This window comes from Triturus cristatus, chromosome 12 (assembly GCF_964204655.1).
Source record: "Triturus cristatus chromosome 12, aTriCri1.1, whole genome shotgun sequence".
NCBI classification, from domain to species: Eukaryota; Metazoa; Chordata; class Amphibia; order Caudata; family Salamandridae; genus Triturus; species Triturus cristatus.
The window spans coordinates 550280309-550352397 of NC_140595.1; positions in this window are offsets into that span (position 1 = coordinate 550280309).

Below are 72089 nucleotides of genomic sequence, written 5' to 3' on the forward strand. Positions count from 1 at the left end.
TGTAACAAATAATCAAGTGATCAACTATATAAAAAAACAAAGATAGCAAATAATTTAAAAATGCTTTGTCACTATTTGAGAATTCAGAAAATATGTCCTCATTTTAGTTGTTTAGGGCACTAACTATATTTTCTCTGGGAATAAGACTCTCTCATGGAGAAGAGTGCAGAAGCAATAAGTTGATCACGCTGGGCAGGTGGGGGTCGGGGGCAGTGGGAAGCACAACAGACCATTGAGGGCAGAGGAAAGGGGGGGCAAGGGCAGCAAACCAATCATGCAGTACAGGCAAAAGAGGCTGTGGCAAGATGAAAGACCACACAATGCCCGTAAGGCAGGGGTGCCAAACACGCAATCCCAGAAAACGCACATTCTTTTTGCCAAACAGTCCTTGGAAAAAATCTGGTATTCCAGGAGTTGCTCCCATCGCATCTTTATTTTATATATGTACCACCGTAGTTAAGTCAAAGTTAAGCCAAAATGAGTTGTTTTCTGGGAATCGGAATACAAATTAAAATAGACCACACTACAATTACCTGAAACTGCATGTGGGAAGATGTGGTAGAACTTTCAACTTTTGAAAACTGTACTTGATAGTGGCACACAGAAATTGTATATGTTTTATGTTGTATGGGGCTCCCCTTCATCAAAGTTGTTTCTGATCAATTGCACAGTGATAAACAAAAGAGTTATCTGGTGAACAACATTAAAACTTGTCACAAGAAGAAAGCTTTGCCCTTTCTGACACTTCCCTGAAGCCGGCTTTTTAGCCAAGGGGAAGTGGATATGTGGATATAAAGTAACAATCTTGTGAATGGAGGGATCTATCACCAAACTGGTCGTATCTTGTAGGAATAACCAACTGGTCACTGTATGAGGCAGACCCTAGGATTCCAGCTGTGCAGGCACTCAAAATAAAAATCTAAACACACATTTTGTTTTAGACAGACTACTAGATATTACACTTTATTCTTTGAGAGCAACATATTTTCTCACACCAGTAAGATGTTTGGTTCAGCAAAGGTCTGCTTACTGTCCCTTTAGTGTAACAACCATGTTGGGGGCATTTGTGACTGTCTAATATAATGCAGAACTTGGTGGTAACTAAGTAGGAATAAGACCGCAGCTTACTCTGTCAAATGAAACCAATGAGAGGAAATCAACAAACCTTCCACAACAGTCTAATTCAGTAACAGGCCAAGTAATAAGTCACTAAGGAGTTAACTGAAGCAGACAGTATCTGGAAGAGGGCGGAGCTGAAGTAATTACTGCTAGAAAGGAGCGCACTCAAAGAACTGCAATTTTCTCAAGTCAGTACAGACCAATAACCAATATATTCAAGGAGCTATACCAGCCACAAACCTAGGTCTCTTGGTCAGAGGTAGAAGGGGGTAGGCAAAATAACTGTAGCATTTGGCCACCCACTAAGCATGACTACGTCAGGCAAAATAACTCATTTATCTTCTGTAAAGAGAAGTCTACAGTGTCTATTCATTAGTGATCTGGTGAGCAAGCAGTTTTCAATCATTAGATTTATGTATCTTTGCTGAGCGTTTTGAATATGTTGAAAGATGAGCCTCTAATTACAAACTTGCACAAAACTACTCTAAGACATGGCCACCTTCTAGGTTCACTTTTTTTATTCCCAGATATAAGAGTCAAAGTTAAAAAAAAGTGATAGAGAATGTGAACTGAAGAAAATAAATAAATACCCGAAACATTAAAACTTGTTTAAAATCTCACTAGATGTTAAATGTTAACACAGAAGTTGAAGCATGCAGGTATATGCAGGTGAGTGCGTAGTGATACAGGCAAGGTACGCATTTCTTTACACACCTTCTGTTGTGGTCTTAAGACATCTCTGTATATGATCTTGTTTAACGCTGTTGTACTTTATATTGATAGCAACAGTTGCCAGGTACTGACCAGTTCCTTACAAGAGGCAAAGGCTAAAGGGGAGTTGTCAAAGATACCCTGGAGTCTACTATGGACAATAACAGACTTCGCAAGATAGTAAATATCCACAGACTCCGAGAGAAACAGACATGTTATTTTCAGCGAACTCTAAATGCATATCCTCAGGTACAAGGCACCGGGCTTTTACACGTATCAAAACGTGTTTTGGACCAATGCATTTAAGTAACTGCCTTATAAGAAAATTGCTTTCTTGCAAATTATTAGAAATGATCCCGATTGACTTAGGATTTTTTGTCTTTTTATTTGGACCACATGTTTTTGTCAAAAAATTTTGAGTTTACAATTTGTTTTTGAAGCAGGTTTATGTAATTTAAGGAGCACTTTCAATAAAGATTTGATTCAAATTAGCCATTTTCCATGGATTTTATAGGCAGCAAGTAAGCCTAAATTCAAACACCACACAAAGTCATTTTTGAAAGCATCAAAAACATACAGCCCAACATACATGCCTGATCGAAAACTTTAAGAATAATTTACACCTTTTAGGCATGGTACATTTACGCACACATTGACTGCTGCTGTGTAAGAATACAAGACTATACTGGTGAGATGGTTTGAAATTCTAACTGGAGCACTGCCTGAATTGCCCCTGCGGATTGCCACCCCGTTTATCTGTTTCCTTAAGTCCTGAGTAAGGGTGGGCGTAGTTCGCGAAGTAGCACTTCGCGAAGCTACGCAAAGTGAAGTTCGCACTACGCGAGCTACGCGTAGCACTTCGCGAACTGCGAAGTAACATGTTTGCACTGTGCAAGATGTTGTTTTCAATGATTGCACAGTGCGGACAAGCAACCGGCACTGTGCAATCATTGAAAATGGCATCTTGCACAGTGCGAGCTGTAGTTTTCTGCTGCTCGAGTAGATTTTTACTCGAGCTGCAGCTTTCTCAACGCGAACTGGTAGTTTCTCATCGCGAGCGGTCGCGAGCATACGCGACCCCTCGCAATGAGAAACCTGACCTTCTCGCGTTGGGAATCTCGCCGGGAGGTTTATTTTCCATGCTCGCGATCGCGAACAAGGAAAAAGTCTCGCCAGGATGTCATTTTGCTTGCTCGCGGTCGCCAACTTGACGTTGAGGACCGCGAGCAAGCAAAAAATGACCGCAGCACTACGCAACACTACGCTACGCGTGTTCGCACTGTGCTACGTGCAGTTCGCGTAGTGCGAAGTAGCGCGAACTTCGCAAACTACGCGAGCGTAGCGTAGTGCTTCGCCCAGGCCTAGTCCTGAGCCGATCTGTGAAGTGTATGGTGGCTAGCAGCAAGACCTTTGGCGGCGGAGACAGTATGTGGAGCAGGAGTGTGGTTAGCAGCTGCAGCGGCCCGCTCTCTTCGCCTCTCAACCCTCTGTTCAGCACTCCGCTCCTTCCCTGGTGTGACTTCTTTACTTTTGTGTTTCTGAGCGGATTCTTTTTCCCTTGGTGATTCGCTGTACCCATTAAACACTGAAGAGAAAGCGAGAAAACTGTGTTAAAGAAATGCATTCAGAGGTTACAATTAGAGAAAATAGGTCTACAAGATTCGACTAAAACAAATCAGACATTGGCTGCACCAACCACTGCATATGAAACACTTACTCATGTAGCAAAATGGACAGCCACGACACAAAAACCGAATGAATACTAACAGAAGCACACAGAGTTTATGAAGGAATGTCTAAACAAACAAGCATTGGTCGCCGGGAATGCAAAGATGGTGGCTGCAGCCGGAAAGAGAGAGGCAGAGGCGCGCGCGTGCGGGCAAACACACGAGTGGTGCGTGCGCAGCAGCGCTCAAAGTGAAAGGAATTGCACGTTCACGCAAGCGTCAACGCAAGCATTAGGCCAGCAAATGCCGGTGGGAAGCACTTTTAAATCCCTCTTACAAAAGTCGAGCAACAGCGCATGCGCTGCTGTAGGCTCGACCTAAAAAAGGGAGCAGGCACCAGTCCTTACTATAGAGAGAACTACTTACAATTCCACTGATGGTGCAGTTCTATTTATAGGTGGGAAAACCCCTGTAGGAGGTGGGAAAAACTTTGAAATCTCACAGCACAGGGGACAGTAAAAAGGAGTGATGTGCAAAGTACCAGATAAGGCCGCTATCAAGTAACACAATGTAGTAACAAGTTAACAATGCAGCAGGCTTAGTGCTGCCCAGCACAAATTAACGATCGTCGACTCACTAGCTCTCGCAGATTGCAAGCCTCTTTACGGCCCTTGCAACAAACTTAGTGAACCATATGTTAAGCATTGGATTCTCTGGTTTCATAGCGGTAAGGATGACTTGTCGACGGGAGCGGACACCAAGTTTCTTCCATTCGCCCAGTAGCAGAATCTTTTGATCGTTAAGGAGTGCGGGGCAAATGCATACCACATGTGCAATTGTTTCCTTACTACTCTTGCACCCCCCTACATGTTATATTGTTGTTTGTACGTAACCAGCCTAGTAGGTTATCCTGGAAGGGCCATTCCCTCATTCTGAGGGCCAAAAATCAAATTTCAAATTCTATCTCTAGCTGCTCCTTTATATTTTTGTCACCAATTTATAGGTACTATTTTTTAAACTAAAAATGTATTCAGCTAAAAGTTATATGATTTTAATTGTTAAAAATGATTTCCAATTGTCTCTGAAAGGTAAAAGGTCTGGACCTGGTCATGCTTCTCTGGAAACAGAAAATTGTGATATTTGAAACAATTGTTATGCTGATACAGCTTAACTCGATATGGAACAGAAAAGTTGTTAAGAGGCGCTAATATTTCATAATTTTGCATGAAATTGTGTCAAACACGATGGTCAAAATCTTACAATTCGTGCAGATCTGGCACAGAGATTCTGTGCAAACCAGTCAATGAATGTGTTTGCAAGTCATGTTGGCATCTAATCAACATACCCTTTGTGACTGGCTTGTACTGTGTCAGTAAAATTGTGAACTGTAGGTGACTTCCTATAACCCTAGTCAATGTGTAGTGTTAACTGGATTAAACCCTCTCAATCATGGCTGACAATGTGTGAATCCTGTGAACTATGGTTTGTTTCTCAAACATAAATAAGTAGTTTTTACAGCGCAAACATTTATAGAAAATGTTTGGAATTATTCGATGTTAGAGTTGGCACCTGTTGGTGTGATTTCCCTAATCGTTTTGCTTCTGACTTCCTGTTTTTAACTGTGTTGCATTTTTTTTTGCTGGTTTAGGACTCTGGGTACTTTACCACTGCTGGCCAGTGCTAAAGTGCAAGTGCTCCCTGTGTAAAATGTATTGGTGTTTGGCATATCCTAGATTGGCATAGTTAATTTACTGGTAAGTCCCTAGTAAAGTGCATCAGGTGTGCCCAGGGCCTGTAAATCAAATGCCACCTAGTGGGCCTGCAGAACTGATTGTGCCACCCACATGAGTAGCCCTGCAAACATGTCTCAGACCTGCCGCTGCAGTATCTGCGTGTGTAGTTTCAAACTGCCATTTCGACCTGGAAAGTGCACCAACTTGCCAGGCCGAAACCTTCCCTTTTACTTCATGTAAGTCACCCCTAAGGTAGTCCCAAGGCAGGTTGGGACCCCGATGATGAAGCATGACACCAACCAGGTTGGTGTGTGGGGGGGTCTTTTAATAGCACCTAATGGGTCCAAGCTCATTCTACAAATAGTGACTTAATTAATTACACACACATAGTGGGCCCGTCCACATTGTTTAAGTATAGTACGCATCTGGGGAACACGACACGCCCCTAAGCCCTCGCTCTCCCATTGATTTTTCAAGTCCCAAGGCAGAGCCATGGGCAGGGTGCAATGTGTTTAAAAGGTTGGACATGTACTGATGTGTTTTACATGTCCTAATAGTGAAATACTGCTAATTTTATTTTTTACTATCTCTTCAATAGGGTAACACGTGGATTGCCTTGACATATCTTTTAGGTGTAATTTCTCATTGGGAGAAAATAAAGAGTTGGAGTTTGGTTTATCTGAACTCACAATTTAAAAATCCGTCTTTTCTTGATTTGGTTTTTAAATTGTGTTTTTGAAAATGCCAGTTTTAGAAAGGTTCTTTGATGTTTTGATTACATTCTTGGTGAAGATTTCTCTTGAGCTTGCATCCCACTGGGGTTTAGCATTTTCTCTTCATTTTCTCTTCTTTTTTCTTTTCTTCTGTGGCGATGACCAGACACCAATATTTTTCGCCCGAGATTGAATTAGCTGTTTTTTCTTGGAAATGGGCCTGTGTTCTCTGTATGTTCGTACTGTATTTGTATCATACTGGAGACGTTATAAATTTACTCAGTGATGATGTTTATTCAATTTGTAGATTTCCCCTGACGAAGGGTGGATTAGCACGCCCAAAATGCATTGGGACACTTTCATTTCTACAGGAAGCTCACAATTGCAACTTTCGCATCACTGATTGAAGTTTTCTGAAGGAGAAATAAACTAGATTGCTCAATAAAAAGAAGGATTTTTTTAGAGCCTCAACTTTGTTGTATATGCTTTTTTGATGACTATGATTCATGTTGGTTTCTGATGTTTCATGTTTTGTGTGTTCTCTTGTTACACTTGAGCACTTCAGTATAAAGTGACACACTCTTTTCCGAGTGTCCAGGGTTGTGCATTCGGAGGTTATGACCTTTGGCCTAGCTTACACACACTTTTCAGTAGGAGGTGGGCTGTATCTCCTCTTCAGGTACACACCAAAATTTTAATATTTGTATTCTTCTTCTAAATTGTATTCATTTTAGGTTTAGTTGAGTGCATACCTTGCTATTTGTGTTCACTGTAGCTTTAGAAAGTGGGCATTTTCTTGCTGAACCATTCTGTGCCTCTGTCTGTCTGTAGAATACACGTCTGGGTTGGCTGACAGTTGGGCTCTTGTGCATTCACTCTAGACAGTCACACAAAGGGAGATGAGGTGTGCCCTGAGTATCCTGATGACCCCTCACCAGGCTGATGGGCCTTCCTGAGCTAGAGTGGTGGGAGAAGTTGTCACTGACACCTGAATAGGGCTGTGCCTGTCCTCCCACAAAGCTGTCTCCACCCCCCTGTAGTTTGCCTGGAGCCAGGTTAGGGAATGATAGGGTCTTATGTACTGCAAAGACTATCCTTTTGAAGTTTGCCTACTGCAAAGGCAGAAAGGGGTATACGTATTGGACCTCTGACACCCCAAAATCAGAACACTTCTGAACGGAGGACATTCTGCCAGGAAGAAGAGCTGGATGCTGTAGGAGGGGCTGCCACTCTGCCTTTTGCTTTGTTGTGCTGGCCTGCTGTTTGCTGCTTCTGTCATGGGAGAAAAAGGACTGAACTTTGGTATCTACATCCTGCTTTCAAGGTTCTTCAAGGGCTTATGTGTGCTTGCCTCCTATTAAGAAGTCTCTGGCCCATCATAGACTTTGCCTGCCAGTGTCTGGGCTCTTCTGCTGAGAGTCCTGATTTGCCAGTTTGGCGCCAAATCCTGTTCCTGGACCACTGGAAATGTATCCTGGTGATATTAAAAATAAAATCCACACATCAACTACCAGTGCCTGTTATCTCGAAGCACCACTGCAAAAGATTGACTCATCACATTGCCTGCACTGAAGCATATTTCCCACTCGAAGCACAGACCACGGCTTTCACCGCAGGCCCCAGCATGCCATCTCAGGTCATCAGAAAAATTGCTGTAATAGGTAATACTACTACTTTCATTCCTATGGACCTAAAGGCCCACTGGGGCGAATAGTTTCGCAATAGCTAATGTGTGATTACCTAGTTGGTAATCTCAAATGAGGTAATGCAAAGCCAAGGGTGCCCAGGGACTTAATGACCCCCTGAAGCACCCCTCAAAAATATGCTCATGTAAAGTGAACACATGCCTTAGGCGCATGTGTGCGATACATGGCACTTTTAAAAATGCATTTATGTGCATTTTTAAAAAATTGCACATGGTTACCATCGATGGTGATGGCAATAACATTTATCTATATTCACAGTTTGCATTTGAAAAATGCTTGGTACATGTGCTAAGGGGATCGCAAATTGCGATTCCCAATTTGTAGTCGCAATGTTAGGTAATCACAATTTTTGCGAATACCTAAAATTGCGACTACAAAGCCTTTCATACAGCTTGAAAGGCTATTTTGCATTGTCTAACAGGTGAAATTACCGATTCTCACCGTTTGCAAATGCAAAACTATTTGATACATAGTGAGCAAGTGAGCTCTAAGCAAGAATAAAAGCTCGAAACTCAAATCTGAAACTTAAATCTCTCTGTTCTTCACAGAAAAACCCCATCTCCATTGCCAAAGCCACCTAAAACAAATAGTCAATTATACTGTTTCTTCAAAGCCAACAAGGCCATCATTAAGGCCACCATTCATTGCCAAAGCATGACCCCAGATCATGCAATGCTGTTCTGAACTGGCAACAGCAATGCATCAATCAGCACCACATCAAAAGCACAAGAAAGGCTATTGCCATCTGTTCAATCCCTCCTGCAGCTTCCTGAAGGGTCTCTCCCTAAAATTGTCTCCTCATAAAAACCCTGCTAACAACATTTCCACATTGAAATCTACCACAAAGGGATGTGACCTTAACCCCTACACTATCATTAAATCGCTCTCCAGAGATGCACTCATGCCAATCAAAATGGTCAGTGCATTGCTTGCAGAAGATATCTTTCCCATTGCATTCAAAAGTAGAAAATACTTAGAGAGTGAAGAAACACACACACTTCAACCATTGTTCCTCAAAAACATAAGGAGTCTCTACTCAGCCAATAGATCAAATTAACATCAATTCTATTCTATAAGACTGCCAATCTGAGCACATGCCATGCAGCAGCACAGCACTGAAGCAGCAATCATCCAAATCATGGGTGGCACCCTTATCATCATACAAAAGATCCCATGCCTGCAACATCTAGTTCTCCTTGATCTCTCAGACACCTCAGATCCCACTGGCCATCAGTCCAAGTCTTATCACACATGTAATTGAATGACAGGGCACTACAATGGTTCTCCTTCTACATTTATAACCAACATCAACTTGTCCATTTTGGTGGCCCCAGATCAAACCGGCCACTGGCGACTTTAGGAGGACACTGAATATGCTAGCCGTGCTAGCTTCAATAATAAGGCAGAGCAAGTACAGCACAAGCAGCTATAGCACAAACATCCTTCAGACACACAGAACAGACAAAGCACAGGGACAAGCCTCCCGACCCCTCCAGCAACTGCATGTGTGTTCCTCATATTAGTCATCATTGACACCGGGGCATAAGGTACCGGTGATTGACTCATTGTAGCCATTTAGGATATATATGGCACTTACATAAGGTAACCCACTTTGGTATATTGTAAGCTTTCTAAGCATTTAGGCAACCATCGCATACGTGGTTCTCAGTGACATGTTCTGTGCTTCCTAGGAATCATGGTGGGCACACCTACCACAATGATTGCCCTGGCATGAGTGATTGGGGTAATTTTACCATCTGTTCAGCATCCTAGCCATTTTTGTGGACATCTGAACCCTTGTGGTGGACATTCCAGGCAACTGAGAGTATCTGTGATTTCATATGTTAAACCAGCAAAATTTGGCCTACATATGATTTGATGGCTAATGCTGGGATATTCTTTTTCCCGCAGTTTTATATAGCGCGAACTTGACCCGGTGCTATCAAAGTGCCTTACACGAGCACCAGTTGCATCATATAAGGACATATTCCTTTTTGTTAGGCACAGGAAGATTCAGTGATTTGCCCAGAACCGCAATATGTTGTGCGTCCTTGCCGAGACTCGAATCTGGTTCCCCAGATTTTAGGTTTCCCACCCTGGCCATTAGGCCACATCCTCGCCCCTAATACAATGAGTATCCTTAGCATGAGTTTGTTGTACATTGGTGTGTGAAGCAGATTCTGTCCTTGGTGGATATTAGAGCCACTACACACATCTGGAAAACGACAAGGTGCATTTGGATGGCACATTTGTGGATTTACTAAAAATGAAAAGCTGGTATTTGGGTGACAGATGTTATTTTTAAAAGTGTTCAAGCTTTTCCTTGAGAGATTTGAAATGTATTAGCCGAAAGGAAAAGCTTCAATTCGATAAGTAATCCTTATTTTTCAGAAAACGTCATCTTATGTTTGGGAATAAAATGATTAGATTTGCTTGATGTGTTTAGAGCTGATGGTCAAGATCTTAATGCTGAAATCAAAATATGTATTTCTGATGATATTGCCTTAGTACCCTTGCTATGGCAGTTGTCTCATGGTTAATTTGAAGGCATTTAATTGCCTATATTAAAATATCTTTGAGTATGGTATCACATATTTCAGTGTGAGGCCAAATTTGACATGATTAAAGATATGTCTATTGTCTGAATCTGTAATGTCTCTGTAACCTGAGAGGTTGCTCTTGGTTCTGATCCTGTGTAATTTGCCTAACTTGAGGGATAATCCTGCTATCCTACTCTTTCATTTTCAGAACCTCCAACCTGAATGAATATTTTTAATAATATTATTCGGTAATATTTGACTGCAAATCTTATTAGAAGGGACAGAAGGTAAATTTGCGGGAGATAATAGATAGAAATAAGAAAAGTTAAATATTGCATCATGTTGAAAATGCACACAGACCTTCCCTTCCACTTACTTTATAAAGTGGGACCTGTTATGTTGATGGCATCAATTGTCTTCCTCCCTTTATTATTCACCAGGCTTTGTTACCAAAGAAGTATGCTTTTTTAAATATACCCATCTTCATGTTGATGTAAAGTACTATGAGTCTTCTTGTGGAATGTTTCCCTAGTAAACAAATATAAACTCATAAGACATTTTCATATGATCTTTTGAGATAGCTCCAAAATAAAACCTTAAACCAAGAAGCGATTCGGTTAAAAACTCCATCCACTATAGGTTTCATATGGGCTAGTAGGTGAACTATTTCTGGGGCCTTTCACTCCTGCAATTTAAAAGGCCTATAGACACAATTGTAGTTTCTCCAGAACTTCCCTAATAGCTGTGGAACTTTCTTTGCTGAATGAAATATCATTTCACATGTAAAAATTTCATTTAGCACAGATTTGAGATTTAAACGATAAGTACTGTTCAGTTGACTAATCAAATAGTCATAAAACGCTCTTTTCTGAACTATAATTACGTTTGTTCAGTTCTGAGTTAGATTTATTTTTTAGTTTAATTGTCAGCCCTGCTTTGCCATGATGCTAATAGAAATGTTATTGCAGCCAATATGGGCTAGAATGGTGTGTGATGATTATTAATGAGAGCAATAAGTAGATATCTTCATATAAAGTCAGCAGTAAGGGAGTAATTCATTTTACCTGGTATAATTGGATTGTTGCATTTAAATAGCCAGCAACTTCCTCCTAATTGTGATTAGTTGTAGCTTCTTCCTCTGAATATGATACTTAACTCATCCGCGTCTTCTTGTTTCATTTTCTTTACGACATACTTGCATTAAAATACTTTTTTACATGCAGCTTCAGCAAAAGTTGTGCTGCTGTTATCAAAAAACTCAATACACCCCCAGCTTTACTTAAGTAAGACAACTTATTGCTATAGTTCTCAGCTAATTACGTGAAATTAATGCATGTTTGAGGGCACTATTTAATTTAATTTCTCAATTATTTCCTTAAAGGAGAACAAACATGTAGTCTTGAAATCTAGATTTAATTTCTAATTCTCTTGCTTTTATTGCTAGAATGTTAGTGTTATCTTCACACTTAGTGCATTAAGTCGTTATCCTAAATATGCAACACACAGATGGTTTTAGACGTGCAAATAACCATGTTCTCCAAAGGTGTAAATGCCTCAGTGAAATAATTAACAACACCCGTCACCAGGTTCAGGAGCAGCGAGGTTGCCATGTTACTTGGTGCAAGCAAGGAAAAAGGCTCCTTTGATTGGTATTGGGGTTGTAAAATTCAGCATTGTCAGGGTTTAATGGGCCCCAGGCCCTCCGCGCTCTGGGCCCCAGTGCCACTGTTACTGCCTTAGCAATGGTGGCTACGCCCCTGACCAGGTTTTAAAGAGCCTGTCTGCGACTGTATGCAAAGGTTCTCTTCCCCCATGCACTACATAACCCCTCCTGGATGGCGCACAGGAGGTCCCTCTAGGACGCCTCTATGTCCATGCACTTTTGTTTATAATAAGCCTCACAAGAAAAGAGTAACGGTGTCTCCTCATTTGCGTTGGACCTCGCCCCCATGCAACAGAGGAAAACAATGCCTTAATATATGCAAGCAAAAATGTGTACTTGCTCAGTATGTATGATCTAAAGGGCAGCACAAGCGTCTGCAGCCCCTCTTGTAATTCAGAGGTGCCCAGGGAGAAATAGCATGCATAAACACTCACTGTGACCCTTCGGCTCTCCAATAATATGTCCTGAGGTGATGCAGGGAACCATCAGTCAACAAGGATGAAGATACAGAGATTTATATGGTGTTTCTTTTAACTGTGTTACACACAAGTGTATCTCAATTTAACTATGAGCCTTTAGGTCAAAATGGGAAATAATCACAGTTTCTTTATACAGTGGCATGGATATTCAATATCCTTTCAAAATATCTGGAAATTGCAAAAACTGTCTCACAGCAATAACTTCAAGCTCTGAAGTGAGCTAAGGTAAACAGAATGTCATTTTAGTAGCACCATTAATTAAGAAAACTTTATATAATGCTATAAAAAAGAAAGATGAATATACACTCCTTCACTCTCCTAAACAATACTACATTTAAGAGAGTGTGAAAATGTGATACCTCGAATACGCCATTTTAGATGAATAAATGTATAGATGATGCCTCAGTTCATGGACCTGGGAAGAATTATGGATTTTTCAAAAGAATGCACCTTTTCTTGTCCCATATACATTTGAAACAATAGAGTGACACATGCATTTTTAAGGGAGTTTAAGCTTTCTTTTCTATTTTTTTTTTTTTTTACAGGTGAACGTATCCCAGTAGCGGAATATTATACATATATAGATAAGAGCTTAAATATATAGAAGGAGATAAAAGAAGGGCTCGGCTGGCAGTTTATAGAGTAAGCAGAAAGCAGAGAAACCCTCTCAGCTCCAGATCGGTATTCTCGTTCATGGCTGAGTGCTGACCAAGACTGACCCTCTATGAGCAGGAGACCAGCATAGACACCACAAATGTGGTAGGTGGACGTTGGACCCCCGAGTGCCCCAGCCAGGGACAATATTCCTGACAGTTTCATCTGTGGAGTGCGTCCTTGATCAGAGAACATTGAGTTGGCCAAAGGAGTAGAGCTTGAATAATGAAGACTTTATTGCTCTGAATGAGTCAGGGATGCACGGTGGACCTTCTTTAGTACAGTAGAAGCATTAATGAAGTAGATTAGCAGCTGAGATAAATGGGTATGCCTCTTTGACTGTGATATGAATCGGCAATCTCTGCATGGGCCCTGAGCACAGCTTTTACCAATCCAAAGATGTAAACTGTGCCTGGAGTGGTAAAAGGCTTTGGCCATTTTACTGCTCTGCATTGATAGCACTATGCTAATCCTATGCTTAAAGACTTTGTTGTGGAAATGGCAAAAGACGTTATCCCTTTCTATTTCAGTGGGGATGGAACTAGGCTAAACCTATGCTTAAAGAGTTTGAGAGAATAGCAGACATTTGAGGTGAGCAAATTTAGAGTATTGCTGGTGTTGAGAGTAATTTATACTGGAGCTGCTTTCCACCTAAATTTGAAAACTACACAGAGTTCTATGCTTCTTTTTTTTGGCGTAATTTATGCGTCACTCTATGCCTGAAAGGGTATTGTTTTGAGATATATATGTATATGTATATATATATATATATATATATATATATATATTACCTAGTGGCGGTCGCCAGTAGGTAGTTATAGTTAGGACCTATTTTCCATAGGAAACCCACAACATTCAATTCCCAATAAGTCTGGCGCTGGTTGACGAATCCTCGCGAAATTTTCCAAACTTTTGGCCAGCTCCGCTCCGCTCCTACTCCGAAAGTTTCATGGTGATTCGTCTAGCAGGGGCCGAGAGAAAAGGGGGTCCCAAAACACGTTTTCCCCATGCAATTTCCCGTAGGATCTGTTGTCGCAGCTACAGCCCGAACTGCTGAACCTAATGACATCAAATTTGGCAAAGAGGTAGTCCTCAGTTCAGACTCGTGCCTTTTGCATAAATGGTGTGAATCTGTTCAGTAGTTCCTGAGAAAATTAGGGTAAAAAAGTTAGTGATATCTATGGCCGGGGCGCACCCTACCCGCACCGTAAGCGCACCCTCCCGAACCGAGCGCGCACCCTGATGATCACGCGCTGAATGCTAATTGGCTGTCGAGTGTCTGTCTACATTCGAAACCAGGAACTGTTGGCGGACATTTTCTGCCTCAGTAGAAGCGAGGCTGAAGAAGCAAGGGAATAAGTGTGTAAAACATATAAAGGGGGCAGAGTGGAAATAATCTGACCCTCTAAAGGTGCTTAGGGGGTCCTAGAAGGACCCCCTGGCGTCCCCTTTTTTTAAAAAAAAAAAAACGGCGGAATGCACCCACGGTGCGCGCATCCTACCGCGTTGGGTGCACGGATTCTCTCGCGTTGGGTGCGCGGATCCACTGATTTTTTTTTTTAAAAAGACAAGAAATCATTGGTTGTATGACTACTTTCTACACTGAAAGGTAGAGTGTATATTTCTGTTTTTTAAAGGTATGATTCTTATTGGTTGACAAAAACAGATTGTAAGGAACATTATATATGATAAGCTGATATGTTGCAAAGTCGAGCACACTTCCTGTCTTGTTTAGCAACATTGTGTGATGAACTTGTGACCTGTGTGCTCAGTGCAGTGTTCCATGAGCTGTTTCTATGGTAACAGGTAGAAGACAGATTGGGGGAAGGGTTGAAATGTATTTAAGTTGGAAAGGGTTGAAACGTTTAACCAATAGAAATGTCTGTTTGCTTTTGAGTTTATGTGTGAAGGATTGTGATTTGATGTTTACATGTATATGTGTGGAAAATGAAAGGGAAACTTTTCCATTCTTTGTTTTTACTGAGAGGTGCACAGTGCAGAGATTCTGTATAAGAAAATCTGGTGTGTGACGGATATACTTCTTAATCTACAAAACAACTTGAAAGGTGAGTTATTTAATTGTGAGGGGATGTATGTAGACTATTTTGATTTTAATCAGACTAATGTATTTCTCCTGCTAAAGTGTAGGGAGTACCTTTTTCTCTCTACAATCTTATTGACAGTGTGTGTGCATGTAGAATCCATTCTGTGATAATCATTTGTGTTTTTAATGTGTTTGCAGACAGATAACTGTGCTGTTTTTATATTTTGGTAGAATTAGAAACCCTTCATTGTTTATGAATTTGTGAAATTAGTTCTGTTATGTATCTATACTAAAATGTAGTACTTCTTCTAGATGAAGAAATGTGTTTTGGTATAGTGCAGGGGATAGTCTTGTTTGTCTAGAATCACACAGTGAGTATGTGTGCATTTGGGAACCACTGTGAGAGAAGCATTTGGTAACATTGTGTATTTGCTGACAGATAACTGTTTTAAAACCTGTCATGTTGTCAAGTTTTAGTAGCATTAGAAGCCGGTGTTTGCTTATGCATTGATAAAATAAGTCATGCTTTGAATGCACCTTTTCTTGTCCCATATACATTTGAAACAATAGAGTGACACATGCATTTTTAAAGGAGTTTAAGCTTTTTTTTCTTTTTTTTTTTTTTTTTTTACAGGTGAACGTATCCCAGTAGCGGAATATTATACATATATAGATAAGAGCTTAAATATATGAAGGAGATAAAAGAAGGGCTCGGCTGGCAGTTTATAGAGTAAGCAGAAAGCAGAGAAACCCTCTCAGCTCCAGATCGGTATTCTCGTTCATGGCTGAATGCTGACCAAGACTGACCCTCTATGAGCAGGAGACCAGCATAGACACCACAAATGTGGTAGGTGGACGTTGGACCCCCGAGTGCCCCAGCCAGGGACAATATTCCTGACAGTTTCATCTGTGGAGTGCGTCCTTGATCAGAGAACATTGAGTTGGCCAAAGGAGTAGAGCTTGAATAATGAAGACTTTATTGCTCTGAATGAGCCAGGGATGCACGGTGGACCTTCTTCAGTACAGGAGAACCATTAATGAAGTAGATTAGCAGCTGAGATAAATGGGTATGCCTCTTTGACTGTGATATGAATCGGCAATCTCTGCATGGGCCCTGAGCACAGCTTTTACCAATCCAAAGATGTAAACTGTGCCTGGAGTGGTAAAAGGCTTTGGCCATTTTACTGCTCTGCATGGATAGCACTATGCTAATCCTATGCTTAAAGACTTTGTTGTGGAAATGGCAAAAGACGTTATCCCTTTCTATTTCAGTGGTGATGGAACTAGGCTAAACCTATGTTGAAAGAGTTTGAGAGAATAGCAGACATTTGAGGTGAGCAAATTTAGAGTATTGCTGGTGTTGAGAGTAATTTATACTGGAGCTGCTTTCCACCTAAATTTTAAAACTACACAGAGTTCTATGCTTCTTTTTTTTGGCGTAATTTATGCATCACTCTATGCCTGAAAGGGTATTGTTTTGAGATATATATGTATATATATATATAGATATATATATATATATATTACCTAGTGGCGGTCGCCAGTAGGTAGTTATAGTTAGGACCTATTTTCCATAGGAAGCCCATAACATTCAATTCCCAATAAGTCTGGCGCTGGTTGACGAATCCTCGCGAAATTTTCCAAACTTTTGGCCAGCTCCGTTCCGCTCCTACTCTGAAAGTTTCGTGGTGATTCGTCAAGCGGGGGCCGAGAGAAAAGGGGGTCCCAAAACACGTTTTCCCATGCAATTTCCCATAGGATCTGTTCTCGCAGCTACAGCCCAAACTGATGAACGGAATGACATCAAATTTGGCAAAGAGGTAGTCCTCAGTTCAGACTCGTGCCTTTTGCATAAATGGTGTGAATCTGTTTAGTAGTTCCTGAGAAAATTAGGGTAAAAAAGTTAGTGATATCTATGGCCGGGGCGCACCCTACCCGCACCGTAAGCGCACCCTCCCGAACCGAGCGCGCACCCTGATGATCACGCGCTGAATGCTAATTGGCTGTCGAGTGTCTGTCTACATTCGAAACCAGGAACTGTTGGCGGCCATTTTCTGCCTCAGTAGAAGCGAGGCTGAAGAAGCAAGGGAATAAGTGTGTAAAACATATAAAGGGGGCAGAGTGGAAATAATCTGACCCTCTAAAGGTGCTTAGGGGGTCCTAGAAGGACCCCCTGGCATCCCCTTTTTCTTTTTAAAAAAAAAACGGCAGAATGCGCCCACGGTGCGCGCATCCTACCGCGTTGGGTGCACGGATTCTCTCGCGTTGGGTGCGCGGATCCACTGATTTTTTTTTTTAAAAAGACAAGAAATCATTGGTTGTATGACTACTTTCTACACTGAAAGGTAGAGTGTATATTTCTGTTTTTTAAAGGTATGATTCTTATTGGTTGACAAAAACAGATTGTAAGGAACATTATATATGATAAGCTGATATGTTGAAAAGTCGAGCACACTTCCTGTCTTGTTTAGCAACATTGTGTGCTGAACTTGTGACCTGTGTGCTCAGTGCAGTGTTCCATGAGCTGTTTCTATGGTAACAGGTAGAAGACAGATTGGGGGAAGGGTTGAAATGTATTTAAGTTGGAAAGGGTTGAAATGTTTAACCAATAGAAATGTCTGTTTGCTTTTGAGTTTATGTGTGAAGGATTGTGATTTGATGTTTACATGTATATGTGTGGAAAATGAAAGGGAAACTTTTCCATTCTTTGTTTTTGCTGAGAGGTGCACAGTGCAGAGATTCTGTATAAGAAAATCTGGTGTGTGACTGATATACTTCTTAATCTACAAAACAACTTGAAAGGTGAGTTATTTAATTGTGAGGGGATGTATGTAGACTATTTTGATTTTAATCAGACTAATGTATTTCTCCTGCTAAAGTGTAGGGAGTACCTTTTTTCTCTACAATCTTATTGACAGTGTGTGTGCATGTAGAAACCATTCTGTGATAATCATTTGTGTTTTTAATGTGTGTGCAGACAGATAACTGTGCTGTTTTTATATTTTGTTAGAATTAGAAACCAGTCATTGTTTATGAATTTGTGAAATTAGTCCTGTTATGTATCTATACTAAAATGTAGTACTTCTTCTAGATGAAGAAATGTGTTTTGGTATAGTGCAGGGGATAGTGTTGTTTGTCTAGAATCACACAGTGAGTATGTGTGCATTTGGGAACCACTGTGAGAGAAGCATTTGGTAACATTGTGTATTTGCTGACAGATAACTGTTTTAAAACCTGTCATGTTGTCAAGTTTTAGTACACATTAGAAGCCAGTGTTTGCTTATGCATTGATAAAATAAGTCATGCTTTGAGACTAATGTGTTGTACTTTAATATGTAGATTGTGTGTAGTCTCCTTACCCCTTGCACAGTAGTGAATGAGTTTTGGTAAGCTGCTAGGGATAGTGCTGCTTGTCTGGAATCACACTGTGAGTCTGTGTGCATTTAGGAACCACTGTGAGAGAAGTATGTGGTAATATCGTGTATTTGCTGACAGATAACTGTTTTAAAACCTGTCTTGTTGTCAAGTTTTAGTAGCATTAGAAGGCAGTTTTTGCTTATGCTTTGATTAAATGAGTCAGGCTTTGAAACAAAAGTGCAGTCCTGAAATATGTAGATTGTGTGCAGTTCTCTTACCACTTGCACTGTAGGGAATGATTTTTGGTAAAGTGCTAGGTATAGTGGTTGTTGTCTAGAATCACACTGTGAGTCTGTGTGCATTTGGGAACCACTGTGAGAGAAGCATTTGGTAACATTGTGTATTTTTTAGCAGATAACTCTTTTAAAACCTGTCATGTTGTCAAGTTTTAGTAGCATTAGAAGCCAGTCTTTGCTTATGCGTTGATTAAATGAGTCATGCTTTGACACTAATGTGCTGTACTTAAATATGTAGATTGTGTGCAGTACCATTACCTCTTCTAGACTAGTGAATGAGTTTTGGTAAACTGCTAGGGATAGTGTTGCTTGTCTAAAATCACACTGTGAGTCTGTGTACATTTGGGTAAGGATTGTGAGAGAGGCATTTGGTAACATCGTGTGTTTGATGACAGATAACTGTTTTAAAATCGGTCATGTTGTCAAGTTTTAGTAGCTTTAGAAGCTATTCTTTGCTTATGCATTGATAAAATGAGTCAGGGTTTGACACTAAAGTGCAGTACTGTGTACTATTCTCTTCACTGTGCCAGAACTGAACATTTAAAAGTTTTACCCAGGCACTAAGCTAGCAGTAGCCTGATGATTTAGTCAGTTTCCAAGTACTCATGTTGTGAACCATACATTACCACATAGATTGTTTGAAATGTCTATGTAGTATGCATGCAGTCTTCTAACATACTATACACTTGTCTTTCGCATTTTCAATTCGCTAGTCAGTATCCATACACTTCCAGGAAACACCCTGTAACTCCCTTTGCAGTCCTCTAGTGACCCATTCAGCATCACGTACTAATCCATTCACTGTGCCAAAACCCAAACACTTATAAATTCACCAAGATACTATCTTTGGAGTACTCTAATCATTCAGTCAGTGCCTAAGTATTCATGCACTGAGCCAGGCCTTAGCACATGGACTGCTTCAAACCCCTATCCACTATGTATGCAGTCTTCTAACCACCTAGACACTTGTCTTTCACACTTTCAATTCCCTAGTCAGTATCCATACAGTCCAGCAAACATCCTGTCGCTCCCTTTGCACTCCTCTAGTGACCGATTCAGTACCAAGTACTAATCCATTCACTGTGCGAAAGGCCTACCACTTATAAATTCACCTAGGCATTCTCCTTGCTATACTCTAATCATTCAGTCGGTACCCAAGTAGTCATGCAGTGAGCCAGGCCTTAGCACATGGACTGCTTTAAATGCCTATGCAATATGGATGCAGCCCTCTAATCACCTACATAGTTGTCTTTCACACCTTCAATTCCCTAGTTAGTATACATACACTTCTAGCAAACACCCTGTCACTCACCCAGTGTGTCTCCTTATAGTACTGTAATCATTTAGTCAGTTAGCATGTAGTCTTTTAGTGAGGTAGGCTTCAGGGCATGAACTGCTTCAAAGTAGTATGCACAATGCATGTAGTGTTTTAACCATCGTCACACTTGTGGTTTAGGGCTATAGTTTCTTAGTCAGTTTTTATATAAAATGTGTTTGTACAGTAATGGAATAGTATAAATTTGAAAGTTATTAATATACATTTATTTGTGATTCTTTTTTACAGATACAGAACAGGAGTGTTTCTCATCTTTTTGCACTCTTCTCGTGCAAGATTGTTTGGATGAAGGGTCCTTAGGTGTTTCATCATACTTGCTGTGCCGCACGAGTATTTTTTGTTAGGATCCCCTCGTAACAGAGCTCTTTTGCAAATCTTGCGCGTGACGAAGGTGGCATTGGTCTTTGTTTGCCCCTCGAGAAAAGTAGAAAATTTCCACATCACTGAAGGAAAACGTTGTGGGGGTGGTGCATCCTCCAAAAATTCATCCTTAGATTCGGTGAATATTTTAAAGTGACAACACTTACATTTTTTGCAAGTTAAACTTATAAAATTTTGTTAGCTGTATGCATTTTATTTGAGAATAGCATGTTGTTTTTTTTAACAATCTTTGAGATTGTGTTTTTTTTGCCCGCTGTTAAGTGATGAGTACGATTGAAATCACTATTTTTAGTGAAATTTAGTATATTCTGAGAACAGCAAAAAAGGCAAAATAATTACTTTGTGGACATTATGCTGTGTTGTGAAAAATGTATTATTACATGTTATAATTTTTTTTCCTTTTCTTTCACAGATCCAAATTTTAAAATAAGCAATTTTTATGAATTTAGATTGGAATGAAAATGTGAAAAAAATGTGTACCATTTTTTATTCCTATTACTGTGAAGGTAAGTTTAACTAAGTCTCAATATGCAGAATGAGGAGGTCTGCAAGAAGCTACAAAGTTGAAACATGTTTCTAAAAACACTCTGTTTATACCTTTGTAGTTTTGAAATCTGACCATAATCAGATATCATGTGACCTGCAAAAAAAGAGATTTGAGGGGTTCATAATATTTCCTATTTTAGCTATTGAAGGACCGCAATTATTTCAATCATTCTTCTTTGAACATCTTTGCAGACAAAACTCTGTGCTTACCTTTTATCATTCGCAAGGAATTTTAAAAATGGAAATATTTCACTTTTTGTAACATAGTTATTGTGTAAGATACTCTTTCATATTTACAAAGAGAGGAAAAGGCACTCTGTGCAATTTTTATACTCCATGTAAATACAACCTCATCATGCAGACCACTTTGTGTTGAAAGGGTGTTCTATAAGTGTTGTTGTGCATGATTGCACTTAATACTCATAGAACAAGACACATGTCTAGATTTATCAGAAATCATAAATATCGATATGTGTGTGAATGGTGCACCATTCTAAAATTGGTGTAGAAAGCACAACAAGGAGAATTGTTTTAATTTCTCCACATTTTTATATCTTCAATGCATGCTGAAATGTTCAGCATACATTGAAGGAGAAAAATGCATTTTCTCATTGTTTTTGTGCAGGAAGGTGTGTCTTCCTGTAGAAAAACAAACAGCACATGACACAGATATCCTTGCACTATGGTGCAAGGGTGCCTTTGTCACCACATGGCTGCAGTTTAATCAGCCGTGCAGACAGAAGCATAGATTTGCAACATATTTATGTACATATGTTGCATCCCTGTGCTTCGGAAGTACTACAGCACACTGCAGTTAAAGAGGTTACTGTGTGATGCTGCAGCACTTCCTCATAGTTCTGCACTTATACATTCACCATACGCTACTAATGCATTCATTCAGTCAATTACGTACTACACATACATTCATCTAAACTAACACTAACAAAGAAATTTCGCTCTTTTTTTAAACCAGGAAAGTTAGTTCTTACAAGAACTTTTTTTTTCTTCTTTCTTCTTTTATAATTTTTTTTGAGTTTTCTGAACAATTTTAAATTTTTGGGGGTTTTTCTGCAAAAAAAAACAACAACAAAAAAACAGGAGAAACCAAACAATGAACTTTGGGGAACAATAAAAAAAACCCAAAAAAAAAAACCTAGCAAATGTGACTTTCTGGCCGGCGGCAGATCAGATCGATCGACTGCTCACCATAGCACAAAGTCGCATTGCACTTAGTGCAGAGCACTTTTAAAAATTGAAATTGAGGACGGATGTCCATGGTTTGGGCTGATGGATGCACTCTTGAGATGCTCGGCTGCGATGAGGGGGATGGCGCAGGAGCAGGAGTGTTTCTCATCCGTCGGCACTCTTCTCGTGCAAGATTGTTTGGATAAAGGGTCCTCATGTGCTTCATCATACTTGCTGTGCCGCACGAGTATTTTTTGTTAGGATCCCCTCGCGACAGGACTCTTTTTCAAATCTTGCATGTGACCAAGGTGGCATTGGTCTTATTCTGCCCCTCTGGAAAAGTAAAAAATGTCAGCACCACTGAAGAAAAACGTTCTTTGGGTGGAGCCTCCTCCAAAAATTCATCCTCAGAAGTATGAGGTGATGCAGGTGATGCCTGCTGCCCTGAAGCCATTTTTGGTTAAAAAATGTTAGAGCTAAGTGTAAACTTAGTCTAAAAAATCTTCTTCTCTCCAAAGAGATGGTGCTCTAAAGAAGGTCAAAGAAGAATGATTGAAACGGGTGGAGTCTTTCAATAGTTAGAAGAGGAAGTGTAATGAACCAATCAAATCTCTTTTTTTGCAGGTCACATGGGATCCGCGCACCCTGCACTTACGTAGCACGCACCCAGCGCGCATCAGCGGAATTGAATTAAAAAAATTTATAGGATTAGATGTGAAAATATATTAGTTTTAAGACTAGTTTAGAGTTTGTCTTCAATTAATATTCACATGAAATACATATATATATGTTTTTTTAAATGTAAAATATTTCGCGGGATCCGCGCACCTACTGCGTCATAGACGCAGATGACGCATCGCGGAAGCGCGTAACGTCGCGTTACGTACATTGAACGTGTCGCGTATAGGCTGGGAGTCGCATACCGGTCGATTTGCAATCGGGCACTAAACACGTACCCAACGCTTACCATGCGCGGATGCTATCGCGTAGGGATCGAGAACGGTGCGCTTAGGGTGCGCGGATCAAAAAATATTGAAAATATATATATAAAATAAAGTTTTGAACATATAGTTAAAAAAATATGTTTGAAAAACCCATTAAGTTCAAATAATAATTTTTAATTTTTAAAAGAATTAATTGAAAAAATAAGTTTAAAAAATGGTGCTAAAAAAGTATTTAAAAAAAAAACGTAATTAATGAAATTGGCACACTGAATTTGAAAAATATACAAATCCAATGAAAATCATTAAATATGATATCTTCAGAGATAAGTTATAGATAGGAATTAGAATTTAAAAAACCTTTGAAATTCACTGAAATAACCATAGGTTTCATGCACGTTAGGAATTGGCATTTAAAAAACCTTTGAAATTCACTGAAAAAAACAAAGGTTTCAGAGGCGTTATAGTTAGGAACTGGCATTTAAAAAACCTTAGAAATTCACTGAAAAAACCATAGGTTTCAGGGGTGTTATAGTTAGCTGGACATTTTCCTTGTACAAAACCCTAGAAATTCCCCTGTTATAGTTAGTTCAGCTAACTATAACTCGCGCCCCCGCAATGCACTGCTGATGACGTCCCATATTACATCACTCATGACATGGTCAGTGACTGAGCTCTACAGGCAGAGAGAATTAATTATATTAAAAGGTTGGACATGTGGTTTTTAACTTTACATATCTTGACAGTAAAATCCCTGTATCGTCTTTTTTGCGGTGGAAAGGATAGTAGCCCCATTGACGAGTACAGGGTTACAGGCTGACCTCTCAGCAGTGCTAACTTCTGAATGGGGCTATTAAATATGGTATTTCAGAGCTTCAAAGGAATCGCTGCAATCATTGCATTTATCCTGACTTGATGCTCAAGTCAAATTTAATGTAATTTTTGTACAGGTGGCAACTTTAGTAAGTTTCTACTTTGTAGCCCAAAGTTTTCAGAGATCATTTACAGCTGCTGGCCATGAAACAGCCTTCTGCCCTCCTGGAGGTAATTGTGAACGACTCTCAGGAAGGAACACAACGGGACTGCTGTTGGAAGAAGTGAGCCTTTTCTCTGGAAGGAATGCCAAACAGACTGTGAGCACAAAAGGTGAGCTTTAAATAGGAAGTCACCTTTGAAGGGCAAATGTAGGACACACACAAGAGGGGCTTCTCTTTTGTTCTTGCAGACAGGTTGGCATCGAGGATAAAGAGGTTGAAGTTATTGTCAAACCATGGGTGTATAGCCCCCAAGTAGCCACACCTCTGGGGTGGATTAGGGAACTACACCAAGAGAATGGTTCTGCGTCTTGACAGTGGCCAGAATATGGCATTCTAGGGTAGCTAGATGTCATACTTCACAGGAAGTCATCACTAGGTAGGAGGGGCCCTGATCGTCCACTAACTAGCAGACTCCACATCCCCCAAGGGCACTAATTGGCCTGCTGTTGCCTAAACCCAGCAAAGAGTGGCTGCATCAAGACTGGACTGCACCTGCTGCTCCCTGGGCCAGCAAAGAGAGGACTGTGCCTATGGCTCCCTGCTGGAGGAAAAGTCATCCCTGAGCCTCAGACAGAAGAGGTGACTCCAAGTGTTAGTTTGCTGACTTCTATTACAGATTCAGGGCCACAAAGCTGAAGAAACGGACCTTGGTGAGTTGGTAGCCAGGAATGCCTGACTGCCACTGACCACCAATGTGCACCCTGGGAGACCGAGACCCGCCCTTTAAATGTTGAACCCAAGTCTGCTGCATCCAGGAGAGTCATTGGAGTGCAATTTGGTTGCCCAAGACGAAAGTTGTCACCAGTTTAAGGGAACCTCTGGTTCCCCTGCAACTAAAGACCCGTAGACCAGTGGCAACTGTTTTTTGCCTGAATTTCAACCGGACTTCAAGGGACATCTATTCCTGTTGCCAAAGCTGCCCCATAGTGACCGTGGCCTGAGTAGTTGCTCCAAGAAGACCCCCATCACCAGATCAGCATCCTTCAGCATCCTGCATCCCTTGCATCAGGACCACTCCATTTATGTCTATGGTGTTACACCCAAAGGACCAAGAATTTGATTGGGCACTGGTTTGACTGTGATGCAAGTCCTACCAAGCCTCATTGGCCTCTGTGACCTGCTGTCTACTGGAGGTGGTCACCCACTGCTGCCTGGAGTAGTAGTTTACAACTCTAAGTTGCCTAAGTGAACTGCTCACTGTGGTAGTTGCCAATGCTTGATTGTGTTTCGAATTAAAAGCTGTGAGTTATTATTTCGTTAATAATTTATATCTATGGAACCCTTTGGTGGATTTTTTGTCACTGAGATATCATTTTTAAGATAATTATACAACCCATGTTGGATATTTATTGCGTCTTTTCCCTTTCTTATTTGACTATTTTGGTATATCCTAATGCTTTACACTTGTTCCTTTAATAAAGCCACTGCTCGGTGCCACAGATACCCTGGGTTGAGCTAAGGCTTATCAAACAAATCTGACTTGACCCAGTACAGATAGTGAGTTTATTACACTGTGAGATCTCACAACCACATCATGTAATAAACCACTTTTCTCACAGTAGACATTAACAAAAATATCTCTAATAAAAATGCACTTTTTGCTCTTTTTCTTAAGCCAGATCCACTCCTAGCAGATGTCTTAATGTGACCACTGTAAGTGCACAATTGATTAATGTGCTTTAACTTGGAGACAGTGATGTACTTACCTCTTGTCTCCTGTCTTTCCATCCTACCTGCATTTCCAATCCTGACTGCACCACCCTTCACTTTGAATCCTCTCCCCTCTGCTAGTCTTGAAATAGAAAGGTCCTGCCCATGAGACACGCATCTTTAGCACTTCTCTGTGAAAAATAAATAGTTCCCTGTGAGCAGCCATTTTTGGGTCAGGCATCCATCCACATTCCAGAGCCCAATGCAAGTAGTTGAGTAGAATCATTTAGCTTGATGCCAACAAGGGCACAGTTAGTAACCACAGAGAGGTTAGTGTGTTAGTACAACACGTTTATTGACGTGAACTGTGTGAACTCTGCGATGGATATTGGAACGTCCAAAGTAAACTGTGAGTGAAGTTTTTCATGATTTAAAACAGCTGACAAGCAATTAAAACCAAAGTGACTGTGAACGTCAATGCTGCCTTAACGTGAAATTTGCAGTTAAACTAATCACATATGTAGCTGTAGAACTTTAACTATATTTTAGCACTATATACCCTAGTCAGTGCATACTTAAATGATTATGCACTGATTATCAAAGAATATAAACATGCATTCACTGACTGAAATGTTCTGGACATATCTGCAATATAATTAGAAAAACAACTATTCTAATTGCTTTAATCGCTTGTAAAAAACCATAAAAGCAAAACATACAATGCAAAGCATATCACATATTTAAACATATTTAAACATGCATAGTAAAACAGAGTACATAGCTTTAAAACTGATTATACAATATAAAAACACAATCCATAAAATCCAGTGGTCTGACAAGGCGCGAGCAGCAGGCGCTCGGTCAATTCTTTAGCCCTGATAGCCCAACTCTACTGAAGACACTTTGTGACCGCCCACACCATGCACACACGAGAAAGCAGCGAGAAAGAACATGTTACACTAATGAAACTGTCCGCAGGTATTGTGGGTAAGTATCGTTAATAACCCATTACCAAATGATATACGTACAGACTGGAATGTAGGGGGAACTGAAGAGACACGCAGGCAGAAATAAATATTCTGCCGTTTCCACGTAGTAAAAATATATTAGATATTTTCCACCAGATTTATGACACTTATAAAACCTAATTAACGAGACTCCTGGCTGGAACCTGGATGGTTTAGGAAAATTAGCAAATCAGTCAGTCTCACAGCGACCCCTTTAAAACAAAAGTTTATTAACCACTTATTATAAAAGCCAGCTAGTGTCCAGATTTCGACTTGTCCTCCGGCAAAACCATTCTTACATCATGTCAATAAAATGGGAAGTATTGCTTTTTCAATGCTAAAGATAAATTCTCCTCCTACCTGCTTTACCACACTGGTAAACCGCAAACGAATCATCCAGGGCTACAGACCGAGTTTAAGGTCAATTCCTTCAGCTACAGCCTCTTTCTGCTAACACAGCGTCTCCGTATTTGATTTATAAATATGTTGCAACACAGAAAATAAACCAAATTGTCACTGTAGCACAACGTAGCTCAATAGCATACCTTTTATAATGGACGGAAGGAGAGCGCAACGGAAGACAGGTTTATATTGTACCGTGTAATTTGATGGCAGCTGAGGCCCTTGGTACACCCAAAATATGTGCGTTGCTGCTTACTCTAAAACCACACTCAATTATGGTCTGTTTCTATACCCTTCATTTCCAGTTCCTAATGCCTTTATGTTCCCTGCCAGGGTTTTCATATGTCGCCACAGATTCGATTCCACTTCTTCCATTTGAGCTTGACTCCCTTCCATGCGTTATCACATTTGTTCTGGAAAGCATCATTGTTTTATGTATACACGCCCCTGTTTCATCTGTGTCTGATTTGTTTTCCTCACCACTACTTCCGCTTCCACCTCCATTCCTACGTCCATTCAGATGTATTGTACCATCAATAGTGCTTATCTTCTGTACGTGCTTCATGTTAACAATTGGGAAGGTCTGTGAACTGAAGCAGTGGGAGAGATAAGACCGCGCTTTTTCCTTAACGTGTGACTGTGATAAAGGAAAGTAGAACAGTTTAGCGTTGGGAGTTATTAGAGGGAAAACGCTGATTAAGACATTGAATTTCAAAACATTTATACGAGTAATGATTTTATTGGCATGAAATGAGTTTTAAAACATAAAGTCTAAATGTCGTTGTTTATATTTGTAGTGAAGCCCTGAAGAAGGGCGATGAAATAGCCCGCAATGCATTGGGATGCAAACACTACCGAGGATGTTATGTATGTTTCCTGCCTTAGAAAAAGGCCCGGATGGGCATATCTACCGCATCAGAATTGATTACATATTGGTTTTTTCATGTGAGGGATGAAAGGGATGAAAAAGTGAAAATTGGAGTAATGGAATAAATCTACATAATTGATTAAATTGTGGCATCTTTTGTGCAACGCATGCAAAAAAAGCAGTGCTTCCGGTATGGGAGCGAGACTACGTTCCCTATAACTGATGATGGATTTTGTCTCACGTGGTTGGAGGGTTGACCACATTCCCGGGATGCACGCAATATATAGTTACAACTGATTAAAACGGATAAAATTATGAAATAGGAGTGCACTCTACCCATCAATGTTTCATGTTAACAATTAACATAGCTTAGAAGGTTTTTGTACCACTTAAAATGATCAGTGTTCCTCAACTCAAAATGTCTCTCTACCAAGATCAACACAAGGCTTGGCAAAGGCAATAGGTCGGGCGTTGGTTGGCAGCCTTTTGTTTGGTTTTTTGGAGGTCATGGTTTTTGTAAGATGTTATTGTCAGATATATATGTGTGTGTGTGTTTGTGTGTGTGCGCGCATATGTGTATAAGGTAATCCACTCAGAGTGAACGTTGGATACACTCACAAAACGTGCCAGTTTTTTACCCAGGCACTCACCATTATTTTGATTCCCTATTTTTCAGGCCCACCCCACTCACAGGTAGGTTTAACATTCCCCACATGTTGGGAATGACTTGAGTGTAATTTGGTCAGCACATTTTTGTACCCTGTGTAATGTGAGGTTTTTGACCAATTCCTTGGTACTCAAACCCCTCCGTGACATGTTTGGTGTGGGTGACGGACTGCCACGCCAGGGCTCTAGTCCCTTCATTGAATCCTCAAACCGATTTTATGGTAGGTGGGGTTTTTTTGATAATATTTTTCTGACCCTTCGGCTGAGACCCGGGGTCTTACCATATACATGACCCACCGTTTTCTACCACTACTTCCTATGTACTGTACGAATTCTTCCTACTACATTGTCATTTCAGTGTTTTACCGCAATGATAGCATTTATCTGATGGTATGGGAACTGTTTTGTGATTATCATATTACATATGAATATGTTTACAGAATGATACATTACTTCTAAATCACGGAGGAATTTTTACTTTTTGCAACATATTACAATATGTCCGAAACTAAGTTAATGTAGAGGCCCTTTTTTGATGTCTGGTATACAGTCTTTATAATGCTCATTACTGGTGGAAACTTTGCATTTGGTCAAGGCTCCTTGGCAGCCAAAACGCGTTATGTGAGGATGAATAAAAATAGAATTTTTGTGCAAACTCTTACTGTGTCCTGAGAGTGCATTACATGGTACATTATGTTACAGAATACATATATCACTAAAAAAGAAACAAAGGTTGCAAGGGCGTTATAGTCAGGAAATAGAATTTAAAATACCTTAGAAATTCAGTGACAAAACCAAAGGTTACAGGGATGTTATAGTTAGGCTGATATTTCACATGTACAAAACCAGAAAAAATCAGCAGTTAACCCGTTCCGTGCTCGCGTCGGCTGGTGGCCACTACCTTCCAGATGCTGCGCATGACCGTTGGTGGATGCAGCCCCACCCACCCTTTAGAACGCCCGCTCTGCCGCGGTAAACGGGTTAACTTGTGCCCCTGCAATGCACTACTTATGTCTTCACATATCACATCACTCATGACATAGTCATTTGGATCACTGATGACATCTCAAATGACATCACTCATGATGTCACTGATGACATCATCCAGTGACTGAGTGTTTTTAAAATGCTTATGAGTGTTAAATATATATAACAGGGTGTATTGATCAATCAGTGGCTGTATGAGTGCCTGTATGGATAATTCATTGGGGGCGTGACTGACTGTATAATTGAGTGATTAGGTGCCTCAGTGAATGTATGGGTGAGTGACTAGGTTTTGACAATATCTATAACAGTCTGCCAGATAGTGTCTAAGAGCTGTATGGTTTGGCAAGTGGGTACGTGAGTGCTATGGGTGATTGATTGGGTGTCTGAGTACCTGAATGGGTGTATGAGCCTAGTGTGGCTCGGTGAGAGGATGTGTGATTGCCTGCATGGATGAGTAAGTGGGTGAGTCAGTGGCTGTATGGGTTGGTGAGTGTGTAAGTAAGTGATGGGCTGTATAGGTGACTGAGTGTGTGTATGGGTGTGTCGGTGAGTGAATGAATGTGTCAGTCGTATATGAGTGTGTAACTGGATATGTGAAAGGAAGTATAGGTGAGTTTTGGAATATATGAGTTATTGAATGTGTGAGTGAGGGATTGTGAGAGTGGCTTTATGGGTGAGTGTGTGCTTGCAAAATTGACTGTATAGTTGAGTATGTGTTTGTATCTGTATTATTAAGTGAGTGAGTGTGTATAACTGTAAAGGTGAGTAAATAGCTGTGTGAGTGACTCTCTAGGTAAGTGAGTAGGTGTGTGAGTAGCTCTATGAAAGACTGACAGAGTGCGAGTGGATGTATTGGTGTATGAGTGGCTATATCAGTGGCTGCATTAGTGATTGAGTTGGTGTATGAGTGGCTGTATGGGTGACTGAGTAGATGTGTGTGTAGACCTATGACTCAGAGAGTGGGTGTATAAGTACTGGTATGGGTGTGTCAATGGTTTTGAGAATGGTAATGTGGAAGTTGGACTGGGTCTATGAAAGGTTATATGGGGTGAGAGTGGGTGCCTCAGAGATTCTGTGGATGATGCTATAAGTGATATCATCAGTGATGTCATTTGAGATGTCATCAGTGATGTCACTGACCATGCCATGAGTGATGTAATATGTGAGGTCATAAGCAGTGCATTGCGGGGGGGGGCGAGTTTGTTAGCTCAGCTAACTATAACTTTGGAATTTCTCTGGTCTTGTACAAGTGCAATATCAGCCTAACTATAAAGTCCATGTAACCTTTGGTTTCTTCACTGAATTTCTAAGGTTTTTTAAATTCTATTTCCTAACTATAACGCCCCTGTAACCTTTGGTTTTTCCAGTCAATTTCTAAGGTTTTTCAAATTCTAATTTCTAACTATAACATCCATTAAACCTATGATTCTGGACTGGAAACAAGCATCCTAGGACTGGTTTTGGGGTTTCACCCCTCTTCAGCCAGGATAGCTTGATTCCAGTGGCATGGAGAGCACGCTCCCCATGTCTGGGCATACCCTTCCCACTCGGGGTGACAAATGCAAAAACAACAATTGATGGACAGAATGCAGAACAATGTCATACATTCACCCCAGTACAGACATCTGGGCCTAAATCCATCGTTTCTTTGCTCACCATGCCGTTCCAGTTTTAACCCAGCCATATGCAAATCAGTCTTGACCCTGTGCCTCATGGGAACAGTCCAGCCCGAACTGCCAAGCCAGGTCCTCCCTGGACTGGAAACAAGCATCCTAGGACCGGTTTCGGGGTTTCACCCCTCTTCAGCCAGGATAGCTTGATTCTGGGTTTTCAGGATTAGATGTAGGAAGACATTAGTAATTTAAATAGATAACTCCCCTTCAGACTCCCAGCTCTCCAAACCCAAGTTTTGCGTGGCTGAAGATTTTGACCATCTTTGATTTTCCTTGAACCATTGCATTTTGTGTCTGTTTGCTGTAAGGCACACTTGAACTATTACAAAAGTAGGTAGGCTAGGGCCTGAACATGTTTACTCTTTTAGGGCCTCATGTAGGTAGCCAAATACCGGTCGGTAAGGGCCGATTTTCGGTAAATATGCCGTTACCGACCGGTATTCAGACAAGTGAGATGTAGGAGTCCAAAAACGACTTTTCGGTAAATATGAGGCGGTAAATACCGAATCATATTTACCGAATTCTAAAATACCGATTCATATTTACCGAAGACATAATTAACGAATCGGTAAACATGAAGTGGTAAATATGAAGTGGTAAAATCTAAAATGACATGTAGGAGCACTCGGTAATTAAGAAATCCAGTAAAATCGGTAAATAAGAGTCGGTAATTAACACGGATTGAAAGCAGGTGGTAACCATCAACAATGCATATAATCAAACCCAAAATGCAACAGCGTGGACAACATGGCCGCTATGTACGTCATTGCAAGGCGCCTACGTCTACAGGCAGCAGGACTGAGGGTGTGGCGACGGGAGGAACAAATCTACAGACAGCGCATCACACTATTCCAGCTGACTGATGCAGAGATACATGAGAGGTACAGGCTAGACCCCGAAACCATCATGGACTTAATCAGGGACCTACACCCACTCCTGGACCATCCAATAAGAAGGGCGCACGCCATACCCCCACATGTGCAGGTGCTCTGCAGCCTACATCTGTTGGCATCCGGCAGTTATCAGGTGGTGATAGCTGCGGTGGGTGGGGTATCCCAGAGTTGCCTGTCACGTTTCTTCAGGAAGTTCCTGGATGCCATGATGCAGAGAATGCACCACTACATAAGCTTCCCGAACACACAGGCTGCACTGCAGAAAACAAAAACTGACTATTATCACATGGCACAGTTCCCCCATGTCATCGGCTGTATTGATGGTACACACATCCCAATCTGTCCTCCAGCTGATACAGAGCACATCTACAGGAACAGGAAGTCCACCCACTACATCAATGTGCAGGTGATCTGTGATGCAGGGAACATCATCACAGATATAGTTGCAAAGTTTCCGGGGAGCACCCACGACTCTTACATCTTCCAGAATAGTGGGATCTACACACGACTGAGTGCCGGAGAATTCGGAGAGGGATACCTGCTAGGTAAGTAACAGTGACGCCCCTTGAAACCTGCAAATCATAGTGTATAGAGGCTTGTTACTGATGGTTCCCTTTTACTCATCCAGGCGACAGTGCATATGCATGCCGGTCATTCATCCTCACTCCCTACCTACACCCAGCAACCCAGAGTGAGAGACGATACAACGTGGCACACAAAACAACACGCAATGTGGTGGAGCGCACGTTTGGACTACTGAAGAGCAGGTTCCGCTGCCTCCACAAGAGCGGAGGCGCACGCCAGTACAAACCCATCACCTGCTGCAAGATTATTGCCACTTGTGCAATGCTGCACAACCTTGCCACGAAAAAAGGTACAGATGTGGAACTGACATATTTTGAGGACAACGAGGATGAGTCAGGCCAGCCAGAGGGCAACGCAGCTAGAGTGCCAACTGCAATCGATGGGAGAGAGAGACGGGCAGTGATCACATGCAACTATTTCTGAGTAAGTAAGGGGACACAGCGAGTTGTGAGAAGTCCTGACGTAGTTTTAATGTGGCACCACGCCATGAACACATGAACAGGCCAATCTGGCAATATACCAGCTATACAAGGAGTATGTCCAGGGTTACGTCACCCAATGGGAAGTGGCTAAGCAGGGCCACATCAATGTTTGCGCATACGCGCTGCAGTGGTGGATTGCACGGCCTGTGCATCCTCACTAGAGCCAACCCCAAGCCGCCTGCTGCTCCTGCGTGCTTCTGGGACGGGGGGTGTGATGCTGCTGCTGGTGTCGATGCTCTCCGCAGCATCCCCTGCAGCAGTTGTCGACGCCTGACTAGTCAATAGCACCCCTAGTGCACTTGTCACCTGCACCATCCCCCGAGACAGGTCGCTGCAGCACTGTGTTAGGCCCTCCTGCATCATCACAGAGCGCCGGCACAGCAGAGAAGTCGCAGTTGCCAGACGGTTGAGTGCCCTGCTGGTGGTGTCCCGTCTCTGGCGTTCCCGGCGCCGTGCTTCGATGTCAGCATCTAATTTGCTGCACAACTGCTGGATTGACTGGGACATGTCCCGAATGCCCGCAGCCATGCCGCTAATGTTAGTGTCCATGTTGACTAATGTTGTCTTCATCACCCGCATGTGCCTCTGGACTGACATGACTGCCTTTGATTGCAGGCGCTGTTGCTTCAACATTTGGCCCTCGAGCCCCAAGAAGACACCATGGCCGTCAGTGGGTGCTGGTGGACTCTGGACACGTGACCTGCGGCGCCCTCTTGCTTCCGTCTGTGCTGCCTGTGAGGTGTGGGGCACAGTGGCATGGCTCCCTTCCTGGGGCCCGGTGCGGTCTTCTGGGCCCATGCTGTCGTCTGACGAGGTGTCTAAGGCTCGTAGCCTGGCTGCTGGACGCCTCCTCATTCTCACACCTGCAAGCGGAGATGTGGCCGGTGAATCGAACATGAGTGGCGATGCTGGCTCTGGTGGTGGTGATGCTGGCTCTCGGTGAGGTGATGCTGGCTCTGTGTGCGGCGAGGCTGGCTGTGTTGGTGGTGCGGCTGCCAGTGGGCCTGCTCCCTGGTCTGCACTTGTGCTGGCTAGAGGTGATTTATGTGGCCGGTGTGCCGTCTCTCCTGCAGCATGCCCTGTCCTGCATGATGTCACATCTGTGGACAGAAATACAACATTGGCTCAGTGTCCCCGAAGGGCTGCATTGCAAGCGTCACAATAAATCATTTCACATTCCAATATGTCCCCTGTCTCCTTGTGCCTCGAGTGCGTGACATGCCTTGTTGCCCTGTAACATTTACGTCATGGTTAGTGTTGCCCTGACTACATCTCCCGGAATGCATTGCCTGTCTGCACTGACACGTGTGGACTGCAGTGTGATTCTCGTTTCACAATGGGGGATGTGGGATAGGGGTAGGGGGGGCAACATTGCTGTGCTTTCGTCTTACCTTGGTGTGTTGCGGCTCTGGCAGAGCTGTCGGCGTCCCCAAGACCCACGACGCTCTCTTGCTCGATTGTGGCTGCCACGAACTCCTCCAGTTCGGTGAGGGCAGGTGCCCTGTTGGTTCCACCTCCGGTCTGGCTGGCCTCCTTCTGGATGTCGCCCATCTTCCTCTTGGTTACAATCCTGAGGTCATACCAGCGCTTTTTGAGGACCTCAATGTCCCTGTGGGTCACTCCCACAGCATTGACCTGCGCCTGGATGGCCAGCCATATGTTGCGCTTTTCAGCCTCAGGCACTTGCAGGGATTGCCTTCCAAACAGCTTCTGGTGCTGCTTCACCACCTCCTCCACCAGCACCTGGAGTTCCTTGGGGCTAAATTTCAGCTTCCTCCTCCTTTCCCCTCCGTCTTTCTGTGTTCTCTGGCTGGACATGCTGTTCGTTTACCCGCTCGCACATGCAACGGCTCCCTGCCTCTCCTCTGCACTCCAAGCCTCTCCAGGGTCGGCTGATTATGTACACCTGCCTGGGTGTGGCCACTTCGGCTAATGATGTACACCTGCCTGGGTGTGGGCACTTCCTGGTTGGGTGGGCTGTCGTTGCACTGGATTGGCTGTTTCGTCAAGTCATGTGATTTGATTTACCGAATCCGTACATACCGATTCGGTATTTACCGATTCGGTAAATACCACCTCGGTATTTACCGATTCGGTGAATTCCGATTCGTATTTACCGACTGTTACCGAATCGGTAACTGTTACCGAATTTTTACCTACATATAACTTACCGATTCTAATTTACCGATCCGGTACGGCTCGGTATTTAAGAACCGGTAAAATTTATTTACCTACATGAGGCCCTTGGTGAGGGAGACTAGGTGTGTCTGAGAGTTCCCCCACCCACTTTTTGGGAACCATACTAAGCTACTCATCCTCCCACAGGACACTGCTTTACATGTGAATGGACACCAAGTGGACTGACCCTGCTGCACTTGATTTCTGTGACTTGTGAGAAAGACCTGAAGGGGTTGGACCCTCTCCCACTTGAATTCCAAGGACTGAAAGAGCTCCAAGCGCCATAAGGCCAATCCCCTGGGTGGCTCCAGGAACATAAGAGGACATTCCTATGAAGAATCCCAGAAAACCAGTAGAAACTGGACTCAGACTGGACCTTGCTGTTGGCCTCTGCCTGACACAATGAGAGACTCTAAGTGCACACTCTTGATTTCCTGGTTTATATTAGCTTTAGACAAGAACACCACCAATAATTCAGTTTCTAAACCCCCTGTCACTAAGAACATATCAATATGCCAATCAGAGATAGAAAACTAGTTGGACTTCAACCACCCCACAATCCACTGAGTAATATTTGAGTGGGATGTGCTTCAGGAAACAATCAACACAAGAAAACTATGGATATATCTTAAAGATTTTAGAATAAAAATCCTATTCTAGTGAACACAATATGAATTGTAACAACAATAAAAGGAAACAGGATTGTAGTTGCAAAATTTACCAAAAGAGTAAACAGCAAAAAGTACCGTGACATATTGGCTACCACCCTCATTTCTTTAATTACTAAGCTAATCTTAGCTCTAAAAAGTAAAACCTAGTTTGAGTTTCAGAGATGGTTCATACGTGAAAACCTGTTTAATCAATGAAGCTTTATGTTCAATATAATAGCAAAGGCTGCTATTCTCAACTATGACTCCAACTGGGTTCATATGATTAGCAAGTAAAGGCTAAATGATACGTTCTGCATGGACTGTCTTGTTTGTGTCACCTGGAATGAAATTCCTCTCTGCCCACTGAGTGGCCTTAATGCAGCCTTTTGAATCTCCTTCTAGAGGAGAATGGCATTACAGCAACCTTCTGAAAATTGCCTTGCACCAAGCGTACACACCTTTGCTAATTTAACCAGATGTGCTTTTTTTCCAAAGGATTTATTATTTGCCAAAGGTGGTTCAGAATAATGAGTCCAAACTACAGATTATAATATGTTTCTTCATTTTAAAAAAAAGTTTGTGATCACATCCTACTATTTATAGGAACTTTTATTAATTGGTAAATAGAATACAATGTAATAATTTATTTTGGTTGTTTATGTTTTGTTGACAAGTAAGTCTCACACGCTCTACGTGGCTCATTATTTTTGTAATTTGTGTTCTAGGGGCAAGCGGTGTTAGTGCAGCCTTGTAAATCTTCCTCTAGGGGTGAGTGGCATTACTGCAGTCTTGTAGCTCTTCCTTACTGCAACCTTTTGAAGCTGCCTCTAGAGGAGAAACAAAAGAACAAAACAACAAGCCAATGCTGCACACGACTCACCTACACTTTGAAGGGTGAACTGAATGAAAGAGTAACACTAGCAACCACTTTTTCCGTTGGATTTAATCCATAAAGTATTTTACATTTTTATATTAACTGCATTTTCAGTGATTAAAACGTGTTCATTACAAAGACAGACAAATTAAACATCATTACCACAACAATATCAACAATTTGGCTTAATTCTATACAATTTGACACCAATACAGAAAAACTACACTCAACCATATAAACATCTCAGTCATACAAATCATCCATCCTCACTAGACATATATACACATTAGAATAATTATAAACAAATAATGTACAGAAAGGCCATCAAATAGAAAGAATTTAGCATAGTTGTGAATCACTACACTGTGTTATTTTAGCAAAGATTGGCCAAAAGCGGAAAAAGGTCTATGCGTTTTGAATCCCTTAATGTGCGGGGATTCTCATCAGGACCAACATATAGCTGAAACAAAACAGAGAAGATGTTTTAATCAAATGACCCCACTCTATTGAGTTATAGCTGCATGCGTTTGATAGGCTCTTACATTATACTAAAGCAAGCCAAACTTTTCAAAGTTGTCACTACTTCAATCCGTGACCTAAATGCATAAAGGACCAACAAAATGTCACCTCTTCATGTTTCTATGACCAAAAACGACGAGCCAATTATCAAAAAAACCCAACAACAACAACAACCCATCTTACTTGTGAAGCTGTGGTATGCAATGGAGCTGAGCCCGACAGAGTATTCATACAGCGACGAGTGCTTGGTAAGTCACCGGTCTTGTGTTCGTTGGAAGCAAATCTCGACGTTCACGTATTCTAAAAAGCGAACAGCTCTGTCTGTCAATATATGCCTTCATAGTGTATATGCGTCGTGCTGAGTATTTTTGAGGGTTTTGGTCTTACCTTGACACGTGTGGACATGAAGAGTCAAAAGGTATCTTTTCCTCGCTAATTTGAACAGGGCGACGGGTGCTCCAAAGAGGCAACCAGATTGGACTGAAGCTAGCGTGGAGAATGAATCTCGGCGTCCACTCAATCTAGAAAGACGAACGGTGAGACCCGATTAATATGAGCCTACGTGTCTATTGGTGTGTTACGAGGCCACCTTAGAGGTGGAGGAATCTTACCTGAAGGGGCGTGGATGCTCATATCTCTTTACTTCGATAACTGGCCTCAGGACTGATGCGGGCTGAAGGCGGCCATACCCGACAGTCGTTTGGACGTCTTCTGACGTGAGCAAGCTAATGAACTACAAGTCACATGGGAATTGTAGTTTTTAAGATAAAATCAATGCGTTTCTGTTTTTCAGGCTCCAAGTTTAATTGGAGGACAAACTGCCTTACTCCATTTCGGAAAAGCATAGATGATTGAGCCACCGCGCTGCGGGCTGGTGAAAGCTGTGAAAAGAGTTTATGTTTTCTTGCAAGGACAAGCAGAAGGACTACAGATCTGATGGGATTTGTAGTTTTTTTTTAATAACTGAAAATGCAGTTAATATAAAAATGTAAAATACTTTATGGATTAAATCCAACGGAAAAAGTGGTTGCTAGTGTTACTGTTTCATTCAGTTCACCCTTCAAAGTGTAGGTGAGTCGTGTGCAGCATTGGATTGTTGTTTTGTTCTTTTGATGATATTTGGTTTGGCCTTGCTGCCAATCGAGCCAGAACCCTTCTTGGTTTTTCTAGGGGAGAAAGACATTACAGCAGCCTTGTGAAGAATGACCTGCACCAAGCTGAGGTGGTATGGCTTTAGTATATACATTTGCATGCACACTTTTTCTATTTTAACTGTTTGTGCTTGTTTTCCATATGAATAATTATTTGCCAAAGCTGGTTTATAAGGAGTCCAATTTACATATTTCAATACATTTCTTGATTTTGTGTTTGTGATCACACTATATTTCTAGGAACTTTTAGTCACTGTAAGTGCAACATAATTAAACTGTTTATTTTGGTGTTTATGTTTTGGTGACAGGAAAGGCCCATGTGCTCTCGTGGGCCATTTTTTTTGTGCTCTCTCTCTAGGGGCAATCGATGTTAGGTCAGTCTTGTGAAGCTTACTCTAGGGGAGAGTGGTGTTAATGCAGCCTGACTGGCACTTCCTCTAGGAGGAAGTGGCGTAACTTTAGCCTTGCAAAGCTTCCTTACTACAGCCTTTTCAAGCTCCCTCTAGGGGAGAGTGGTGTTTCTGCAGCCTTGTGAAGCTCTCTCTAGGGGAGAGCAGCATGAATGCAGCTGTGTGAGGTTCCCTCTAGGGGAATGAAACATTTGTGTGCCTCATCCTAGGGGAAGGTGGGAGCTTGGTATCTGGAAGGACACCGAGCATCTGCAAAATCCTTTGATTTGAGAGGAGTGTTTTCTACATACTGACAGTGCATGTACAAAACTTCAATAGGGGAAATGCTGCTCCACTAGTACTTACTAGAGTGCTCTCATAAGTCAGACACAAGTGGTTGAAATGTCAATCCCAATGTTGTGTAGTGTGGCTTCAACCTAAAGATCTGCATATACACTCTATTTACTCTGACGATGGGCTGTTTTTCAATAGCATAAAAAAAAATCAAATCTTGTTTATAGTGGGGAATCAACATTGTAATCTACAATTGAGAGTTATGAAAATAGTTGATGCAACTCTACTATATATGGAGACTATTAGTCATTGGAAAGTGCAAGAGTATAACAATTTCTGTTTCTGGGAAGCTATTTTTTAAGTGTATATGTGCAAGAGCAAAAGTCTGTATTCAAAGAGAAAAGCATCCAATGGCTGGAGTACGCTGGCCTGTTGATCAATAGCTTTTGCCGGAGTGGGAGGGAGTATAATTTGAGTAACATGTGAGCAGACCAATGGTGAAAGAGTGTTGCTTGGGAGCCCCTATATCGTAAACATTTTCTGCATGATATTTTGGGGAAAACATGAGTCTGGCAAGACAGCTAAAGCAGATGGGAGGGGTCGAACTGACCAAAAGTGTAATCTGGCAGTGCCCAAAGGGCTGGTCAGATAGATTAATGTATGGGCAGTTTTTTTATGTTTGCTGGCCTCTTTGGTGGTGTGGTGGATCAGCTTTACTGTTTATTTCTATAATATTGCTAGAAACATTACCTGCAGAAAGCACAAATGCATGCAGTCTCCCATAGATTGAAAAACATAAACAGCATGTCATTTCAAGTTTAACACTCCCCTGATTCACTAATGTGGGCTACTTTTAACTTGGGGCTCAAGCCTAATTTCTGTCCAAGTCTGACCCTGCAGATGGGGTGAATCTGAGTAATGCAGTTCAAACCTCAGTACAAGATTCATCAATGTTTGATGTAGTGTAGCACAGCAAGACAACTTGCTGCGCTGCCTCAAATGAGAGGGCAGGATTGCACCAACTTTACCTAGATCTGGTGCATTCCTGCTCTCTCACTGTGCTGGCGCACTATGTGCTGCCTAGCCCCAGCACAGGTACCCTTGCTCCATAGTGCAGGGTGCCGGTGTTGCAGGCGGGATTCTTTTTGTGCAGGAAGGGATGCCTTCCTGCAGGAAGGGATGCCTTCTTGCACTAAAACAATTCTTGGAGGAATTGTCCTCTTTCTAATTGTGCAACCGAATGCAGGACACTTAGAAAGAGGAAACAACGAGGAGAAATAAAGATATTTCTCCTTGTTGCACCTCTATCAGGAAGGCATACAGTTGTAGCACATTCCCAAGTTTACTTTTCTTGGTAACTCGGGGTATGCACCAAAAATGCATGGGTGGAAGCGTGGCAAGGCTCACGCTTCACCATGTAACACCTTTCCAGAGCAGCGACTTGCACTGTCTTATGTTACTTCAGATTTACCAATCCACGCCAGTCCACGCAAGGTGGCTTTGCACGGCTTGATAAATCTTACTTAAAGATTACATTGCTGTACCCTGCGAAACGCAAGGGCAATGCAATCCTTTGAAAAATCTAGGACTAAGAGACATATTTAACATGCTTTCACACAGAGCAATGTTGCAAGCCTCCTTGCTGCACTGTGTGAAAGGGAAAGGGCAGGAATGTGATTACCATAATACAGTGCATTCTGTCCTTTTGCTGGCACACTTCATGCATCCTAGCGCAAACACAGGGATACCTTCCTGCACAAAAACAATCTCTTGAGGCATTTTCTTCTTTCTATGTGCGCTGCAGATTGCAAATATCTACTATCATTTTGTGTCATGGATGTGCCACAAACGCGGTGCAACCATGATATAAAATGTTATTAAACTTGGCCCTAAGTTTTTACCACCAAAGCATATACAGCGAAAGCCAAGATCAGCATCTGAGAGATAAATCACACACCAAGAGCATTATATTTTTATATATTGAATTCTTTTTCGCTACATTGATAGTCTGAAACGTAATATTTTACAATAGATTATTTACAAACATGCTTAGTGCAAAGCACAGAAAAAGTGTTATGTCAGCACATTGTGTTGCAGTATATCACATGGATTTCTATCGTGTATCCGATGTAAACTGCTTCTGCTTTGCTGTTTTGCCGACTGCCCCGAGCTCTTTCCGAGCAGCTGCCACTCGGTCCTCAAAAACGGGAGCCGCCGAGCACCCCGGTGATTACACACCATTACCACGTTTCTACTTCTGCATACTACAGTAGGCAATCAATGCAGGCTTACATTTTATGAGACAAGGAGTTAACTTGTTCAATTACAGTGCAGACAGCTCTAGTCTTTTGTAACAAGTAATCTAGGTTGGGAAATCGATACTGACAGGCCGGCTAATTTCATATTACCCTCAACCAATCCGGAGGCCGCAAGTAATAGAGTTGTTGTTACAGTTCATTCTGGAGAGGCCGGATCAATAGCTGTGGAATAAGAGGCCGTGCAATGCATCTGCTGCATAAGTAACCCTGGAGGGGAAGCGGGTCCCCCCAGTGACTCAGCAAGCTTTGATTTACATGTCCAGAGAAAACAAAAACGCACCACGGGGTCTCTGCTCCCTGACCTGCAATTAAGGATGAGGATGATAACTTCCGGGAGTAAAGAAAGGATAAACACGATTTACGTGCCCGCGAGGACATAGGATGAAGAGGGTCAGAGGTGAAGACAACGTGTTAATGTTTAATTAAAAAACGTGCTTGCAGGTCTCATGAAAATGAAAATACATTCATGCAAGAAACGAAGCAGAAAGGAGCGAATGTTTTGGGAGCTTTGCATTTTATCCTGTAGCCAACTATTCGGTAAAATAGGCATGAATGTGTTCATGTTTCCCTCTCGTCCTCCCACCCTTCCTTTCCTCCTTCAATCCTTTCTCCTGTTAGTCATTTTCTCCTTCAATCCTACACCAATTTCTTGCTTCATTCCATCCCTTTCTTCCTTCATTCCCACATTCTTTTCTCACTTCTTGTTTTCCCCTTCCCACGCTTCCTCCATCTTGCATTCCTTTCTTCTCCCTCTCCCCTACTATCCAGTCCTCCCTGGATCATGCACCTCCTTCTTCATTTTCTTCTACCCACCTCTATTTTTCACTCCTTCCATCCTTTGTTCCACCCTGTTTACTCCTTCCTCCCTGCCTTTGATTTATTCCGTCACTACTTTTCCCTTGCTTCCAACTCTCTCCACCCGTACTTCCTTCCTGATTTTCTTTCCTCAGTCCCTTTAAGTCCATACTTAAATGGAAAAAAATAAAATAAAAAAATACTTAGTTTTAGGAAATGTGTGATAGTCAGGGTCACTGGGATTAAGGGGCATGGTTAGACCAAATTATGCAGCAGGGTTTACTAAAATTGGAGGCATGAAAAGGCAAATTATGTGGCATAATGTGGAACATTTTGTGATAGTATTATCTCATTGTATTCTAATTATGTATGCATGTTAACTCCATCTGGGCACATTTTTCGCTTCTTTTGAACCAGTCTGACACTCAAATAGAGCAGTAAACAAGAGAAAGATGACTATTCAACCTTTGTGAAAGGTCTTCCTCTGTGCTGAAACATTTGTAGCCTTGTTTCTAGTAACTTTCTACCCGTTTGAGCTGGAAATTTTTGTTGTTAAAATCTGCAGATTATGCAGCAGATTGTGGATTATGTGGTTTATGCAGCAAATCCATAATTAAGAGGATGGAAACAAAGCCGCAAAAATGCATAAATTCAGAGACCTTGGTGCACGATTTATAGAAATTCTAGTATCCTAAAGAGGTGTAGAGCCAAGGGACAGATTCAACCTTGTACTCTTAGACCTGTCAGCCAAACATTTTGCCTTCCTCCTCCATATTTTGCTGATCTAGTTTTTGCTAGACTCTCAATCAATCAGTCAATCAGTGATCTTATAAAGCACAACTACTTACTTCTGTGGGTCTCAAGGCGCTGAGTGGGGAGGGTGGTGAGTCTTCGTTTTAGTCGAATAGCCAGGTCTTGAGGTCCTTCCTGAATTGGGGCAGTGATGGTAATTGTCTGAGGTGCAGAGGTAGGGAGTTCCAGGTCCTCGCAGCAAGGTAAGAGAAGACTCTTACTCCAGCCGTGGTCTTGCGGATCCATGGGATGGTGGTCAGAGCCAGTTGGGCTGAGCGGAGATGTCTGGTGGAAGTGCAGAAGGAGAGTCTGTGTTAGAGGTATGCAGGTCGGCATTGTGGCGGGCTTTGTAGGCGTGCATGAGAAACTTGAAGGTGATTCTTTTGCTGACAGGTTAGAAGTGAAGGAGTTTCAGGTGGCCAGTGATGTGGTTGAGGTGTGGGATGATCACCATGAGTCTGGCGGAGGCGTTCTGGATGATTTGCAGTTTTTTTCTGAGTGGTGCCTGAGTAGAGTGCATTGCCGTAGTTGAGTTTGCTGCTAACAAACACATGGGTAACCATTTTCCAGGACCCAATGGGGATCCACTTGAAGATCTTACCAGGGAGGCAGAGCATGTGTAAGCAGGAGGATGAAATGGTGTTGATTTGGCGATTCATTGAGAGCGAGGAGTCCAGTTTGATGCTGAGGTTTTGTGTGTGGTCCATGGGTGTGGGGGGATTCCAAGTGCTGTGGGCAACCAAGGCAAAGGGGGAGGAGCCAAGGATGAGGACTTTGGTCTTGTTTGAGTTAAGCTTGAGGCAGCTGTCCATCATCCAGGTGGCGACTGCCTTCAGTCCATTGTGAAAGTTGCTCTTGGTGGCTGTGGGTTCTTCTGTGAGGGAGAGAATCAGCTGGGTCTCGTCGGCGTAGGGGACAATGTTGAGTCCGTGGCTGCTGATGATGGCTGCATGTGGGGCCATGTAGATGTTGAAGTGGGTGGAGCTCAGGGAGGATTCCTGAGGCACTCAGCAGCTGATCTCCGTGGGTTCTGAGTTGAACTGTGGAAGTCTGTCTCTCTGCGTTCGGCCATTAAGGAAGGAGCAGATCCATTCTAGGGTTTTGTCACGCATGCTGGTGTAGTAGAGTATGCACAGAGGGTGTGGAGGGAGATGATGTCGAAGGCAGCTGAGAGGTCCAGGAGGATAAGGGCAGCAGGAGACTTTGGTTGGGAAGGGGAGCAGAGAGATGGGTCTGTAGTTCTTGAGGTCCGTCTGGTATGAAGAAGGTTTTTTCAGCAGGGGTTTGATCTCTGCATTCTTCCAGTCTTTCGGGAAGGTGCAGCAGAGTTCAGGTGGGATGGAGGTGCCGGCTCTTTTGAAGATGTGGTGAGGGTAGGAATTCAAGGGGGCTCCGGATTGGATGCTCTTCATGGTCCTGAAGGTGTCATAAGAGTTGAGGGTAGTCCAGTCTGCACACTTTACCACTGCTGACCAGTACTAAAGTGCATATGCTCTCTCTTAAAAATATGGTTATATTGGCTTATCCCCAATTGATACTTAATTTACTTAGAAGTCCCTAGTAAAGTGGTACTACATGTACCCAGGGCCTTTAAATCAAATGCTGCTAGTGACCCTGCAGCCATGATTGTGCCACCCACTTACATAGCACCTTCAAATATGTATCAAGCCTGCCATTGCAGCCTGTTTGTGCAGTTTTAAAACTGCCATTCTGACCTGGCAAAATAAACCTTTTACCAGGCCTAAACCTTCATTTTTTAATACATATAAGTCACTCTAGGGTAGGACCTAAACATCTCAGAGTGCAGTGTATTTAAAATGTTTTTCACTACTGCAATTTCTACCTCTCCGATAGGATGATATTGGAGTTACCTTATTACTTTTAAAAAGCTGTAATTTTCAAATGGAGCCAGAAGCCAGTTCACGTTTACTGTCTTTGGAATTATAGTGAACAATCCTCTCTCATGTTAAAGACGGATTTTCAGATACATTTTGAAACTGCTACTTTTAGAAAGTTGTTCACGAAAATATACCAGGCTCCTGCTAATTTTAACTGTTATATGATTCAAGCAAATATCATTGGACCCAATCCAACTGGACCTGGTTATTTATTTAACGTTTTGCTTTTTTTCCAATTTTAAATTACTTTTTCTTTGTTTTAACGAAGTCTGCAGTGAGACAAACACTTATCAATTCAAAAAATAAATCCGTGCAATTCGCGTAGTGCGAAGTAGCGCAAACTTCGCAAACTACGCGCGTAGCGTAGTGCTTTGCCAACGCTTACTTTATTATTAAATGTTAGCATTCAATAATAACTGACCGGTGAAAAAGAACTCTGTACAATAGATTAGAACAAAATGTATAACTCTGGGTCTTTGGAGCCTACCACAAGAGTGATCACAGAACTTAAAAATAGATGTACATAGTAAAAAGCACAGTTTATAGCATAGCAAAAACTGATCAGTGTCTTTTTGAATAAAATAAATATTACATTTATGTAAATACAAAGGCTATGAAAACTATACTGGGAATATTTCTGTATGTGTGAGTAAAAAAAAAAACTAAGAAGCTGAACACTTTCAGTGCAAACATTGTTGGAGTAGTTAGTATCTATGTATTTTAAATACATTTTCATAAAAGAAATAGAAATTCCCTGAAAAAAGCCAAAGGTTAAAGTAACGTTATAGTAAGATATCATAAAAAATATGCATTTTCAAATAAAAACACCTTAGAAATTCACTGAAAAACGCAAAGGTTAAAGGTACATTATAGTTAGGGGATTTTCTCAGTGACAAATTTAACGTATTGAAGATAAACACACTCAGAAATTTATCAGGTATAGTTAGCAGCACTAACTATAACTTGCGTCTCGACCATGCACTGCTTATGACTTCACATTTGACATAATTTCTAATATGTTTGACATCATTTATGACATCACAGATCACATCTCAAATTACATCATTTATGACCTCTCTGATGAAATCATCCAATGAGTATGATAGTTTGTTTTACAGTTTACACAGTGGCAGGTAACTACCATATTAATTCTATGTAATTTTGTCAAGCTTGGGTGAAGCTAATGGGTGTAAGTATTTACAAAACGTGTTTGCTTCTAATGAACCATAGCTGTGTAGAACATGTTATAAATATCTGCTTTCATGAGTAACTCTGTGTGTGAGTGACAGTTGATTTATATTCCTTATGCTCCACACAAGCTTTGGTTCTGCTGTAAAAAGTTTTCAACAGGAGAAAGAATCTACTTCGTAGATACAAACTTTTGAAAGCAGCATTGAGTTATTAGAGAAAGTCGTGTCAGCATGATCATTTATACTTAACATAGAAGAATGTGTGCACCAGGTACTAAAATATGTACATGGGCTTGTTTTGCTTCAGAAGAAGGGCTATCTGTAAAGTTTTACAACTGCATGAAGGCTGCATGTAGTTTGATATGTTGGACTTATAGATCATGGTTATTTGTAGCAAATAGTGTTTTTTGACAATTGTTGTATAGAATGTACACTGTTCTTAGTAGATTCTATTCAATACTCCTTAGTCTATCTTTCTCATTGGAGTTCCATTGTTTGCAAACAATGTGATATAAAAATAACTCTCTCCCTCTTGTAAACAATGTTTACAGTACTCAGTTCTTCTACTGACATCAACTTCATGTCTTAATATAGGTTTGGTATGTGTCAAGAGTTTGAAACGGATAAGAACTATCCATAGTATGAGATTTGTTTTGGAAATGGCACTCACTATTTTGGCTTTCTATGAACAGTTGTATAGAGATTCAACAACATACTGAATGAGGGTTTCCCATATCTCTTTGGCTGATTGTGAATGTCAACTATTATATATATATATGCACCACAGCTGAATTTTTTTCAGGATACGAAAAATAACAGCAACCACGAACTCTTCAGGCTTTCAAATGCACAAATTTATTCTGAAAGAACGGCCCACTCTACGCGTTTCGGGACTTGCTCCCTTGCTCACGAGTGCCGTGGTGACAATAAAGCGTTGTTTTAAATAAACAAACATGTCGGCGTAGCCCGCCATCTTTAAATTGCTATAGATCAACAGCAATTTAAAGATGGTGGGATACGCCGACATGCATTTTATACGGAGTGAAGTAACTCCGAGGTGCGAAGTCTGTTTTCTCTGTTGTTGCATTCTTTACACGATCACATGTTTGTGAGCAAGGGAGCAAGTCCCGAAACGCGTAGAGTGGGCCGTTCTTTCAGAATACATTTGTGCATTTGAATGCCTGAAGAGTCCGTGGTTGCTGTTATTTTTCGTATCCTGGAAAAAATTCAGCTGTGGTGCATATGTAGAGGTTCGCTTCCTCGCCACGGACCGCCATTGACAGAGGCGGGGGCGTTTTTCGGTGTTTTGGCACCAATGCGTGAGCATTGATAATATATATATATATATATATATATATATATATATATATATATATATATATATATCTACTGGCGGTCGCCAGTAGATAGTTATAGTTACAACCTAGTTTCCATAGGAAATCTCAAAATTCTATTTTGAATAACTTTGGCGCCGGTTGACGAATCCTTGCGAAATTTTCAAAACAAATGGGGCGCTCCGTTCAGCTCCTACCCTGAAAGTCTCGGGGTGATTCTTCAAGCGGGGGCCGAGAAAAAGGGGGGGTCCCAAAACGCATTTTCCCCATGCATTTTTCCATAGAACCTTTAGTCACAGCTACAGCCCGAACGGCTGAACAGAATTACGTGAAATTTGGCAGAGAGGTAGCCATAAGGTCAAGGAAGTGCCTTTTGCAGGTCTGGTGTAAATCTGTTCAGTATTTCCTGAGAAAATAGCATTTAAAAGCATATCAATATCTATACGCGCGCACCGTGCGCGAGCGCAATTCTGATTGGTTGTTAGATGTCGGTAAACATTCGAATCGGTCGAAACCAGGAAGTGTCAGCCGCCATTTTGTCTCTCGCAGTCTGAGGGGGTGAAAAAAAAAGGTGGAGAACGTGAAAAGGGGGCAGAGTGGACAGTTCCTGACCCCCTAGCCTTGGTCAGGGGGTCACAGAAGGACCCCCAAGGGAGAAAAAACAATTTTTTTTCTTTTTTTTAAATCGCGAGGTGCGCGCACTGCGAAAAACCTGAAAAAAAAAATTTATAAATACATAACTTAGCATTAAAAAAAACGTACAAATTCACTGAAAAAACCATAGGTTTCACACACGTTATAGTTACGAATTAGCATTTAAAAAACCTTGCAAATTCACTTAAAAAACCATAGGCTTCACACATGTTATAGTTAGCTGGACATTTAACTCGTAAAAAACCAATGAAATTCCCCCGTTATAGTTAGTGCAGGCAACTATAACTCACGCGACCGCAATCCTCTGCTGATGACGTCAGATATTACATCACTGATGACATATGTGTCTTTATGAAAAATAAATATTTGTAATATATGTATAGCTAAAGATTAATGGAAGAAGACATGGGTAAATAAGTGTCTAAATACAGTGATGTAATATCTGACGTCATCAGCAGAGGATTGCCCTATGGTTTTTTAAGTGAATATATATATATATATATATATATATATATATATATATATATATATATATATTCACTGAGAAAAACACAGGTTTCAGGGATGTTACAGTTAGGCTGACATTTCACTCGTAGAAGACCAGAGAAATTCAGCCAACTATAACTCGTACCCCCGCAATGTACTGCAGATGACATCACATATTACATCACTCATGATATGCTCAGTGACATCACTGATTACATCATCGAGTGACTGAGAGTGTTTCTAAAAAGTTTAAGAAATATATATGTATTTATTTATATATATATATATATATATGTTGCAACAATCACTCCATCAGGAAATGACACGAACTCCTCTTAGGTGGCAAAACGAAATTTATTTTCTTTTCAGTTCTCACTGCTCTTGGTCATGACGTGTTTCGGCCGTACCGTCGGCCTTGTTCAATATATATATATATTACCTACTGGCGGTCGCCAGTAGGTAGTTATAGTTAGGACCCTGTTTCCATAGGAAATCCGCAACATTCTATTTTGAATAACTTTGGCGCCGGTCGACGAATCCTCGCGAATTTCTCAAAATAGGTGGGGCGCTACGCTCCGCTCCTACCCTGAAAGTCTCGGGGGGATTCGTCAAGCGGGGGCTGAGATAAAAGGGGGGTCCCAAAACGCGTTTTTCCCATGCATTTTTCCATAGGACCTTTAGACAGGGCTACAGCCCGAACGGCTGAACAGAATTACTAGAAATTTGGCAGAGAGGTAGTCCTCAGGTCAAGGAAGTGCCTTTTGTAGGTTTGGTGTAAATCTGTTCAGTAGATTCTGAGAAAATAGCCTTTAAATCAATATATATATCTGAGCCAGCTTACGGTACGCTTACCGTAAGCTTACCGTACGCGTACGGTGGCGTGCGCGAGCGCGATTCTGATTGGCTGTTACATCTAAGTAAACATTCGAATCGGTCGAAACCAGGAAGCGGCGGCCGCCATTTTCTCTCTCGCACTCTGAGGGGGGGGCTGTAAACAAAGGCAAAAAACATATAAAGGGGCTGTTTAGACAGCGCCCATGCACATAGCCATGTTAGTTGAGTCCTCAAAGATCCCCCAAGGCCAAAAACGGTAAATTTTTATTTTTTGAAAATTTCGCCGATTACGCTTACCGTACGCGTACGGTGCGCTTACGCTAAAAATTTTAATAAAAAAAAAAAAACACTCTCTGTGCATGGCATATTATTGTCATCACTTACAAATTAAATTTAACAGATTACCTATCACAAGGAAGCGCATAATATGTCCTCCATGTGCGCACGGTGCGTAACGTGGGCACGCGGTGCGCGTAGCGCACTGCGTGCCCACCTTGCGTGTACGGCACTAACTGCGTAAAGTGGGCACGCGGTGCGCGAAGCGCACCGCGTGCTCACTGTGCGCGCACGGTGCGCGAAGCGCCACGTGCGCGCACAGAACGAACTGCGTTAAGTGGGCGTGCACGCCACGAATGGCGTAAAGTAACTTAGCATTTAAAAAACCGTACAAATTCACTGAAAAAACCATAGGTTTCACACACGTTATAGTTAGGAATTAGCATTTAAAAAACCTTGCTAATTCAATGAAAAAACCATAGGTTTCACACATGTTATAGTTAGCTGGAAATTTTACTGATAAAAAACCAATGAAATTCCCCCGTTATAGTTACTGTAGGCAACTATAACTCACGCGACCGCAATCCTCTGCTGATGACATATGTGTCTTCATGAAAAAAAAATATTTGTAATATATGTATAGCTAAAATTTAATGGAAGAAGACATGGGCAAATAAGTGTCTAAATACAGTATTAGCATCAGCAGAGGATTGCGGTCGCGTGAGTTATAGTTGCCTACAGTAACTATAACGGGGGAATTTCATTGGTTTTTTATCAGTAAAATTTCCAGCTAACTATAACATGTGTGAAACCTATGGTTTTTTCATTGAATATATATATATATATATATATATATATATATATATATATATATATATATATATATATATATATATATATATATATTATCTACTGGCGGTCGCCAGTAGATAGTTATAGTTAGGACCGTGTTTCCATAGGAAATCCGCAACATTCTATTTGGAATAACTTTGGCGCCGATTGACGAATCCTCGCGAAATTCTCAAAATAGGTGGGGCGCTCCGCTCCGCTCCTACCCTGAAAGTCTCGGGGGGATTTGTCAAGCGGGGGCTGAGAAAAAGGGGGGGTCCCAAAACGCGTTTTCCCCATGCATTTTTCCATAGGACCTTTAGTCCGAGCTACAGCCCGAACGGCTGAACAGAATTACTTGAAATTTGGCAGAGAGGTAGCCCTCAGGTCAGGGATGTGCCTTTTGAAGGTCTCGTGTAAATCTGTTCAGTATTTCCTGAGAAAATAGCATTTAAATCAATATATATATCTATGGGCGCGCTCCGAGCGCGTACCGTAAGCTTACCGTACGCGCACGCCGCCGTGCACGAGCGCGATTCTGATTGGTTGTTAGATCTCAGTAAACATTCGAATCGGTCGAAACCAGGAAGTGTCGGCCGCCATTTTGTCTCTCGCAGTCTGAGGGGGTGAAAAACAAAGGTGGATAACATGAAAAGGGGGCAGGCTGGACAGTTCCTGACCCCCTAGCCTTTGTCAGGGGGTCCCAGAAGGACCCCCAAGGGCAAAAATTAATTTTAATTTTTTTTCAAAAAATCACCGAATGCGCGTAGCGTACGCGCACGGCGTAAACGGAGAAATTCAGCGAGGAGAAATTCCGCGAACTTCGCGTAACTATTACGCGTACCGTGCGCGCACGGCAAAAAAAAAATTTCAAAAAGGAAAGCTTAAAAAAAAATAAAAAAAATTGTTAGGTAAGGTTGGCTCTTAAAAGAGCCGTTGGGTTAATACAGGGATGGAGGAAAGAAAGAATGGGAATATTATGAGCGTCTACAAACGTGCTGGTCTATCTTATTGTTAATAAGGGAAACACTGGTCTCCCCAAAAACAATAAGACCACAACACGTTGTACACCTCATTGCAACCCTCCCAAATCGAGGGTTAATGTCCAGAGGAGCAGAAGAAGGTGATGCTCCCACCTCAGAGGAAGGGCTCAGCTGAGCTGCCGATGATGTACTTGGCTGAGCTTCTGAGGTTGGGCTCAGGTGACTTACTGAAGAGTTTTCTCCAGTATGTCGAGCAAAGGTCCTGGGATGTCTATCCCTAAGGTGTCTCTTCATAGAGTGATTTCCAAAGGAATACTTCTTCCTTGGATCTCCTCTAGATAAAACACGGTCACAAAGTGTGCAAGTGACCAATGGAGCATTGACCTTTTTCTGCCCCTCTGGAAAAGTAAAATACTCCCACACAAAAGAATCCTTTTGTTTCCTCCTTCTCTGTCTGATGATGGTGCTGCTAGGCTCACTCTCAGAAGAGGTCTGCTGCTCTGCCATTGTATCTCAATGCAGCTCCTTCTCCTAGGGGATCTCAAGCAGTAATGAGGGGAATGGGTGTGGTGTGGGAAGTTTCTGGAACTGAAAGTAGTTTCAACCAATGAAAAGTGTTCTTTGTGGATCACATGACCTACCGTGCGCGCTCCGTAAGCTTACGGTACGCGCTCGTAAACAAGTACGCATGCGCAAACGTGACGCTTACGGAGCGCTTAAGGAGCGCGTACGTAAGACGCACTCGCGCATGCGCATTACACGCCCCTGCGTAACCGCGACGTTGCTTCCGCGCAACGCGCATGCGTGTACGCGTACGTCACGTACGTATCACGTAAGCGCACTGTACTTATGACGTACGGAGCGCGTAGCGTCAGCTTACCGTACGCGCATCGTATCACGTAAGCGCACCGTACTTATGACGTGCGGAGCGCATAGCGGCAGCTTACCGTACGCGCACGGAAAAAAATGCATAAAAAAAAAATTAACCATTCCATAATGCAGGATATAGTACATATATTATTTTATACATAGGTTTACCAAAAATCTCAAAAAAAAATTTGCATTTAAAAAACCGTACAAATTCACTGAAAAAACCATAGGTTTCACACACGTTATAGTTAGGAATTAGCATTTAAAAAACCTTGCAAATTCACTGAAAAAACTATAGGTTTCACACATGTTATAGTTAGCTGGACATTTCACTCGTTAAAAACCAATGAAATTCCCCCGTTATAGTTAGTGCAGGCAACTATAACTCACGCGACCGCAATCCTCTGTTGATGCTAATACTGTATCTTTAGCTATACATATATTACAAATATTTATTTTTCATAAAGACACATATGTCATCAGTGATGTAATATCTGACATCATCAGCAGAGGATTGCGGTCGCGTGAGTTATAGTTGCCTGCACTAACTATAACGGGGGAATTTCATTGGTTTTTAACGAGTGAAATGTCCAGCTAACTATAACATGTGTGAAACCTATAGTTTTTTCAGTGAATATATATATATATATATATATATATTCACTGAAAAAACCATAGGTTTCACACATGTTATAGTTAGCTGGACATTTTACTGATAAAAAAACCAATGAAATTCCCCCATTATAGTTAGTGCAGGCAACTATAACTCACGCGACCGCAATCCTCTGCTGATGCTAATACTGTATTTAGACACTTATTTACCCATGTCTTCTTCCATAAATTTTTAGCTATACATATATTACAAATATTTTTTTTTCATAAAGACACATATGTCATCAGCAGAGGATTGCGGTCGCGTGAGTTATAGTTGCCTGCACTAACTATAACGGGGGAATTTCATTGGTTTTTTATCAGTAAAATGTCCAGCTAACTATAACATGTGTGAAACCTATGTTTTTTTCAGTGAATTTGCAAGGTTTTTTAAATGCTAATTCCTAACTATAACGTGTGTGAAACCTATGGTTTTTTCAGTGAATTTGTACGGTTTTTTAAATGCTAAGTTACTTTACGCCATTCGTGGCATGCGCGCCCACTTAACGCAGTTCGTTTCGGGCACCATTTGCACGTGGGGTGGGGAGAGTATGGATATTTTTTTTTTTTTAATAATTTTTATCATACGCGTACGGTAAGCGTAATCGCCGAAATTATCGAAAAAATTAAAATTCCGTTTTTGGCCTTAGGGGATCTTTGGGGACTCCCTCAACATGGCTAGGTGCTTAGGAGCTGTCTAAACAGCCCCTTTACATGTTTTTGCCCTTTGTTTTTTTACCCCCTCTCAGAGTGCGAGAGAGAAAATGGCGGCCGCCACTTCCTGGTTTCGACCGATTCGAATGTTTACTAAGATCTAACAGCCAATCAGATTCGCGCTCGCGCACGTCACCGTACGCGTACGGTAAGCTTACCGTAAGCGCACGGTAAGCGCACCGTAAGCTGGCTCAGATATATATATTGATTTAAAGGCTATTTTCTCAGGAACTACTGAACAGATTTACACCAGACCTACAAAAGGCACTTCCTTGACCTGAGGACTACCTCTCTGCCAAATTTCAAGTAACTCTGTTCAGCCGTTCGGGCTGTAGCTGTGTCTTAAGGTCCTATGGAGAAATGCATGGGAAAACGCGTTTTGGGACCCCCCTTTTATCTCAGCCCCCACTTGACGAATCCCCCCGAGACTTTCAGGGTAGGAGCGGAGCGTAGCGCCCCACCTATTTTGAAAATTTCGCGAGGATTCGTCGACCGGTGCCAAAGTTATTCCAAATAGAATGTTGCGGTTTTCCTATGGAAACAGGGTCCTAACTATAACTACCTACTGGCGACCGCCAGTAGGTAATATATATATATACACACACACACCAAGGTGTATGAGTGTCTGTATGAATGATTGAGTGGGTGCATGTGAGACTAATCTCTGTGTGAATGTCTTTATCAGTCTGTCAGTTGGTGTGTAAGTGGTTGCATGGGTTGGTGAGTCGCTACATGAGTGTCTATAAGGGTTATTGTTTTATTTCTCTGAGTACCTGTATGGGTGCCTGACTGTGTGGGTGGGTGAAGGGGTGTGTGACTCCCTGCATGGATGTTTGAGTGGGTAATTCACTGGGTGTATGATTTCATGAGTACATCTGTGAGGGGCTGTTTGAGTGAGTGAGTATGCGTATGGCTGTGTCAGTGTGTGAATAGATGTCTCAGTGGTATATGGGTGAGTAACTGCATATGAAAGGCTGTATATGTGAGTGTTGGAGTATATAAGTGACTGTATGTGTGAGTGAGTGATTGTGAAAGTGGCTTTATACATGAGTGTGTGCTTGTGTCAGTGATTGTAAAAGAGAGTACGTATGTGTTAGTATCTGTATAAATAAGTGAGTTGGTGTGTGTATAACTGTATAGGTGAGTAAGTGATAGTGTGATTGACTCTTGGGGTGAGTGACTAGGAATGTGAGTAGCTCTCTGAGAGAATGGTGGTGTCTGAGTGTCTGTATGGGTATAGGAGTGGATATATCAGTGGCTGTATTGGTGAGTGAGTGGTTGTATGAGTAGCTGTATGGGTGAGTGAGTGGGTGTGTGTGTGTAGACCTATGAATCAGTGAGTGAGTATGTACGTACTGGTATTGGTGTGTCTATGGTTTCGAGAAAGGTAGTCTGAAATTTGGAGTGGGTGTAAAAAAAGGTCATATTGGGGGTGAGTAGGTGCATCAGAGATTATGTGGATGATGTCATCAAAGATGTAATCAGTGATGGTATTTGAGATGTCATCAGTGATGTCACTGACCATGTCATGAGTGATGTAATATGTGATGTCATCAGCAGTGCATTGTGGGGGCACGAGTTATAGTAAGCTCAGCTAACTATTACGGCTGAATTACTCTGGTTGTGTACAAGTGAAATGTCAGTCTAACTATAACATTCCTGTAACCTGTGTTATTTCCATGAATTTCTGAGGTGTCCTAAATGCTAGTTCCAAACTATTACATCCCTGAAACCTTTCATTTTTTAGTAAATTTTTAAGGTTTTTTAACTAGCAGTTGCGTTTGCAGAGTGCTGAGAAAAGGGGGCTGGGCCTCCGACCAGCTCTCAGGAATTCTGCTGCGTAGGACTAACAGAAGTTACCAGGACCCAAGGTCCCTCTAGTGTAAAGTGGACTTCATCTCCCAAACAGTAGTGCGCCAGGAGACATGTTTGCCGAGTGGTGGAGAAAGGGAGGCGTGGCCTCTGAAGACCTCTTAGCAATCCCACTGTGTGGGACTTACTGGCAGTAACAAGGAAGGTAGTTGGCCCGAAGGACATCCTTGTGGGCCATCTACCCCTCCTGTTACCTCCAGTAAGACCCACTCAGCAGGATTGCTGAGTTCTGATACCAGGCCATGCCCCCTTTCACCACCAGTCTCCAAACATGCCTCCTGGCACACTCTTTGTTGGGGGATGCAGTCCCCTTCACTGCTGGGGGTCCGTGGAGGCCAATTAGTCTACCTTTTACCTCCAGTAATCCCCACACAGTGGGATTGCTGAGAGATACTCACAGGCCACACCCCCTTTCTCCACCACTCTGCAAATGCACCTCCTGGTGTGCTCATGGTTGGGGGATGAAATCCCCTTGAGGGTCCCTGGGGGCCAACTAGCCCTCCTGTTACCTCTAGTAAGCCCCACACAGCTGGATTGCTGAGAGGGTCAGAGGCCACACCCTCTTTCTCCACCACTCTGCAAACGCACCTCCTGGTGAAATGCTGCTTTAGGGGGATGAAGTCCCCTTTAGTCCTGAGGCCCTCGGGATGCAAAGGGACCTCATCGTCCCATCAGCAGTGAGCTGAGAGATGCATTTGCAGAGAGTTTTTTTCAGTGAATATATATATATATATATATATATATATGTATACATATATATATCCCGGTCGCCACTGTGTAGATATTTAGGCCAGATCTCCGTCCAAAAAACGGACATAAAAATAGTACTCGTAAATGCCCTTTACGCATTCCCAATGTCGTAAACTTAGATGTTTGGTCTAAGTTTAGACCAAACGTCTGAGTTTACCTTTGTGAATCGGGCCCAATATGCGTAGAAAAGTTTGTTCTATACCTGTATTTTTAACAGAATGGGGGTTGGAATCACCCTGCCTCACAGACCCAGCACAGTTTGCCCCTTTGCATCCTGGTAAATGCAGTACACAGTTCAAACGTACTTCAAAATTAGCTGAAGTTTTTCACCAAAGTGCAGACATTGCTGTATATCTCTAGACACGTGTTTCTGGGTTGAGACCGTCATCAGTAGAGAGCAGCAGTATTAGAGAGCAAAGAAAAATTATCTGGGGTTGCTGGAAATGCTGCCAAGTTTCTCTCAGGTCACAGTACCACTCACAGGCACACAGGTGCATCTCCAAAGATCATCAGCTTGCTGGTTCAAGGGAGCCTTTTAAACAGAATGGGGGTTTGGAGCACACTGCCTCACAGTCCCAGCACATTTCGCCCCTTTGCATCCTGGTAAATGCAGTACACAGTTCAAACGTACTCAAAATTAGCTGGAGTTTTTCACTAAGGTTGGTGCAGACATTGCTGTATATCTGTATATCTCTAGACACGTGTTTCTGGGTTGAGCCCGTCATCAGTAGAGAGCAGCAGTATTAGAGATCAAAGAAAAATCATCTGGGGTTGATGACGGATGAAATCCAGAAACACGTGTCTAGCTATGTACAGCACTAACCTGCACCAACTTTGGTGGAACACTCCAGTAAAATCTCAAGCAAGCATGTATTAAGAACTGCATTTACCATAATGCTAAAGGACGAACTATGCTGGGAGGTGAAGCAGTGTGCTCCCACCCCTTCTTGTTTTGAAAAGGCTCCCTTGAGCCATTGAGCATGTGGAGATGCACCTGTGCACCTGTGAGAGGTACTGAGACCTGTAAGGATTGTGGCAGCCAGCTCAGCAACCCCATATAAAATTTGTTTTTATATCTACTGATGACGGATGAAATCCAGAACACTCCAGTAAAATCTCAAGTAAGCATGTATTAACAACTGCATTTACCATAATGCTAAGGGGCAAACTGTGCTGGAAGGTGAAGCAGTGTGCTCCCACCCCTTCCTGTTTTGAAAAGGATACCTGTATTTTTGTTCAAGTTCCAATTGGGGATATCCTTTATTTAGGTTGAGTCGAGAGAATAACTTTGCACCATTCAATTGAGTTATCATATTAACAATTTGCACGCCGTGGTTGTCTCTCTCGCTCAATTGCCTTGTTGCCCTGACGCATGTTAATGCGTATGCATACAGCTCCTTCACTGTCTCTTTTACGCACTATTAAAATGAGAGAAACCTATGGTGGTGGACCAGTGGAGCATTAAATTATGTCATGTTTAAGCAACAAATTAAGTTCCCCTTCAACAGCTTTTTGCAAGTGAAATGCAAATCGTCTGTGCCTTGAGCAACTGGACAAACATCCACAAATTTAAATGTTTTGAGTTTCCATAACTCATAAAATAATGAAGGAAATTGACTAACAAATTCATGATGAACATTCTTATTGTAGTTCACTGACATCAGTCCCATATCAGCAGCAGTGTTGAAACTCAGCAAACAGGCACTTGATCTGTTACTTGAAGTACATGAATAGGCACGTGTACCACATTTTTCTTATATTTCATTGTGGCTACAAACAAACCTTGAATTTTTAAGGACATTGAGGCAACCCACGTGTATACTTTAGTCTTTGGCTTCTTAAGTTGTGGTAACGGAGATAATTCTTGATACTTCTCCTCAGGCATGATATTTATCCACACATCGCTGTCAATTATGAAGGGTATCGAACACCCATGTATCTTTAGAGTGCTCTTCAGACAATGTTTGAATGTCTTTGGTGCTTTTTTGTGTTGATTTTTCTTCACTTTGGATTTTTCCATACATTCGACTAGTCCCACATATGCATGCCTTTTTTGAGTAAACCTCCACATTGCACTGTTGTCATTGTCACTTTCACTGTAAACTGACACTGAGGAACTCTTAATCAATGATTTAGATGACAATTGATTTTGTTTGGTGTAAATTTGCCTCAGTTGGTGTGACTGCTTAGCCTTGTGGGAGCGTGTCGAACGTCGCTAAGGTAGCGTTCGATCGGCCATTTTGTCTTCACGCTATGACACACTTACTTTTCTCTTTGCTTTGCAAGTCAACACAAAATAGTTTGCTTTACCACAGCGGATGCATATCTGTCCAATGACGGGATATTTACCTTCATGTGGAAATAAAAATCCATATCTGTTACACATTTTCTTGTTCTGTGAAAACATTGCCTTGTGTCCCTCAGCCTTGTTCCTTGGCTTACTATTCACGCGCATGACTACACTTTGGGCACCTCTGGCCTCCGTGGCAAATGTTTGACGATCAGCACACTCTTCAGATCAAGCTGCCTTGATGACATGTTCTAACCTCAGAGTTTCTTACAGCATTCATCGTCGATAGGAATCTGACAGACTCTGAGGCGAGTAGCTTTCTCATCGTTATATTCATTGAACTTGCAGTCCCACATCGGAACATCCAGACCCTCAACCAACTCATTGATGGTTTCATCTGGTCTCTGGCATTATTGACTTAATATGTATCTTTCATAATCCACATTTGACACTGGATTAAATTTGACATTCAAGGATGTTTTGATTTGATCATTCATCACTTCACCTTCTTGTAGTATCTTTTTCATGGCTTCTTTTACTCCTTCACCAACCATGTTTCTCAGATACTTTATAATCTTTTTTATCATCTTTTGAATCTATGAAATCTTCAAAAGTCTCTATCCATGCAGTCCATCTATAACCAATATTCAGCTTTTTGGCAGTATCATATGCAGTGGTCTTTTAGGCGGTTCTTGTGGAACTGTATCAGACAGAGTCTCTAGCGCTTTGTGACATGCTGGCTTCAGGGTCAACCTTAATGACTTTTAGAGCTTGTATCTTGCCCTGGGTGTCCATTGTAGCTATTTACTTGATGGCAGTCTAGGGTGTTGTTCTCGAACCAAGAGTGGCAGCTTTGGTGGTGGAGTGTTTTCTCAGGGGAACAGCTCCACAAGTGCAACCCCTACCGTCCTTCTAGGACTGCTCCACAGAACGTTGTGAAACAATGATTCATTCATGGTTTCGGCAGGTATATAAACCTGGTATTCTACTAGTCCATGAAAGCAGATAACAATATGATATTTGGTCGGCTTTGTGCTGAAATGTTCCTTCACACACTTGTTACTCTGTTTCATTGCACATGAATTTCAGTTTAACTTGTACTAAACTATTGCTGTGCACGGCTGTTGTAACCTGGCTGCTTCCACCTTTAGTGTTCTTACTCCTTGTAGCGTAAGGCATTAATTTGCGTAGTGGTGCAGTACCTTTTATTTACGTTCATTTTATTTAGTTCCTGGCCACTGACACGTAGACTTTCAATGTCACTTTCTTTATCTTTAAGCATTTTATGCAGGCTGGCATTGCTTTGAGACTCCATCGTTGCCAGTGTCGACATGGCACTTCAACTACAGCACACATAGCATGCATAAGCAGTTTGCTGGACCACATCAAACTCTCTGGAAGAGCACTTTCAGTGTACGGGCTTCGTATCCCCAATTTTGTCACCAGTTGTAGCATCCTGCCAGACGAGGTACTAGCCAATAATCACATCGCACACGGAGAGTAGTTGTACAAATCTTTAGTCTGCTTTGTGTAAGTCAGAATTCAACATTCTAAGCCTGCCTTCGACTCATCTCTCTAACTCTTACGTCACAGGCCTACAGTGTACAGTGGGAACCAAAAGATTCCCAGTGTTCTTTTATTTACAAGATGCTACAGTTATCAGTATGGACTATAGAACATTTAGTAATAGGAAGAGCCTTACTCTTCCCCCATTTGATCTTTTACCCTGAGAATGCCGGGAAGGCATAAATCAGGCACATGAGAGATGGGACAGATGAATCTGGATCATCAATAATGAAAAGGATATCACCTGCATAGAGCATTAACTTAATTTCTCCAACCGATGTGGTGATTCCTTTAACAATATCCAGTCATTGTATTGCAGCCACCAGGGGTTCTGAGGTGAGTAAGAATAAAAGAGACACCCCTGAAGTGTTCCTCAATGTATGGGGAACATTTGTGACATATGACCACCACAGTCTACTTGTGAGGTTGGGTTTGAGTATATTCACCACACTTTGGCCTGAAGTCTTGGGCGCAGGCCCGCCCTCTCCAGTATATGAAAGAGGTATCCCCATTTGATGCGGTCAAACGCCTTCTTGGGGTCGAGATAGAGGAGAATCTTGTCATCTGTGTCATTGTGCATCTGTACTCATATGATTTCTGGACAAGTGGTCAGGTATGCATCCCACCTCTGAGTGATTAATTAGGCTCAGAAGTACTTTCCTAAGCTAGTGGCAGAACCTTGGCTAACACTTTCATGTCTGTATTGAGGGAGAGAGCTTGCACACCTGGTAGGGTCTTTATCAGCATTGAGGAGCAGACAACTAATTGTTTTATTGGACTTTGATAGCAGGCCACCAGTGTCCTCCACATTCTTGACTACTGTATAAAGTATTGAAGCTATCAGTTGTTTTTTCAGTATATAAAACTCGGTGAGATAGCTGTAATCCATAGGGCCTTTATTGTATGGCATTGCAGCTATTGTCGCTAAGATTTCATCTTCTATGATTTCCCCCTGCAGTAGCTGCAACCGACTTTCGAGAGGATGTGGAGGTGAAAGGTGAAGAAGTCCTGCTCCATTAGGGCATCTCTGAGTCTTTCTGCACTGTAAAGAGAGCTCAAGAAACTTGTGAACGTGCTTGAGATCTCTATTGGGTGCATGATCAATACGTCATTTGGATCTCTAATTGCCGCTATTGCAAGTTGAGCCTCATGTTGTGGGAGCTGTGCTTCCAGTAGTCACCTTACTTTTTTCCCTGCTCACAGTGCCACCACCTCGGATGTAGGAGACAGTATTCTCCTTACGTTGTGACATATGTAATATTAGTTTCACTCCGTCAAGCTGCTGCGTCAGCTGGATATTCAGTTGGTCTGTATAGCGCTTCATCAGCTCCCGGATCTTTAATTCCAGTCGATTTTGTTTGCCTGCAGATACCTGCTTATGGAGAACTGCGTCTCGCATCAGCTCTGCCCTAATGTGCACCTTACCCACAGTCCATAGGATCTGGCAGACCACACAGAGGCTTTGTTCTATATGGTGATCATGTACATGTGACCTAGTTTCTGCTTAAAGTAAGCCATGTGTAGGAACCAAAGCTTGGACGTCAGGCCACATGACCCATGCACAGCTCCAGGAGTACAGGGGCATGGTCCGTTATCTCCCTATCTAGTATCCGACAGTCTCTCAGAGTTGTCAGTGTGGCGTGGTTCAAGAGAAAGTAGTCAATATGGGAGCATGTGTCACAAAAGTGTAATCGCTGTTTTTGGGATGGGTCAGTCACCATGGACCTGTCAGTCCAAAGTGAATCAATATGCCAGTCAGGTTTGCACGGTCTCTGACATTTGGTTTATCATACCCTCTGGTCTGGTCAATAAGAGGGTCCAGAGCAAGGTTCCATTCCTCATCCTCCACCACCCTCGTGCATCCAAATTCCATAAAAAGTCAGGATAGAGTGGATAGAAAAGGGGCTGTGTCATCTTTTTTGTGCATATTTTGATCCCAGAGCTACTGTCCGGCCCACAGCTCTAATAATTGTGAAGGCATGTTGTCCCCTGCAGTCCATCCAGATCCTGTATATTGTGCACTGAAGCGTTTCCCTAATAAGTATGGTCATACATTTTAGTAGAGCAGGACCTGGCTGCGGTGTCTGTCCTACCGGCGTGACTCACAATAATAACCTCCCTCCTCTAACCCCTTTTCAGTTTGACTGATTCCACACTTGAAAGGTGGATATCCTGCACCAGTGCTATGTTGGGGGATTTAGTCACTATGTATATAAGTACCTTTTTACTCTTAAATGGGCTAAGCCATTGACGTTGAGCGACATCAATCATAGGTGTCTTGTGTGGACCTAGACCATCATGGTGCAGGATGTAAGCAATGGAACGGTGACAGTATGAGAAAAGGTCAGTGCCGAGCTGGAGATAAAGCCAGGGGTGTAGTAATCAGGTGGCAAAAGCACTGTATAGGGCCGATACTCCTTCAAAGTGATGTGAGCTATCTCAAGGGCTGAAGTTTGGTTTCATTCAATGTGGGACGTATTGCATGGTGTCACATGTAGGTTGGCAACAATGAATGCAGTGTGGCAGTATACTGAAGAGGTTTCACACAATATGGAGAAGGTAGAAGGAGTAAAAAGAGGGGGGATGGGTAATGAATAAGTAAGAGAAAAAAAGCAAGCTGGGATCATACAATGCTAGTGTGGAGTATAGTCTCTATGGGCAATCATCAAGTCGAAAAACCTACCTCTGCTTTTATCATGTGAGCTGCCTCCCTTTTTATACCGCCGCCTCCCCAGCATCGCCTGTTAGCTTATATATGGAGACCCCTTCCAGTAGCTGGATCTCTGGCAAACTGCATCACAAGGCCAATTGAAGAGGCCATTGAAATGTCTGTCATCAGTCAGGTTCCCTTATGAGAAGCCTCCCACCCCCGTTCATGTCCACACTCCCCTGCAATTTTCACAAGGTATAGAAGGTAATGCCAACCCCATCTGCAGTAAGGGTGATTCCTACCCTGCTCGTCTACCCTCTCCCATCGGGCTGTCAAATAGTTCCTATAAGACTTATATAGGATCTGCACGTTTAGACAACATACACTCTGGGACTGCTGTCCAGACTGATTCCAGACACCCCCACCGGGTATGTTGGCCTGTGTACCAGCTAGCTTGCGATGCCACTATCACCTCCTCTTACCAAGGAGAGAATAGTTCTTGGCAACTATCGAACATGACAACCCTGATCCCTTAGGACAGTGGAAACAGTAACTCACTTTTCGCTCAGTCACTCGTGCTCACTTTTTCTCAGAGAGATACACAGAATACACTGTTAGGACGTTTTCAATACGCATTTATTGAACAGTCGTTATTCTAGTGTAAAATAAGTGTACTGAAATCATCAGTAGACAGTAGCATAGATAAATGAGTAGCAGCACTAAGATACTAAACAGATGGTAGGGTTCTACCATTTTGCTAAAATCATAGTCACAGGAAAGCATATAAAATACATGGCAGTAAAATGCGTACTCCTACGATGCAACCCTAACTAGATGTACCTAAGTGTACCTAGCATGTGAGTAGGTGTAAAGCCAAGAATCCCTCTAGGATAAAACCAACCACATTACCTAATGTGAGACTGCGGGACCCCGTTCTGTTCTCAAACTGCAAGGGATGTCAGACCACTGCGTGCTGGAGTATCTGCATCCAGGAACCTCCTCGTCTTGCATCAGTGTGTCGGCCGGGAAGTTCTGATATCCACTGACTATCTCAGCAAGTGTTCAGGGAAAAACCCTATGTACTGTGTGTAGTATTGTAACTAGGTGAAAGGTCAGTCCCTCAAATCTGTTCTGTATGTAATAAAAGAGAGAATATAGGTGAAGGGTTATGATGTTACCCGGACCTATATCGGGGTACCTATATGGAATATAACAGGGCCACATGGGCAGTGCAGTTCAAACATTCAAGGGGATCAGGACTTGTTCCTGTCCCTGGTATTGGCAGGTGCGGAGGGCCAACCATCCCAGCCCCCCCATTTCTTCAACATCGTCTCCAGATGACATCTCTCCAAGGCAGAATTATTGCTGCTTACCACCTGATCCAGTGAGCTGTCCGATACTGGTTGTGTGACGGCAGGCAGCACTTCTCCAGAACTGGATGTGCCCATTGCCCTGGAGTGCAGAGTATTCATGAAGTGCTTCAGTTCATCTTGTTCCTTGAATTCCCTGTGGACCCCATTAATGGTGAGCAGCATTGTTGCTGGTTTCAGGAGACTTTATCAAATGTTCAGTTTCCTAAACTGCGGCTTGAGCGCCAGGAATGCTTCCTGAGGACCATTGTATCACTGGAGAAATTCTGCTGCGAAATACATTTTTGAGTCATTGTTGTGGAATGGGCCCTTATGCTTCTTCACCATCAAGATTAGTAGTCAGGCCTACTGGGGTCACACGTAGCAAGCTATGATGAGTCGAACTGCTGCTCTGCATCTGTTCCCTCTGAGTTGGACGCGGTGACCCTCAAACTCCAGTGGAGTGGAGAAGACTAAGTCAGTCAGTTCAAGCAGTGGACTGTATACAAAACTTTCCATGTCATCCACCTCAGCACTTCCCATAAAGTGGACATTTTTTCTCCTGCTGCAGTCTTCGACATCCACCAGTTTTCTCAGCAACATCAACAGCTCCTGAACATATCCAGTCCATGCTCCAGTGTTGCCATGTGGTCATCTACAGCAATCACCTTGCGCAATCGGTCATCGCTAGTTGCGTTCGGAAATGTCCCCAGGTCTTGGATTTGCTAACTGGCCATTGATTTAGTGTCTTTATAGACCGAGTCAGTGGAGGCCTTAATGGAAGACAATTCCTCATAATGGTGTCCAATGTGATATCGGCCATGTCAATGCATGCTTTCACAAGATCAGGTCACAGCATTAATCAGGTGTCAGCCTCTTTGACTGTACTGTCGAGGGCCCTTGTTATCTCCCATTAGCACTCAGGCTCAGCTGCTCTGGAAAGGTACTTGAATGCAGATGGTGAGTCGGGGTAGGCGAGTCTGGCTGTGATCCCTTATGGGCCCCCTATAAGAGAGTCTGCAAGTCCTTGCTGCTGGTTACTCTATTCCCGACTGGGCCTCTTCCAGGGCTGGCACAAGTCTTGTACTCCAGCCCACAGCATGGCCTGTGAAGTGCACGGATGCAGCAACCCTGTCTCCTGCGGTGGGTGTGAGGCTGATGACTTTTGATCACATCAAGGGCCCTCTCAAAGTCTGCTGTTCAAGTAGCTGACTAGTGGGCCGGTTGACTGCCCGTGGAAGCTTTTTTGCAAAGATCGTGCCAAGGTAATTAATGCGAGCACCTCAGCGGGAGCTGACCATCTTAGTGGCAACCAGACTCCACATCCTACATGCATTGTTTTTTTCATAGTAGTTACCATTCCATCGCCCAGTAGGCAGTATTTCTGTTGCAACCACTGAGTCGTTAGTAAATGGCCTGGGGAAAGAAGCAGTTGAAATTTGAACCTGGAAAACTGGGTCTCAAAACTGGTTTTGGTACTTGCCTACACTGGTTGTATTATTGGTAAATTATAGTGCTGCATATTATAAATGTGTAAAATCCAAGGGTACAGTCTTAATAAGACTCATAATTGATCTGACCATCACATCCTGTTTCTTTAATCGGATTTCAAATTCACCCTACACAATATATTGTTCTATGTATGCTTATAACTCTTTGAAATGTCCGTGTTACAATAAAAATATATTCTGGAAAGTGCCCTGGTGCTCCTGAAAGATACACTATGTATTATAACTAAAGTAAATCAAAACAACCTTGTCTGCTCATTTTAGGCACTAGTTAAGAAATGTACGTCTTTTTTTTCTCTGTCATCATTTCCATCTTTTGTTCACTTATATTTCTAATTGTTTTGTAATAATTTTTATATAATTACCTCCTGGCAGTTACAAATCGCACTATTGTACTAAGTGTGATTGCCACCAATTCCAGTTTCACACTAACGTCATGATTACGAGTATAGATGACATTCATTGAACCTGTTACATAACACTACCACCAGGTATGTTATGTTTCAGGTGCGATACACAGGCCCGATTACGAATTTCTGGGGAATAACATGCCGATTTTGATGTTAAACGCACCAAAATCTGCATGTTACTCTACATACCATAAACATTTCCCATGTTAAATTTCAGCAGGTTTCATCTGTCAAAATTTAAGGAAGGTTTAGGTATTTAACACATCCAATAATATCAGATGAAATACATAGCTTCCAACAGAAACTTCTGACCCGTGCTTAAAGAGGTATACGCACAGATCCTAATACACCAACCCACTCATAATCAGGCCCTATCTGCATGTTCCTTACACTTTATGGTGTGTTCACCTTTAAGAAATGAACAACCATTATGCGACCCACAATAAACAAGCCTGTGATTCGCCAGCACGTGTGACTCATTTTCTTAACACCAACCAGATTCATTTGCTTCCCGAGGCTAATATGGTATGCGTTACTTGTAGCTATTGGCTAGATTAGATTGCTGGCGAAGAAATACATTTTCCCCAACAAGGGTTCAAGAATATCTGCCGCTTTTAACATGTGTGAATGCATAGTCAATAAAAAGACATTCATTAATAATAATGATCTACACTCACTATTTGCAAACAAACCTCTGCTGCTTGTAGATGGTGTCAAATATAGACTTAGCTAATGTTTTAAATCAATGAAGCATTCATGTTGATGAACACTGATAATGATCTTGGTCTCGCTTTTATCCTGTTATAGATTTGCTAGCTTGACACAAAGTTGTGCAGCATGCACACTTAATTCGTATATACTGACAGATCAAACCCGAAATGGGTATTCCCAAGGCACGTGTTTGCTATTTAAAATGGTCAGAGCATATGGACAGAACACCCTGCAGAGCTTCGGCTGTAGAAAGAGGTCTTCCCCCCTTCTCAATAATGAGGGAAAGAAAACTGAAGCTTTAAAGCACATCTATGAGGCAGGTTCACCCCATGGTTGGACGCGGCTCCAGCAAAACCCCGTTGAACACAGAGGAAGACCATACATAGCAGGGTTTGGCCACCAGTGGCAAATTGGGTGCAGGGATTTGGTAAATGATCAAAAAACACATAAGCTTACTGAAAAAGCAAAGGTTAAAGTTAAGTTATTGTTAACCATGGGTATTACACCCTTACATAGGTTTAATAAACCTCAGAAAGCCAGCGAAAAAAGCACATTTAAAGAAAAGTTATGGTTACAAAATAAAAACAAAAAAATCATATGTTATAATTAGGCAAACTTACCTCAATTCACGACTCGTCATGTGCTGCTTGTGACCTCACAGCCGAAATATTTTACAGATTTAGGTGTTTTTTGCACATCAAGTAATAGAAAAAAGAACATGTTTCACAGAGAACTATGAAATATGCAATACACAAAATATTCCATGGATCCCTGTGAAACATCCATCTCCATGAGAGCCCTAAACCACTTTGAACAGCTTTACCATTATCAGGGCCACAAGGGTTATGTAGTTTTTGGTTCCCTTAAGAACCAGATTATGTAATGGTTTAGCCCCATAAAAGGTATTATTTGAATGACAGTAATGGTGTAAGATGTAGTTTTTTTAAATTGTAGTGTATAACATTGAATGGAGACCGTTGCCTCGTTTCCCTATATGCTCCTTTGGTGATGTGATGTCCACTAGGATTACGTGTCCTGTTTATCCTAATTATGCAGCATGGTTCCTGAGGCTAATATGATATACATCATTTGTGGTTGTTGTCTAGATTCAATAAAAATAAAATAAAAATCTTTAGCAAGGATGTAAGAAGAAATGCTGCTTTTCACATTTGCGAATGCCACGAAAAAAACAGCAGCACATTTGTTTATAATGGATTGCACTCACTTTTCACTCACTATTTGAAAACAAACCTCCTCTGGCTTACAAATGGTGTCTAATTAGGCACTTAGCTAATGTTTTTCAATTATTTGAAGAGCTTATATTGACGGACACCGCTAATGATATGGGTCTGACTCTTATCCTATATGGATTTGCCAATTTGAAGCAAAGTTGTTAATTCAAACAGACTGACAGACCAAACACAGAATAGATATGCTAAAGGTTTGCATTTTTTTTAACATGCTCACAACATCTGTTCCCACAACTTCTAAAAGGCTCTAGGGAGAGATTTTCCATTCTTCTTTTCAAATATGAAGTAAGCGAATTGAACTTGAATATCTACAATTTGCTGCAAAATGGCAAATTATGTAGCATATTCTGTCAATATTAATTTTCAATGAACCACATTTTTTGTTGTGAATTCTGCAAATCATGTGCTAATAGTTGTCATTCGATACATATGTGGTAAAGGCTACCCAAACAGAACCACATACATCCATGGGCCCTTACCACTTTGCATTGTTTTATGTATTTTGGTGCAGGGAAATGTTGCATTTGGTATATGATAAAAAAAACAAAAACAACTCACAAAATTTTTTGAAGTGACTCCATTGGTTCGCTTTGGTTAGAACTCTGTGAAAATTGGATTTTTAGGGTGTGGGTTGCACCCGGCGAAAATGGATGCACATTGAGCACACTGTGTTAGTCGATAATATCTAACTCCCAAAATATCCATCACCATTCGGCCAAACAAAGGCACTGGCACGCTGGAGCTACTGAGAAGACGATGGGGTGGGGGGGCAAACTGACGACCCGAGCTGCACAGGCTGTAACAAGAACCAAGATGGAATAAATCACCAAGGCGGCACCTGTGAGATCAAAATGGCGCCTGCCTCGACCCCTTGCTAGGTAGGGCCCGGGCTGGCCAAGTAAGTGGATGTGGAAGCAGACTGGAGGTCTGAGCAGCTTCATAGCAGAGGCTTCCACCAACCTGCCTGGCGATTGTGGAGGCACCTGACCGTCAGAAAGAACTGTGCCGTCTGACACCTGGGCCCCAGTGGGGAACCCGGAGGAAGCCCCTGCTGCGCCAGAGTGGCAGCAACAAATTGAGCCCGATGCTTGACTGGCCGGCCAGAGGATTAGACGGAGCATGCACACAGTAAGACGTGAGACAGCAACTGACGCCGCAGCAGCAAGCGTTGCAGGGGAGAAACTCGGCGGGTGGCATCATCTTCGTGCCTACGCCGGAGGGAAGCCCTGGAACACCCCCCAATGCGGGACACATAGTAGGTGGACGCAGGCCTGAGGTAAGGCATGCCTGGGGGCTACAATGGATTAAAACTGCATTGAGGCCTTGCAGACAAGATTAAAGACCTGGTAAGGGCATCTTCGGCTGTAGCCAGTAATAAGCTGAGGCCACCACCGGTTGATCAGGGACTGGGAACGCCACAAGCGGGAGCTTCCCCCCCCTGAAGGGGTGGTAGGCCCCAGAGACAACACAGCACAGCTGCACCTCTACAGTCAACTCGGGAGTAGCTGAGGTGATAACATAGGGTGAACAGAAAGAGGAGTGAATTGCCCGCCGTCAGAGGGGAAGAGGCCCTCCTTTCTACCCCCCACCCCTCGTGGGAAATTCGTGGGACCTGATTGGGAAGGCAAGACTGGGTCAGTTGACAGGGAGCAGCCACTCTCCACTTTGGACAGAAGAGGTTGGTTGACCCCTGCAGTCACCAGAGTAAAAAGAGCAGAAAAAAGGGAACAGCGGCATAGCCTAGTGCACTGAAAATACCGGCAGGGGTGCGGAGTGATCACTAACCGCCCCCAGTGCAACTCTACAGAACCACCCGGGGCCAAAGGAAGACAGAGACGATTGACCGCACCAAAGGCACGGGTCTGGGCCAGCAAACCACATAGATAAATACATGGTCACGATGGGCCTCAATGGGAGTACAACTGGAACTCCGACACCAACCGAAGAAGAACAACACATACCGGACCACTCCCTAAAAGACATCATGAAAGCAATCAGGGACCTGTGAGGCACCCTGGAGCCTAAGCTTGACTCTGTGAAGGAGAAAGTGAAGCTACTCAGGGTAGACTTTCGAAAACTAGCAGACAACATGCCCCTAGCCGAAGCAAGCATTGGGGGCCTGCAATCCAAAACTAAACACCTGGAGGAGCAGGTAAATGTGCTGACTGAAAGTTGAGAGAGGCTTTCAAATCTTCTCAACTCAGACTCCAACCTTGCCTCAGAGACACTTCTGGTACTCCGGTGACTGCCTCTAAGTGCTTACTCCCAGGGATTTTGGGGAACTGACCTATACACTTTAAGTAACATTCACATAGACGCAGACAGCATACCCACCACCCTTCTTCTGTTGTTATGATAACACTGTTTGGGTGACAGGCACTCTGGATGTTGGGGATGGGGGGGTTCATAACTCACCTAGCAGGGATGCAGGAATGGGGGAGTTGGGGGTACTGTTTGTCCATGTTGTTAAGTTAATCATTGTTGCTCATAACAGACATAGGAGGTACACAACACAAGTGCTCACTGGGTCCACTATGGGATGGAGACGAGTCACATATGAAACCTGACATATCCAAGATGGAAGGGAGAACAGCTAGTATACGTGCATGGACATGGAATGCAAACAGTTTGGGGAATAAAATGAAACAGTTGCTGGTCCTACAGCATATTAAACGCCACTCCCCAGACGTGGTATTGCTGCAGGAGACGCACCTGAAAGGGAACTACTATAAGGCCTTAGACCGCTTTGGATACAGATTAGCGGCTCACTCTGGGTACTCAACGGGCTACCAGGGCATAGGTATTTGCTACGAAACTCCCTCTTTGCCACACTGACCTGATCAGAAGCAAGATTATCGCCAACTGTTGGGACAATTCTCTGATTCATTTTCCCTGATTCCTGGTGTCACTGAGTGGTACGTCCATGATGTGGACACTGGGGACCATCCTCTTGTGAAGCACTAGACTTACAGAGTGGCTGACAGGGTCAGGGCTTACATCAAGGAGGAGGTCTCCAAGATGTTTTCCTTAGGGGTGATTGAGTCCTCTAACAGTCCTTGGGCCAGCCCAGTGGTCTTGGTCCCAAAGGCTGCCATGTCTGGTGCCACACCCGAACTCCGGTTCTGTGTGGACTACCGAGGACTCAATTTGGTCACCAGGACTGATGCACACCCCATCCCCAGAGCTGATGAGCTCATTGATCGGTTAGGGGTTGCACGGTACCTCAGCACGTTTGATTTGATGTCTGGGTACTGGCAGATCGCCTTGACTGATGGGACCAAAGAGAGGTCAGCATTCTCCACACCAGATGGGCACTACCAATTCTGGGTTATGCCCTTTGGGATGGAGAATGCCCCTGCCACCTTTCAGAGGTTGGTCAACCAGGTTCTGGCTGGACTGGAGGATTTCAGTGCCACCTACCTGGATGACATTGCAGTGTTCAGCGCCAGATGGGAATAACATCTGTGCCACCTCTGGGAAGTGTTGATGGCATAGCGAAAGGCTGGCCTCTCGATCAAGGCTAGTAAGTGCCAGATTGGGCAGGGTTCCGTGGTGTACTTGGGGCACCAGGTAGGGAGCGGCCAGGTGGCGCCCCTGCAACCCAAGATTGATACCATCCTGGCATGGAAACCCCCAAAGACTCAGACACAGGTGAGAGTCTTCTTACGACTCACGGGGTACTACAGGAGGTTTGTCAAGGGGTATGGCAACATTGTGGCACCTTTGACTGAGCT